The sequence below is a fragment of the Gymnodraco acuticeps genome, unplaced genomic scaffold (assembly GCF_902827175.1).
Source record: "Gymnodraco acuticeps unplaced genomic scaffold, fGymAcu1.1, whole genome shotgun sequence".
NCBI lineage: Eukaryota > Metazoa > Chordata > Actinopteri > Perciformes > Bathydraconidae > Gymnodraco > Gymnodraco acuticeps.
The window spans coordinates 983,429-1,054,829 of NW_022990461.1; the positions used below are offsets into that span (position 1 = coordinate 983,429).

The 71,401-nt window shown below is 40.2% G+C and overlaps 1 protein-coding gene and 4 long non-coding RNA genes across 12 annotated transcripts in view; 1 reads left to right on the forward strand and 4 right to left on the reverse strand.

The window, feature by feature from the left end:
- The window catches only part of LOC117552564 (collagen alpha-4(IV) chain-like), a 22,084-nt gene extending 2,300 nt beyond the window's left edge, over window positions 1-19,784 (reverse strand). Inside the window, exons 1-42 of the mRNA XM_034226139.1 lie at window positions 19,744-19,784; window positions 18,809-18,851; window positions 15,885-15,956; window positions 15,670-15,677; window positions 15,416-15,551; window positions 14,276-14,391; window positions 13,085-13,141; window positions 12,901-12,936; window positions 12,649-12,711; window positions 12,315-12,348; window positions 12,024-12,116; window positions 11,882-11,926; window positions 11,734-11,805; window positions 11,619-11,663; window positions 11,478-11,531; window positions 11,045-11,117; window positions 10,472-10,576; window positions 10,181-10,339; window positions 9,731-9,820; window positions 9,455-9,609; window positions 9,303-9,375; window positions 8,992-9,098; window positions 8,691-8,874; window positions 8,523-8,594; window positions 8,223-8,330; window positions 7,823-8,041; window positions 7,496-7,660; window positions 7,154-7,318; window positions 6,637-6,780; window positions 6,155-6,293; window positions 5,472-5,521; window positions 5,228-5,335; window positions 4,388-4,495; window positions 4,128-4,199; window positions 3,570-3,707; window positions 3,271-3,378; window positions 2,954-3,109; window positions 2,753-2,866; window positions 2,349-2,486; window positions 2,115-2,231; window positions 1,694-1,882; window positions 1,295-1,578 (exon numbers count right to left, since the gene is read on the reverse strand). Coding sequence (XP_034082030.1) covers window positions 1,295-1,578; window positions 1,694-1,882; window positions 2,115-2,231; window positions 2,349-2,486; window positions 2,753-2,866; window positions 2,954-3,109; window positions 3,271-3,378; window positions 3,570-3,707; window positions 4,128-4,199; window positions 4,388-4,495; window positions 5,228-5,335; window positions 5,472-5,521; window positions 6,155-6,293; window positions 6,637-6,780; window positions 7,154-7,318; window positions 7,496-7,660; window positions 7,823-8,041; window positions 8,223-8,330; window positions 8,523-8,594; window positions 8,691-8,874; window positions 8,992-9,098; window positions 9,303-9,375; window positions 9,455-9,609; window positions 9,731-9,820; window positions 10,181-10,339; window positions 10,472-10,576; window positions 11,045-11,117; window positions 11,478-11,531; window positions 11,619-11,663; window positions 11,734-11,805; window positions 11,882-11,926; window positions 12,024-12,116; window positions 12,315-12,348; window positions 12,649-12,711; window positions 12,901-12,936; window positions 13,085-13,141; window positions 14,276-14,391; window positions 15,416-15,551; window positions 15,670-15,677; window positions 15,885-15,956; window positions 18,809-18,851; window positions 19,744-19,784 — 4,455 coding nt within the window. The remainder of the gene's footprint in view (window positions 1-1,294; window positions 1,579-1,693; window positions 1,883-2,114; window positions 2,232-2,348; window positions 2,487-2,752; window positions 2,867-2,953; window positions 3,110-3,270; window positions 3,379-3,569; window positions 3,708-4,127; window positions 4,200-4,387; window positions 4,496-5,227; window positions 5,336-5,471; window positions 5,522-6,154; window positions 6,294-6,636; window positions 6,781-7,153; window positions 7,319-7,495; window positions 7,661-7,822; window positions 8,042-8,222; window positions 8,331-8,522; window positions 8,595-8,690; window positions 8,875-8,991; window positions 9,099-9,302; window positions 9,376-9,454; window positions 9,610-9,730; window positions 9,821-10,180; window positions 10,340-10,471; window positions 10,577-11,044; window positions 11,118-11,477; window positions 11,532-11,618; window positions 11,664-11,733; window positions 11,806-11,881; window positions 11,927-12,023; window positions 12,117-12,314; window positions 12,349-12,648; window positions 12,712-12,900; window positions 12,937-13,084; window positions 13,142-14,275; window positions 14,392-15,415; window positions 15,552-15,669; window positions 15,678-15,884; window positions 15,957-18,808; window positions 18,852-19,743) is intronic.
- LOC117552568 lies at window positions 12,023-12,488 on the reverse strand. Its single transcript, XR_004569986.1, has 3 exons — window positions 12,460-12,488; window positions 12,307-12,348; window positions 12,023-12,116 (listed from the first exon to the last, which is right to left on the reverse strand). It is a non-coding gene; the product is annotated as an uncharacterized LOC117552568 (long non-coding RNA).
- On the reverse strand, window positions 14,283-15,463 carry LOC117552567. Its single transcript, XR_004569985.1, has 3 exons — window positions 15,416-15,463; window positions 15,223-15,267; window positions 14,283-14,391 (listed from the first exon to the last, which is right to left on the reverse strand). It is a non-coding gene; the product is annotated as an uncharacterized LOC117552567 (long non-coding RNA).
- Window positions 19,785-33,258: 13,474 nt separating the features above from the next.
- Window positions 33,259-34,754, reverse strand: LOC117552558. Of its 2 annotated transcripts, XR_004569984.1 has the most exons (3): window positions 34,308-34,754; window positions 34,131-34,225; window positions 33,259-34,046 (listed from the first exon to the last, which is right to left on the reverse strand). It is a non-coding gene; the product is annotated as an uncharacterized LOC117552558 (long non-coding RNA). The 2 variants fall into 2 exon arrangements; XR_004569983.1 differs by having other exon boundaries at window positions 33,259-34,225.
- An 8,092-nt stretch (window positions 34,755-42,846) lies between these two features.
- On the forward strand, window positions 42,847-59,927 carry LOC117552573. Of its 7 annotated transcripts, none has more exons than XR_004569992.1 (8): window positions 42,847-42,895; window positions 52,387-52,486; window positions 53,375-53,627; window positions 53,771-53,945; window positions 55,098-55,205; window positions 56,355-56,462; window positions 58,021-58,131; window positions 58,687-59,927. It is a non-coding gene; the product is annotated as an uncharacterized LOC117552573 (long non-coding RNA). The 7 variants fall into 7 exon arrangements; XR_004569993.1 differs by having other exon boundaries at window positions 53,392-53,627; XR_004569987.1 differs by lacking the exon at window positions 42,847-42,895 and adding an exon at window positions 51,695-51,777.
- Window positions 59,928-71,401: the final 11,474 nt, after the last annotated feature.

Below are 71,401 nucleotides of genomic sequence, written 5' to 3' on the forward strand. Positions count from 1 at the left end.
CCTCGCTCTCAAGGCTGCGGGCGTCTTTGTCCCGCGAGATTTCAACGTCTCATGTAGGCGAGCCTCCAGAGCAAGTCGGACAAAATGACTAACCATCATGCAACGCACGAGTAAGACGTTGATCGAAATTGCGCAGGTCTGCGCAGGTCTCGCTTGTCTAAACAAGCCTACTTCCGCATAGTCTGCTCTCGTGTATCCTCCCTTTCGTCTCCTCCCGCACCCCTCCTCCCTCACCCCTCCTCGACTCCTGCGTGTGCATTTCAGCTATTGGGACGTCCTTCAAAATGACGTTTTGTTAATTTCCGGGTCAAGTCCCGGAGGAGGGGAAGAGAGGAGTCGAGGAGGGGTATTGGGATGAGGCTTCTGTCTTTTACTTTAGATGAAAATAAGGAGCCACTCCCCACGCCCCTCTGAGCTATGTTTGGTTAAAAAGAACACAATAGGCGCTTTCACACCGGAGTACTTTTCCCAGTAGCCTATAGTTCCGAAAATTTCACACCAAATAAATCCGGAACTAGAATTTAGTTCATGAGAACCTTTTCACCCCCTTTTCAGTCCCTGCTAGAGAGCAGGTACTTTCATGGGAGAAAAAGGTTCCCATTTCTGATTGGCTGGGCGGATTGCAAACCACTCCCCCTAAAACTCCCAAAAAGTTTTGTGAAGCCGCCATTTTATTTTCCTTGCATTAGCATTATTAGCATTAGCCCAGCGCACAAACGGAGAGAGACTAACTTATGGCAACACAAAAGAAAACATGGGAGCGGTGGAGATGAGGAGGTGTCGGCGTTTCTGGCGATTTACTGCAGCAGGCATGAAGACTCCCAGCAGCTTCTACTGAAGCCAGTCCCCAACCCCGGGGACTTCCGGCCGGGTACTTCGGGTGGCAGTATACGCCGTGAAGTTGTTTGCGGCCTGCCAGTAAACCCAAAGCAGAAGAAGAAGAAGTGACGTCATCGGCTTCATTTGCCTAATCCTCCCTCAGGGACTTATTCCGGTGTGAACGCGATCTGCTCTTTAGTTCATCAGAACTAAAGAGTTCTGATGAACTGAGTTCTGAAGAACTAAGTACGGCAAAGTACTTGGTGTGAAAGTGCCTATTGGTGCGCTGGGAGAAGATTCAGGTGATAAGGTGGAGGGGGGGGGGTTACCTTGGTTGGTTATTGGCTAATGGTTACACAAGCCAAATTGTTATGACATCATAAAGTGGCCAAAATCTGATCAGCTCATTTCCGAGCTGATCAGAAAAGTGGATTTTGCATAATAGGTGACCTTTAACAAATATTGTCACACTCACATGGAGGAAAGAGTATCCCGTCCACAGGCTCCTCCAGCCACGTGGGCATGAGGGGACGTTGTGATCCTGGCTGTGAAAAGCCACTGCAGGCGCAACAGTCTCACACACCGCACAGCGACTGATATGGGAGCTAATCTCCTGGCCGAAGAGGGGCATCATGGGTATGGGAGCGGTGGTGGAGAGCCAATAGGATTTGTCGTTGCGACTGGAGTAGTCGCAGGCAGCTTTGTTGCAGTAGGAGAAAGGCATGGTGGAGAAAACACGGAGACAGGAGCCAGCCTGGCCTACAGGAAGAATATGTTAAGAAGAGAGACAGAGAATAAAAGAGGCAAATAATAACACATACAGTCAGACTGATGCATTTTTCCAGCAAAACTATCACTTTATGCAGACACTTACCCAGGTCTTGAGTGTGAGCCTTCTCTTGCCCCTCCAAGTAGACCAGACTGTAGCCGACCCAAAGCGGGCTGCTGCCTTCAGGGCATCGTGGCACCTGAACTGACTGACTGTGGACAACCAAAAGGTAGCCTGACCTCAGCGCCCCTCTATGGCCTGGATTACCTTGATCACCGGGTGTACCTGGGATACCTGGAGCAGTTTAACAAGCAGCAAGTTAGTGACATGGAAGGTGGATAGGAGTTAGGCAGCGATTACATTTGCTATTTATTGGAGGAAGTCATTTTGATATGTAATTTTTATAACTTTTTCAGATCTTCAGAAGGAGACGGGCAGTCATCAGCACATTGTATGTCAACACTATAAATGACACTTCAAACCTTTGATTTGGGACAGTTCTAAATGGCTGCATCTTATAATTTACCTTGAGGTCCAGTAAATCCTTGCTGACCAATGTCTCCTGGGTCTCCAACAGGACCATCACGACCAGCAGGACCTGGTTTGCCAGGGAGGCCAACATACCCTACAGGACCCTTCAGTCCTGAAGCGCATACAGACACATACAGACAAATGAGGATAAACACACACAACACAGATTTATTCAGACCATAATATGTAAACATGAATTAGACATTAAGAATATATTAGACATTCTTGCCTTTACGTCCTGGTGTCCCAGGAGGACCTGCATCACCGGGATATCCCACAAATCCTGGGAATCCACGCGGTCCCAGGAGTCCAGGTGGAGTCCCACCTTGGTCGATACTGATGGAACCACCAGGAGCACCTTTGGCACCTTGGAAAAAAAACAAAAAACATTGATTACCAGATGTACTACTGTAACAAACACCACAACACTCACTAGTGTTTAATAAATAATACATATTTCTAAACGAATAAAGGTAAAACACAATATGTAAAGAATCTTACAACTTTTTAATGTAACTTAAATACCGTCAGTCATTGAAACGTAAATGCACACACACACTCACATTTAACAGATGTCTTCACCAGATTGTGTGGGCATAGAAATAATGGCATACCTCTTTGCCATTTAGTTGCCACTTACCTGTTGCCCCAGTTTGGCCAGTTGCTCCTTCCGTCCCCAAGGCCCAGGGACCCCGGTCTGACCCTTGGGGCCTGGAGGACCTTCGAGACTAGCAGGTCCTCTCTCACCTGTCAAAGTGCAGCACCATTTTGAGTGCATTTAAGTGGATGGCAACACAGTAAATACTGATGGCAACAGCAATGCACCTAGTATACCTTTTGGCCTTGTAACCCCTGGGTAGCCCTGTGACCCAGGAGGCCCTGAGGGGCCACCATCGCCCTTGCGGCCTGGTAACCCAGGGAGGCCGGTTGGACCTGGGTCTCCTTTGGAGTGAATGCTGCTGCCTGGAAGGCCCGGCTCCCCAGGAGGGCCTAAAAACGCAACACAACAGCCCAATTAAAGACAAAAAGAAAGGTACACCTACACTTAAACATAAACCTCCTAACAATGTTCATTCCCAAATGGGGCCACACAAAAAATGGAGACAAAGATAAACAAATGGACAGATATAAATAGGTACACAGAAACACACCAGGGGGTCCTGGGGGTCCTTTATATCCTATGTCCCCGTAGGGTCCTGGTGGAGGCCTGAAGCACTCTATGCCAGGGTTCCCAAGTTCACCTGGGGAGCCTGGAATACCTGAGGGAACAAACAGAGAAAAGTGTATTGTATAGAGGAATGGGACAGTAAATACATTCAACAAAAAGCAAATATAGTGCCAGAAAGTGCTAACAAAAATGTTTGTCTCCAACAGTTCATTTTCCACCACTATCATAAGCAGATGCAGACATGCAGTAGATGATGTGTTAGTAGAAATAGATATTTGATACCTGTGAAGCCAGACGGGCCTCTCTGGCCTTTAGGCCCAGGAAAACTGGCTCCTGGAGACCCTTGCTGTCCCCTGACACCTTTGACTCCAAGAAGACCATCTGGTCCAGGAGGGCCAGGGAAATCTATGGCTTGAGGCACTAAACAAGGAAATTATTAAAGGATTGTTATGTTCTCAACAGTGTATAATTGCTTTGTTTTTTGTTAGCTTATCTGTATATTCAAATATGAAGGGCTCTGCTACATGGTACTCTCTGGAGAGGGCCTTCCATGTTTAATTTGAAGTAGCAGCTTTAAGTGGTGTGTCTGCACTCTGCACCTATAAGACTCTTGTAGGTTTTCTAAACACTTGAAACGGGAGGTATTGGTAGTGGTGATAAGGGCTGGGGTTGGGGTATGAATGAAAAAAAAAGGTATACGGTATAGCTGAAATTATGCTTTAACAATTTATTATGTGTACTATATACTACATGCACATAAAAAGTATACCAACAGATAAAATAAATACAAATAAATGATTGCTTTACTATATTTAAAGTTATGATGAAACTCATTCTTACCACTCTCGCCTTTTATCCCTTTTGGACCTCTAAGCCCATCCAGTCCATCAAGACCTGGTGGTCCAGGGGTCCCTTATATAAAATGCCAGTAAAACAAAAGAATACTCTTATTAGGTTTTTGGCATGCACATCTTAGAACCCCATTCATACTGAAATAAAGCAAAGTGATTATATATGAATTGTGCCAATATAAGTCAGCACAAATAACGCTTACATTGCCTGTACCCTGCCCATCCCATGTTAAAAAACAATGTTAGTACCTGGATGCCCATATGGGCCAGGTGGGCCAGGTGGTCCCAGACCTCCATGATCGCCTGGCAGACCTGGAATACCTGGACGACCGGAAGAGCCACGAGGCCCGGGGAAGCCTGAGACACACACATAAAAACGTCCCAACCATCATGGAGCATTCCTGACTTTAAGGTCGAAAATAAGCAGTGTTCCTTCATTTCTACCCTCATGCAGTACATTACACTCACACCCAATGTTTCAGGTACACCTGTCAACTGCTGGTTAATGTGCCAAAAGCATCATTTTCTGCCACCTAATTGGCTGATTGGATTGTGTTAAAGTTGCCAGGTGTGCCTCCAAAAGCATACATACAAACTCATCTCTTTCGACTCCACTTCGAGCGTTAGAACTATTAACGAAGCACTTTTATACTAATAAAGGACTGGCTTACCTAAAGCCAGTTGAGTAGCACTTGAAATGTGTTGGCTCTATGAAACCTGATGTACTTATATGATTCTGTTTTCTTCAAGGTTGTGTCTTCCTGGTCGAATGTACTTATTGTAAGTCACTTTGGATAAAAGCGTCAGCTAAATGCAATGTAATGTAATGTAATGTAATGTACATACAAAATCCAGTTTGTATTTACAAAAACAGCAATTACACAAAATCAATACAATATAAGATAAGACACACACACATACACACACACATACACACACACACACACACACACACACACACACACACACACACACACACAGCTGAAATAAAGATGCACAGTGGCAACATTAGGATTATAATTTCATTGACAAAATGGTAATATGTTTATATACACACACACACACGTAACATTCTCTGACACAAATTACCTGGTCCTCCTATTCTTCCCTGCTCCGCATTAATGCCGGGTGGTCCTGGTTGTCCTGACCTTCCCCGGGGTCCTGGGTCTCCTGGATCTCCTGGAATCCCTCTGGGCACTCAAGGGAATTATTGTGTGGATATACATGTAATTAAAGTTATACCTCCACTTAGAGTATAATATATTCTAGGAAACTCAAAACGTTATGGGGGCATCCTTGCTGCCCACCAGCGTGTGGTATTTTCTGTACTCACCACTCTGTCCATCATCCCCTCGCATCCCTTTGAGTCCAGGTGGACCAGGTTGTCCATAAGAGAGTCCCCGGTCACCTGGAACAGATTTCAGATAAGGTAAGACATCCTGGGATTGTATTGGGCTTTAGAGTTGTAAATACTTAACTGCATCTGCAATTTTTATAGCAATATACTACAACATTTCTGATCAAAGTGGAAAAAATACTAATGATCCATTCCGATGTTGCTTCAGTTGAATCATTATCTTTTGACTCACCTTTGGCACCTGGAAACCCTAGTAACCCTGAGATACCCGATGGTCCATAAGGCCCTTGATATCCCTTTAAAAGACATAAACACATGCATTCAAAATCACATCACTTCAGAGACTGACTTACAATGAATTATGATATGTTGAACCACTTATATTGTATGTGTTCTACAGGTAATTAAACATAAGACTAGCCCTTAACTTAATAAAAAACAAAATAGGAAAAACGTGTTCACAGTGGGTGTGCGTTGCAGGATTGAATTATCAGAAATGATATGTTGCTGACATTTTTCATTTTATTTGAGTATATTCTGGATATATTTAAAGAAAAAACGGAATAAAGACAGCTGTTTCCAAAAATTATTAAGAGAAAAGTTTATTTGTTTTGTGTACCGTATCTCCAAGGTGTCCAGCATATCCCCTTGGACCAGGGAACCCTTTGATTCCAGGGGACCCTGGAGACCCTGTTCTTCCTGCTCTACCTGGAGCACCGGTGCTGCCTCTAAACCCTGGAGAACCAGGCAATCCATCTGACCCCGAATCCCCAGGTGGTCCCCTCGGGCCCTTTGAGCCTGTTAGCACAGACAAACTAATATTGTCGTAGTCCTACTGTATACTGTTTAACACAATCTTAAGTAAGTCTTTTTAATTGATCAACCTGGACTTCAAGGAATCATCTTCTTAATGTTTACAAAAGATGTATAAGTTTGATGTAAGCTTCCTTGCCTTCAGGTCCTTGTTCTCCTTTTTGCCCCTCACTTCCAGAAAGTCCTGGTTGGCCCTTTATTACATTCAGAATCGATATAGGTCCTGGTAATCCTGGTAAACCACGTACACCTGGATGGACAACAGAGTTATAACAAAATGCCAATAAATATATCTATAAGAAGCTATGATTTTCAAATGGAAACGTACCTTTATTACCAGGCTCTCCTGGGTATCCAGGGTCCCCTGTGTGACCGGTAAAGCCTCTCTCTCCTTGTTTACCCCTGGGCCCTGCAGGTCCAGGACGGCCTGGCAAACCTATGGACACAGGCCTGCCTGGGTACCCACTTTCCCCTAGATGAATTGAAAGGAAAGCATCATTTAATTCATAATAAGGACGGACTATTTTCTAGATAAAAAATATTGCTGAAAAAATGTGGATTGGGTTTTAGTGAAGACGTTTTTGTTATTGTATTCGGGGGATGAAATCTATATTTGGTCAGTGACATACTTTAACAGCTCCGACTTGGAGTGTGATGATGGTAATGTGGGGATCAGATGTTGGTTATACTTTTGGTGTCTGGAGGAAGTGTGTACATAGGCACAGGTACAACTTTGTATGTGTGGATGGTGTAGACAATGTACGAAAAGCCTGTCAGATTTTGAAATGATTAAAGACACAGTGATTTCTCCAACATCATCCTATCATTCTAGGTCAGTGGTTCACCTTTCTGTCCTGGCCAGCCGTCAGCCCCAGGCTCTCCTGAGAGGCCATAAGGGCCTCTTGGTCCAACCACTGATAATCCAGGAAGGCCAGGGAAACCTTTTGGACCCCTCAGTCCATGACCAGGTGGACCTATATCTCCCTTCAAACCCTTCTGACCAGGGAAGCCTATGCAACATTTTACAATTCAAAGAGAGAATGTGTTAATGGATGGTTAGATGGTGGCTTCACAACTAGTCATTCATGAATGTAATTAATATAAGTTTGACATTTCTAGGGGACATAAAGATGGACACCCAGAGAGACAGAGAAACAAAATGATGATTGCTGCCTCTGTGTGATCACCTGGTATCCCCCTCTGTCCAGTGTCTCCTGTAGGGCCTGGAGGGCCTGGAGGTCCATTCAGTTCAAATGCAGTGCAAGGTGGGCCTCGGGGACCAGTGGCCCCAGGGTCACCACTGGATCCTGGCCCTCCTTTCCAACCAGGTGATCCAGGCAGGCCTTGTTCCCCTGTAATTACGAGGCATCAACGTTGAACCAAACAACTCCAATGCACAGATTAGAATGGGAAGTACACTGTAACACTCTTTTTGAGTGAAATAGGCCAAATTAACTGAAGCCTACATTGTTCTGTGGTTTGTTTGTGTTTACCTAAATAGAGATACAACTTACCTGGAGGCCCTGGGATTCCAGGAATGCCCCGTAGTCCTTTCTTCCCCAGAAGCCCAGGGAGGCCAGGTGGTCCAGTATCACATGGCCTGGCAGAGAAAACATCGCCTGGCTCACCCTTCCTGCCTGGATGTCCGCGAAACCCAGGAGTGCCTGGAGGGCCAACCAGGCTAATTACGCTGGAACCAGGTTCACCTGGATCCCCATCTAAACCTTGAAGTCCTATACAAAATAGAGACCTACAGTATTAGCGCACAAATCACCCACTCTAACTTTATAGTCAATCATTACCTGATTTTTGTCTGCAGTGTGGATGCAAAACTTTAAACAGGGGCTCTCCAATGAAGAACAATCTTTATAAAATTGTGTATGAATCTAATTTGACATTTTAGAGAGTTGTTACCTATCCGTCCAATCCCACCAGTACTAGTGTCATCTCCTGTCATGCCTTTCGGGCCTGGGTGTCCCAGAGTTCCTGGAGGACCAACTCTTCCTGGCTCACCTGGAATACCTACAAAGAGCCAAAGAAAATGTGTCTCGCAACATGGACCACAAATATTTCAAGGGTCCTAAGCCATTCCTTGTAATGACATGTGACTTGTCAACAAACAATATAGCAACCGCCTTTGACAGAAAGATGTGATTTTTGCATTGACAATGTTTTTTAATCAATGATAGTATGTGGAACGACTGTAAGACTTACCCGGTGATCCTGGTTCACCATCAGGACCCGGTAGTCCAATCTCATAATCATGACAGCATAACCCATTTTCACCTTGGGACACAAATGCAACATACTTGTTGAGTCCCTGACACCTGCTGAAGGGGTTCATTAACACCAACGGAGAATCTCTGAAATCAGGTATCTGACCTGGAGGGCCTGGTCGTCCAGGAATTCCTGAGGGGCCATGACTTCCCTGATAACCCTTAGGTCCATGGAGCCCCTTAGGGCCTGGAAAACCAGGACCGGGGGGGCCAATAGGACCGTGAAACCCTTTGGGTCCAGCAGCACCAGGGTACCCTTTGGGACCAGGTAACACTGCAAATCCAGCACCCTGTAAAAATGTTACCCAAAACCATAACTACACAACCAAAACTGAGCGTAGCAAATTGAAAATAATTTTCTAGTTCAGAAATAATAATGTACAGCACTTAAAAAGGTGCACACTCACCGGTGTTCCAGGGTCTCCTGCAGGGCCAGGGGGGGCATCTCTTCCTGATCCACCTGATGCTCCAGGAGGACCAGAATGGCCAGGGTCTCCTAGGTCACCCTTGGCACCTATCAACAACAACAATAAAATGATATTACAATGGAGGCTATCAATTCTTAACAACACCTGGTATGTATATCAATCAATGTTATCAAAAGACAAATCCAACCAACTTTTATTTCAAGCTACTGTTGACATAGATGTTGCCAAGCATTTAAAGTACGTATTCACTTTGCTTGTCCAATAATATTGTGTATAGGACAGGTTCTCACCTTTAACGTCTGACACAAAAGAGTGACCTTTTTGACCCTTATGTCCTTTAATACCAGGAATACCTGGAAAGCCCTGCAGAAAAACATAGTCAAATACAAAACTACACACTACACTTTAATTATGAGTTAGTTTGTTTTCCTACTGTCCTTACTTCTGGTCCTCTTGGACTGTCATGTCCTTTTAGCCCAGGGTCTCCCTTAAGTCCTTGAGTTCCAGGAATCCCTGGAGAACCTGGAAAACCAGTTGGACCGTTGCGACCTTCTCTTCCTACTCCTCCAGACCTACAGTTACATTCCCCTAGACAACCTGTAGAAGACAGAGGGACACAATGTATGGCTAAGATGCAGTGTTTGCATATTCTGTACTGTTATACCCACTGAATTCTATAACATTCTGCTTGTAGACTCAATAAAGAGTCAGAGATCACCTTTAATTCCTTTGAGTCCTTTGTTTCCACTGGGGCCATTATGGCCTGGATCACCTGGGTCCCCTGGGTAACCAGGCTCACAGTAGTAATCTGTATATCAACAATCAATCAATGAAGTTAAAAACTTAAGGAAGCATTTCAAATGCAAACAATTATGGACTTGTTTTCAATCAGAGGTAATAGAGAACTCACCTGTACAAGAATGCACACACACACACACACACACACACACACACACACACACACACCCACACACACACACACACACACACACACACACACACACACACACACACACACACACACACACACACAGAAAAGGTAAGTAAATCTTCAAAATAAAACATCAAAAACCTAGCTTAACAAATAATGACATACATTTGTCAAATTAACTTACACGTATATTTACTTACACATAGTGTGTTAAACATAAACAAAGTATTGATATACCTGGAGGCCCCGGGGAGCCTGTGACACCTTTATGCCCGAGGAGTCCTTTAACTCCCTTTGGTCCCGGATATGGATTATCATAGTTGTTATACCTTCCTGGCTCTCCCTTGTGCCCCTTGGGACCGAGGATCCCTCGTTGACCAGGCAGCCCAGGCACTTCTAGTAGGGTGTGAAAGATGATGTGAAACTGACAATAAGGTAGCATCAACACTGACTGACTGAGTTTTTAACTGTCGGGATATACTCGGTGATAAGTCAGCAGTAACTGGAAAGTGAGAAACCAACTCTGACCTGGTATTGTTAACCCTGGTGGGCCAGGAGGTCCATGCATGCCCATGAGCCCAGGGTCACCTGGGTGTCCAGCTAATCCAGGACTCCCATTGTCACCCTTAACACCTAAGCCGTGCAAACACAGAACCATGAAAAAGTCAGTAAGGCTTAATTACTGTCCTAAATATTTGTTATTGTCTCATATTTAAAACTGTTTGTATATATACCTTGTTTCTGATTCAGTCTTACTCAGAATCACAATCAGAATACCTTTATTAGTCCCACAGAGGGGAAATGTACATTGTTACAGCAGAAACGACCAGGATGCTTTTTAAAAAAATATATTGTTACTGACATAATTCAATTTAAGGGGGAGTATACTCGATGCATTCCACTTGCATCTACAGCAACAGTGTGAACATTGTTTTGCCAATATGCTGAACTCATATTAGTCAAATCAGAAAGACTAAGGTTGTTAACTATTGGCCTTTAATTCAATAAATAATTTTATTTAGACATCTAATAAGACAGTGCTTCTATTGCCCAAAAATAGTTCAATCAGTATGAAGAGTGTAGCTTCAGCTGTCGTCTCACCTCTGGCATCACTTCCATTGAGCAATTGCAGGAGACCTGGGGGACCTGGGTGACCTGGATCTCCTTGGTTACCCTGTTGGATGCAAAGACAAAGACAGAAACCATAGTTATAACTTATAAACAGAAAATGCCACTGATGTACTGTAGATATGGTGCAAATGTGACACTAAATGACCACCAGAGGGCCACAGTTCTTCTTTACTTTGATCCTATATTTGAAGAACACTTTTAATTGTAAGTGGAACAAAAGTATCACAAAGATACTGCTAAAACAAAAAACAGATTCCTGTCAATGTCAGACTTTACCCTCGGAGTAGATGTTTAATGAATATACATTTTACAAAACATCGGCTACTGTTTGAACCTAACATAAGCTTTTTTAATTTTGTTCAAATTGTAATGCAAATGTATTTAATGTTTATCGAACGCTTACCTTTGTTCCATTCCTTCCAATGAGTCCTGGAAATCCTTTCTCTCCATGGACACCCTGAAAGTATGTATCAATGTATTTAACCTAGAAATTGCAAAAAAATACTAACATAGGGAAGGGTTAGTCCTCCTATTAAAGATTTACCTCAGGTCCGGGAAGTCCATCTCTAGCAGGCATTCCTGAAAGACCCTACAGATGGAAACAATGGAGTGAATAGTGTTGTCTAAAAGCATGTTTCAGTGTGATTTGAGTCACAAACCCTCAATCCAGGAAAACCGGGGATTCCTTGCTCTCCTTTCATTCCTTGAATGCTGTAGTCTCCTATACCGCCCTGATAAGAAACGAAAATGAAAATAAAACAACTTTCTCTTTCTCTGAGACAAGTGTATGCTGACATTTTAACTCACTCTTATGCCCTTTGGTCCACATGGTCCAGAAGGACCTTGCTCTCCCTGAGAAGAAGAAGAACATATTTGTCTTTATACACATCTATGCAGTAGTTAAAATGCATTAGTCTTGTAAAATCACAAATAAGAGCTTTGATGTCACCTTGTAACCTTTGGCTGGAAGAATTTCTAGAGGAAATTGTTTGGATTCTTCTTCTCCGTCCGGGCCAGGTTGGCCAGGTGGGCCTTGTTCCCCCTGGAATATCAAGTGGTGAAGTTGATTACTGGTGTTGTAAGCACACACACACATACACACACACACACACACACACACACACACACACACCACACACACACACACACACACACACACACACACACACACAAACACACTCACATCACAAAACCTTGGTGCATAGCTTTGAAAGGCCAAAATGGTTTCTTACAGAGTCACCTTCAGCTCCTGCCAGAGATCCTCCGTTGTCACCCTACACAACAATCAAAAGTATAGAAAAGTGTAATGGATGTGTGTTCATGCACGTGTACATTTCTTTCTTTAAGAGCAATTATTGGGAAATATTGGGAAAAAGGTGACTCACTGGTGGTCCTCTCACACCGTTTAATCCATCCAAACCCTAAATGGAATCACACATATACATTATTTTACCTGTGTATTTATCTTTGTAAATTCAATCATGAACATTAACGGTCATAACATATTTCTGCTTACCATGCATGTTTAGTAATATAATGTTCTTTAGTACAACCTCCAAAAAACTTATGTTCACCTCATATCCATTATCGCCACGACGGCCAGTGTGTCCACTAGGTCCAATGTCTCCTTTTCTTCCCTGATTTAGAAACAACAATAATGTTAAAGAAAGTAAACATGAAGTAGAGTCAGTTAAACTATAAGCCGATTGGGAAATTGAAAGCATTCCTGCCTAATTTCTTAGCAAAGAAGGGCTTGGAGGATTCTTCGTTTAGAATATTACAAGGGGAATACTGAATTACTGTCAAAATAAGAAAACATAACATACGTCCAGACCACGTTGTCCATCTCTACCATGCTCCCCCTGTAGGATAACACAAAATACATTTGAGAATGATGAACAGACAGTGTACATTGCAACACTTATGAAACTGCTGAAACAGAAATGCGTTTTGAAACTTGTGAAGCCCAGTTTGTTATTATAAGAGCTTCTCAAAACTAATGGAATTTACCGGATGTCCAGCCCCATAGACAGGTTCTCCTTTAATGCCTTTGTGTCCGTGTAAACCCTAATAAGAAAACACAATACATGTTAACAGTAGACACATTACAAGCAACAGCCAGGAGGGTTACAATTACATACACAGTATTCGTTGTTAATACTTAGTTTAAACAAATCACTGGGAAGTTAATACAGGATAATGTGTCCAAACCTTGAATTATGTTCAGTGAGAACGTTTGTCAAAATTCAGGTCTTCAATTAATTATTGCTACAAAAGCTGCATCTGTTAAAGTGAACTGCAGTTCTTTAGGAAAATATCACTGTAAACATTTAAAAAGCTAACTGCTGATGGGAGACAGGGCACAAACTCGGGCCTCTTGTCCTCATGTCCAACCACCACGAGACCTTCACAACCATATTCATCTACGTATGTGCAATTCTAATGTGACACAAATGTATGCTTTGCCAGGGAATCTGAATGTGGGTATTGAAGGTAAATTGTGTGCTTCACAACCATTAACGCAGGATATAACTTCTGGGGATTTTTTATATTCTAGCCATTTGATTTTCAGCATAACTTTAGTGAACCTTAAAGGGGACCTATCGTGCAAAATGCACCTTTGTACGTCTTTTATACATGAATATGTGTCCCCGGTGTGTCAAGGAACTCACCAAGTGTCAGAAAACACAACCCTCTCTCTTTTCCTCCATACCCAAATCTCTAAAAACGGGGCTGCAACGGATCTGATACAGACTGATACAGATTTGAAATTGTTCTGACGTCAGAAACAGGGAGCTCCGCCTATATGGGCAACTCTCCACCTATCAGGGGAATGAGAGGTTGCGTGGCATGGTAACAGCATGGTAACATGACGCTTGTGCCTCGCCCCCCTGCTTTGCAGGGGGGGCGTGGTCAGCTGCAGCTCATTTGCCACAGAATCAGCCCTTGTGAAGACAGGGCTGGAAAACAGTAAATAGAGCGAAATGAGGCATGGCTAAAATGCATGATCTGTTTGGTATTTTGAAAAAAAAACTTCACAGACATGTTTTATATAGGTATGGCTCTACAATATATTATTCAAATATAGCATGATAGGTCCACTTTAAGTTTTGTCGAAAGGCTTAAGATAGACATCTGAAAGACAATATAATGTTCAAATAATCGCAATAACAGAAATATCTGATGAGGAGTTTTACTCGCCGGTTGCCCATGGAGACCACCAAAACCAGGAATACCATCGACTCCTGGTCGACCCCTTGTCCCGTTACAGCCATCAGCTCCCAGCAACCAGGCTCACCGCCTGCTCCAGGGTGGCCCTGAACAATAGATGTAATATGTAAACCATACAAATATTAGAAAGCACTATTACAGTTTTTCTCGATTGCTAACACACTAAAATTATACATAAAGCACAATTATTTTTCTTTCTCTGCAGAAACCTCTATGCACAGAGCACAACCCATAAAAGATGAAAGTGCTTTAGATTACGCTCAGCAGTGTGTAGTTGGGTGGTCAAACAATCTAGTATTATGAATGAAGTTATATTTGGTGCAAAAGTTTGCATTTGGTAAGTGTTTATGTAGTTTTGAGTGCAGTTCTTCATTTAGCAGGAGCAATTAGGTGTTTTGCACTTTGGGTGTGTGGTTTTTTGAATTGTATTTAGTGTTCTGAGAAACTGAGCAATTAAAAAAGCAATCGAAGAAAACTGTATGACCTCTTTGACTTTCGTTGAAACCATGAATAAATTATGCTTAACAGTATCCATAGCGTCAGGCCTATAGTTAATCCATAATATTTTCCAATAACATAATGGTTAAAGATGAACAACTTGAGTTTTTTTCAAACACTTCATTAGTGAAGAGACAGCTGCATCAGGCATACACACACAGGCCAACATCTACAGAATGTCATGATGTCTCCACTAGAGGGCATACCAGACACAACCTTAAAAATCACTGCAGCATTTACTGTTTAGAAGTAATATTGTATTTCTAAAGTATAAGCAGTTGGAAAATCAAATGACAAATTGAAAAGTTTCTAATACCATGATCAATTATGTATTTAATCCTATGGGAGAAAATAAGTTAGGAAGTATTTTTACTACAGGGTTCAGGAAATAAAATAAACAACACCATAGGTTTACTCACATGTGAGCCATCATTACCAGTAAAACCAGGGAGACCAGTCTTGCCCTGAAATGTAAACATATGTGCATGATTCATTAATTCAGGTTTAGATTGCATTATTGCCTCCCAAGCCATTGTTGTGATGGTTGGTTAAACTTTGAAGCATCATCTGCCTTTCTGTTTCTTTATGAACACCGAACAAATGAACACTCACCCGGTCTCCTTTGGGCCCTTCTGGGCCCAACATGCTCCCTCTGTTCCCCTCTGCCTTTCTCTCCAGATGCCCCTTGATGTCCCCATGGTCCCCATTGGCCCCGGGGCCCTTGCTGTCCCGCCTCCCTGGAGCTCCCCTACAAAGAGAAAAGTCATGTATAAAAAACTTTAACTCTTGAAACTTCTAACTGTTGATGTGAGTAATATTTATTTCCTTTAGGATACAGGAATTGGTGGTGTTGCTTTGTTATTTACGTTTTTGACTTAAGAGTGCGATGTAATGTTTGTCAAATCATGAAAACTAATCAATAACTGCTCCTCATTTTGAATTAATTTCGAAAAGAAAACACATTTACCATGAATATTTTCCACACTTGATTATCTCGCTTATTGAAATCTCTTACAATGAACATTAATAACCTTAGGAGGTCATTGCCCAATACACAACCCATAGAAGATAAAGTTCATACCCGGGCACCTTTAGCAGGATTACACTGACATACAGAGCAGTCTCTGCCTTCGCATGGGCCATCAATGCTCCCCTGAAACAAAAGACATTAACAAACCATAGAGTGAGATTATGCTGCAATGGGAGATAGAGAGGGAGACTAGCTGAGGCTGTGTGTAGGCTATCTATGCAGAACAGAAGACCTCCCGTGTCACGGGCACATCAGCCTGGGCAACAGCAGATAAGGTCTTGGTTTGGGCATATTCTGACATTCCTGAGTTTCATCTGAGCTTTAGTAGCCTTGAGAATGACCACATCCCTGTGGAGACTGGACAGTCCTGATTAGATAGTTGTAAACCAAATCAATGTTCCACAGAGATTTTGTGTAATAATGAGCGCTCTGACCTTGATGAGAAAGGAAAGCTCACATTTCTCAAAACTCTCTTGCTGAGAAACTGTTCTGTGATTGTCCAGATGGCTAAATATTCCCACCAATATGTTTGTGTCTACGGGTCGGCTAACAGTCTCTCCGGACACAAACATTAGTTATGTTTTCTCAAACAATACCAAATATTTGGGTGAGTTTATGCTGGGGAAGTTCAGTTCTATCGCACATCTGCTGTCCCACTTTCTCTTTTGGTCCAAACATTTAATGAGTATCTCTAGCATCAGTTGGCTAGTCCTGGATAGCCATTTGGATTCAGTGCATATTGGGATCACATAGTTAGAAAGTAATACACTGGACGGGCTCTATTGCCCAGTACAGCTACAGAACCTAAAACTTAAGGTTACAACTAACTACCCCTTAATACATGTCGAAAAAGTAGTCACATTAAATGGTTTAAAAAGTGTGTTGAACACCCTTGTAATCATTTGCATGTCAAAATACACAACATAGCTCTTTCTGAGGAAGGTTGAAAGCCTGGTCAAATTCGTATTTATTTACCAAAAAATGATCTATTTAAACCACATGCCTAACAGATAAGCATACATAATTCAATTAAAAACTTGCCAGATATAGAAACAGTTGCTAAACCAAGACAATACACTCAGTGTTTGAGGGAGGGATTTGGCTAACACTCGCGATAACTCGGGTACCAAACAGCAACACGAATTTAAGGCACTTCTGTTAAGTAGCTTAAAAACTATTAAAATGTCATGGTAGGCCTACTCATGTTGGTTATAAGAAGAATAAACATGAGTTATATCCTCCCTTCGGTGGCTCAGAGCTAGGTTGTATAAACACATCAGAGATGCGATTTTGGGAGGAGGGCAATAACGATAATTGAACTGGTGTGTTAGTTAATTTAGGAGTTGATCCGATGCAAAGCTAGAAAGCTACACATTTGTACCATCTGTCTCTTATTTCCCACACAGTTCAACACAGGTGATAATCTGACTAAACTGGTTGGGAAGCAAAACAGTGTAACGCTAAGAACTTGCTGTAATGAATCGAGTCAATTCATAATATCAAACAATTTCATGGGTTCAGATCAGGGATACAAGGTAGCATTTAGCCAAATTGGCCCACCACACTTTATCCGAATGTTTAGTTTATCTTTAAAACAATATCCCGCGATGATTTTAAACTCAGGTAATTTATTCAGAAGCCAGACCTTCAATTATCTGATGTAGGAGATAGTCCAAGTCGTTCAGGTGGATTGCAGTTTCTATTTTGCCCAAGACTCTGGGCTTGCGCATAGCTGCTTTCCCACACTTTAGGATACTGACAGGGACAATTGTCTTCTGTTGTGGATACACTTTAAAAGAAAAATAGTATTAAAACTATTTATTGACTGTTAGACTTATATTTTTGTTTGGCATTTTTATATTGTGATTTATTGTTACGTTTCAGCTGACATATAAACCAGTAGGCCTACTGTTGCAGTAGGGCAGGCCTATGCCATTTAGGATAATATCAGAACAGCCACTCATCGCTCTACCTGAAGTAAACTGTCTTTGTGTACAAAAAACCCCCCAAGCATTCCTGTGCTGGAAAGTGGAGGTTACATTATATAAAGACATACAGTACAGAGCCACACACACAGTTTCCAGGTGCATTACTGTAAGTGCATCAAGGATTTGTTTCTTCGAAACACTTGACTATAGAGCATCTGCATGTGGCATAACTCAAATGTTTACAGGTCATAAGTATGGACTAGAAAGCTACTTACACTCAGTGACATACTTTGAGGGCATCAGGTTCATGATCTTGGCCTTGAATTGATGGTTCGTTATTTTTGATGGCCTAAGCTACATTCCAGGCTACTGTAAGCAGCAGCAGTGTTTGTGCAAATATGTTTGCAGCCTACTTAAACTGCAAATGATGAATTTCAATGTAATACAGTCCAATTTAACATCCTCACAAAGTAGTCCCAACCAAAGCCCATCACTTCACAACACAACACATCACATCAAACCAATTGTAATGTTCATGTCAGGGCTCCATTTCATCTTTGCAAGTTCATGTAGTTCACCCAGTGTACTTAAAACGCATGTTTAATCTATTGAGGCACCAGCAAACTAAATAATTTAAACATAGTTTTGAAATCAGTTTTTGCAAAATCTGTGATCTGTGCTCATCCTTATATGTAGTGCTATTCAGTGCATATGTTGCCCCAATTGAAATTGTCTTCCCATTATTTAAAAATGTATATATCACAACGTTTTGCCATGATTCATGGGATTACTGAATACAGTTTTGATAACAATAAATGTCTGCTGTCTCTTACAGTATTGTCGAATGTCTGAGTTTAGGTGGATTGCTGATAATTGTTTTTGCAGCAAAATATTCACACAGTATCTTCTAAACAATTTTCTGCACAGTTTATTTAGTAAATTAACCTTACATATATTATTAAATACAAGGATTTGAGATTTAAAGGTTGTCATAGCTTTAATCTAAATTTGAATATATGTAATGACAACTTAAAAGAAAAGCCTTACTGCATTGAGCTGCTGCACAATAATGAGGAGGACAAGGATCCACCTGTGGATGTAACAGTGGGTAAAGATTAGCTGTAGTCATTCTGCACATTTACAGAAGGGAAGTAAAAAAGATGTTGTCCACCAGAACTCTCATCAGACTAGATGAGACCACAGAATGTAACTGTGTGTGTGTGCCTACTGTAGTGGAGGTCAGGTTTTATACAGAGTTGGAACGGTATGCAGATGTGTTTAATATCTCAGTTAACAAGCAGGAAATGTGTTTGCCTTCAGGTAAATACAGTAGGTTTACAAATTAGGGTAATTCCTTTGAAGTGAATGAGAAATACCTCATTGCATTTACTGTATCAGGACTGTGATTTATACTGTATGCTCTGCAGATGAAGGTTTAATTTGTGTCAAAAATATGATATATATATATTTTTTATAAAATGTTACTGAATCATTGTTGCCAGTGTTAAACATAAAATAAAAATGTAAAATACTTAAAAATACATTAATCAAGAATATCTGATGTGGTGATACGGTTCAGTCAGAAAACATTATTAGTTGTAATCATTAGATAGATTCAAGATTCAAGGCTTTCATTGTCCTTTGTACATAGCTACAGTGTAGTTATGACAATGAAAATCTTAGGTCACAGGCTCTTCCAACAGTGCAACACAATAAAACAGATAATATTGCAAGTAAATAAAATATAATATAATAGAAATAGTGCAGAATAGTCTATATACCAATAATTGGAATATTGATATATAAGTTGCAACCAGATACATGTTATGGATGTTCTTTCAAAAGTGCAGGTGTTTAACAGTCTTATGGCCTGGTATGAAACTGTCCCTTCGTCTGGTGATATAGCTGCTGCTACAGATATTGATGATATGCGTGCAATATAGTTAACAACTTTATATAAATGTTGTTGTAGTGGGACTCACCTGAGGGGAGACAGAGTAACTACAGTAACTGAGGATCCCATCTTTCTTCTCTTCCGTCTGCTTCACAGGTGAGTGTTGGCCTCAGTGCTGCCCCCTGTGATGGATAATAGGAAGGAAGCATGAAACACCTGTGAGCTGTGGGCCAGATGATATTATGTGACAGTAAAAAATTACTTTCTTTTGATGTAGAAGGTAGTACATGTAATTATGATTTCAAAAATATCTATTTGCTACTGACAAAGAAATTGTAGGTATGAGACTTCCACCCACCAGATATATTTTAAGCATACACTTTTTGCAGCCTATGTACACAGTGAATAATGCAGATACAATAAGATTAAAAACTCACCCAACTTCAGAATATCAAATGAATCTTCATGAACGCCTCAGTGAGCAGGATACTCTCCGACAACAAGAACTAATCTCCTGCCTCTGTATCAGTGAAAACCAAACAGAGTAACTGCCACTGTTTGTGCGTATTTGGGATGAGGCGATGAGAAGGATGATGTTTGGGGTTGACCCGCATCGGAAAGCACGGGCCACCTCCCTCTACAGGATCAAGTTAAACAGTTTATCTGGGCTGTCTTGTCTATCAAGTACCTTTAATCCAGACGAAGAACCTTAATACAACTGAAGCCATGACCTAACATCACCCATAGAATATCAGTGGATGGGAGAATTTTTGAGCGTCTTCCTCAGTTACTACTCGTCACATCTGAGGTGTCAGTGGGTACTTTTTTTTGCTGGGGCAAGAAAAGAGCCATGGCTAGGCCACTGTTTCCTCTGATCCTGTTTGCTGTGTTGCTGATGGACACTGGGGCCAACAATGTAAGATGTTTTATTTTCCTTACTGAAATAACATGGATCTGATTTTATAAATCTAACAGAACAGACTCCTATCTGCACTTTTATTGAAATGCATTGCAGTTATCCTTTTGTAATTCTGTCAGGATCATACTGTTGCTTTTTATGTCTTAAATAATATACTGCAGAGAATGTGTTAGTTGCTGAGCTATAATGGTTGATGGGTGAAAAGTATCATAGCTTTTATCATGGCTGTTACAATGTTTTTAGGCAATACATCTGTAACATTTAAGTTAAATAACGTATCTCCTGTTTAAGCTTTACCTCACAACATTGCACTCAGTCACTGTTTATGGGAAACCTGCATTATTCTGTGACAGAACGCTCATCTGTTTCCTGATGTGTAGAAATTGTCATTCACTTGATATACAACGTTGTCGTCTGTTTGTAACTGTAGTACTACGCTCAGCTTTAAACATCTTCAATCTTGAAGAGATGCATGTTTTTTGGCAGTTCTGTTTGCACATTTCCTTCATTGTATACAGTATTCTCTTCACTGGGCTATGTTGGTGGGCGTCTTTATGGACGGTCACTGAAAGGGGACAGGATATGGAAAGAAGGGAAAATAAGCAAAACTACGTGGCCCTGAAGTGCAAGACACCACAGTATTTCACAAAACACAACAGCATTTCAGAAAACGCCACACAGCATTTCAGAAAACACACAGCATTTCAGAAACACCACAGCATTTCACTAAACGCCACAGCATTTCACATTGGACGGAAAGGGTATTCCTTAGGGAGAAACACTTCTTGTTGTGATTGGACAGAGCCAGCCATAGAAGCACTGCTGTGATTGGTTGTTTTTGCTGCCAGTCAGAATTACGCTTCGTGATTGGCCCAACACATCATAAGCCGTTAGCTGTTAGCCACACACTCAGAGCTCCTCATATCTGTTCAGAAACTGGACAAAAGTTAAACATATACAAACAAAACACAGACTGTCTATGTCATGGCGAATACAGTCGCTGCTTTATTTATGTCTGTATGACGTTGTTGTGAGCGTGGACGGAGCAGCTACAGGTTAGTTTAGCCCTGATCGATCCGATTCCGATAGGATTTACATGGAGATACGGCCCGCCCCCTCTCCAGCGTCTTGTTTGAATGACAGGAGTAAACACAGAATTAATGCTTTATTCATTCATGATTTTTAAGGGGCTTATCTCCATGTAAATACTATGGTAGACCACCCAATATTCGCATCGCTCTAATCGCTCGAGTTTCACCGCGGCTGTATATGTAAATGAACATATTTGACCGTAATTTAATTCTAATACACGTTTTCAAAGTGATGCCGAAGCAACTATATAACTGATAACGGTTAGTAAAAACCATGAATTAACGTTTTAACAAGTCTGCAGACAGACGGCATGGCGAAAAAGCTTTTAAAATGCGTGTGTTTCTGAATGGAAATCGGATCCATCAGGCTAAACTAACCTGTTTGCTGCTCCGTCCACACTCACAACAACGTCATACAGACATAAATAAAGCAGCGACTGTATTCATCATGACATAGACAGTCTGTGGTTTGTACATGTTTAACTTTTGTCCAGTTTCTGAACAGATATGAGGAGCTGTGAGCTCTGAGTGTGTGCTAACAGCTGATGTGTTGGGACATATTTCGCTGTCGGGTGTTGACCAATCACGAAGCGTCATTTATTGACTGGCAGACAAAACAACCAATCACAGCAGTGCTTCTCTGGCTGGCTCTATCCAATCACAAACAATAAGTGTTCTCCCTAAAGGAATACCCTTTCCGTCCAATGTGAAATGCTGTGGTGTTTTCAGAAATGCTGTGGTGTTTTCTGAAATGCTGTAGCGTTTTGTGAAATGCTGTAGCGTTTTGTGAAATGCTGTGGCGTTTTGTGAAATGCTGTGGCGTTTTGTGAAATGCTGTAGCGTTTGGTGAAATGCTGTAGCGTTTTGTGAAATGCTTGTGGTGTTTTTCTGAAATGCTGTAGTGTTTTCCTGAAATGCTGTGGTGTCTTGCACTTCAGGGCCACGTACCAACAGACCTCCAGCACTAAACTGAAAGCTTACAAAGAAAAGACACATTACAAATGAGTAAACATAGTTCTTCTTGTTAAAAAAAGATTTGTACATTACTAAATAGAAAACCAAATGAATAGTACAATTCAGAATTCTTACGGCTGTGATCACAAAGAATGAGAAAATCACTTGTTATGCTGTTATTACCCAGCCACTGTTATAGCCTAGGCAAAACACATCTCCCAACGTATGAAGAAAAGATAACAATTTAAAATGTTGATATCCTTAAATATAATAACATTTGCACAAGGGAATTTAGTTTTTAACAATATGAGACTTGTGTGGTACAACAGAAATGTTCCCCATGTTTTGTCAAGGAGCAGTGCACTGTAGTTAATGTCTGAACATCGACATTTTGATATTTATTTATTTTATTGCATCTGAAATGACTTCACCTGATAATAATTCATTATATCAGTACCTATAACTGACCCTATTATTTAGTCTAGGGACAACCCAGTCCTTGCCATCAGTTGTTAGCGTAGCTCCACCCTCTTTTCTGTTAGCTTCCATGAACCCCTTTTCTATGCTGATGAGCAGTAATGATTACAGCCTTGAAGTTAAAGGCCACTGTGGTGAAACAAAGACATTGTTGTAAGACCTAAACAATTGGAAGTTATGAAGCTTGTTTGAGCGAATTGCTTAATTAATCCTCCACAAATGCAGTAAACTATTTTGAATGTAACAAATTCTTGATGAGTTTGCAAGTGATGGATCAGCAGCACACAGCCTTTAGAGGTTGTATGCCCAGTGGTTTCCAAGCTGTGGAATTGACCCTTCTAGTGACATTAATATGGCCGTGGTTAAAGAAATAAAGCTAAAATATCTATTTCAACATTAAAAAAAACAACAATGCTTGTATGCTAGCGAGGCTGTCAAGACTCAGGTGAAAGGACTATTATTGTAGTCCATCTTCAATTTGACTTGCGTTACCACTTTCTGCAATGTGGTTAGTGTGAGATGGAAACGATATTGGTTAAGTGGGGGGAAGCATGGTTTGCTTTATACGTGTGTCAAAAGTATTTGAAAACAACTTGTTTCTATATCAAAATATAATTCAATTATATAATATTGTTTTTCCATGTACGCAGACATGCATATCGAACAATTTACAATTTCTTTCTAGTGGTGTGTGCAATGGGAAATCGAGATGCCACTGTGCAGGAGTGAAAGGCAGCAGGGTGAGTGGATCATTTATTATTGTCTGTTCAAAACACTCATCATCCTCGCACACCACGCTTTACAATCACAAGCAATACACTTTAGGTGCAGTTGTCCAGTTCTACACTAGTCATATCAGCCTTGTTATATCACTGTTGAAAAAGCATAAATATCTTCTTTTAAGTGATCTCAACATCCTTTTTGTTATTTTGGCCTTTTTCAAGAGCAACCAGCTGTTTCCTTATAATCCACCCGCAGTGAGCTCCAAGAAAAGAGAGCAGGACACACTCACCCCTTTCAATCTTATGCCCCGGCCACACGAGGACGAAAACGGCTAAACGCATAGGATTAACGCAAACGCAATCGCAAAAAAGCTTCCGTCCACACGCAATAGTCATCCGGATAGTGTCTGTCCACACGAGACAGCTCCGTTTAGCTCCAACCGCTGGAGAAGCTGCAGTACATAGGCAGGAGCCTGTACGTGGCGCTGTAACTCCCTCCACAAAAGCAGCGAAGAAGCATGGTTGTCATGGTTGCCCTTCTGTTTATTCTCCGCGGTGGGGGCCGATGGAACCGGGCAGAGTTTTTTCGCCAGTCAACGTGTATTAAGGTTTAAATCTTCCGACAAAATTATAAAAGGTCTTCTTTGTTATTTATTGAGCTTTAAAACAAATGAATAACGAATCTATATATTATAATAATAAAATACACGGAGCCTCTCTTTTCCTCCCTCTCTTCGGACAGTGCCAGTGTCTGTTTCATGCAGCAGCTGATCCAGTAATGAGTGACCCGGCCGACAGTAACAATAAACATATTTATATCTAGTTTAGGTAGTTTGAGAGGTAATTAAAATAGCTAAGGGTGATGATCGGACTTGAAGTGTGTGTTTTACTCCGTTCACCGCCGCATCACAGCGGGAGGAGCTGCAGGTGAGCAGAGCTGCGTGTCTCCGTCCTGTCAGATTAGACTTCACTCGCGTTTAGGTCCATATCGAGAGAAAGATAAATAATCTGAATTCAGTGTGCAGTTTACTTTGACGCGGGGGTGAGCAGCAGAGGTGGGGAGAGGCGGGGCTATTGCCTCATCATTATCAGAAAATGATCGAATAGGGCGTACACACGGAGCCGTTGGGACCCCCCAGAGCGTTGCGTATGCCGTTCTATCCACATTGGGAAACGTTATCGTTTACGCAGTCGTTTAGTGCCGTATTCGGTCGTCCTCGTGTGGCCGAACGGTCTATATGACACTAAACAGTAACGCAAACGACCGTTTTCGTCCTCGTGTGGCCGGGGCATTAAACAGTTCAGTCTAGGCAACGGTCGGCAACAAACCATGTGACTGTAATGACTGCTTAGTTGAAATTCATGATGAAACCATGAATAAAGACAAAATTATGTGTTATATTTACTCCAGTTGTTTCGGTAAAACTAACAATTTTAGGAGAAGTCAAATATTTTCATTTTCCCTTTGCTTATCATTAGTCTTAGTGTCAAAGGCATCAGTCCTGAAGTTATTGATAGGTCTTTAATACGTAGCCTAATAGGTTTGTTATCAGTAGTAATATTTGAAAACATAGGCATTTATAAAATATATGTGTGAATTTAAGTTCAATCTTTCACTTTGAATGAGCCTTTGCTGACATGCACTTGTAATATGTATATACTGTTTGTTTTATTATTATTTGTTTACTGCCCTCTTGTCCTTTTTTATCTGTCTATCTCTCTCTTCTCTCTCTCTCACACACACACACACACACACACACACACACACACACACACACACACACACACACACACACACACACACACTCACAGGGAGACAAAGGTTTTCTAGGACTTCTAGGTCCTCTGGCGTCTGCAGGTCGTCCAGGACCAGATGGTCATCCTGGGCCTTCAGGCCCAAAGGTACAGTAGATGCAATACCTTGTTTTGTACTTATACTGCATTTTACTAGATCAATGAGATTGATTATGCTGTCTTTGACAGGGAAACCATGGGATCAATGGACTTGTGGGGCCCAAAGGTGATCCGGTAACATAACTGGGTTCTTTTTGTGGTATTTGTTGTGTGTTTTTCAGTGTGTGAATATTTAGTTTAAAAATAAGTTTTAAATTACATGTATACATATGTGTACATGCAACCATTTTGGTAGACCAGGTATCAACTCAGTAGCACTGGTGTCTTTTAAACCTTTTTACTGTTTTTGTTACCTTCATCACAGGGACCCGAAGGAAAAGAAGGATTTGCTGGGTCTCATGGTTTACCTGTGAGTTATTTTACTCTATTACACATCAGTGTCTCTCTTTTCATCGTCTGATTTATGTATTGTGTACAAGTGCATGTTCCTGTCTAAAAATGACTGATAGATAACTTCAGCTGATATTCTCTTACAGGGTATCCCAGGTTTACAAGGGCCTCCTGGCCCCTCAGGGGCTCCAGGCTGCAATGGAACAGATGTAAGAAAATGCTAACAATGTTAAGCATATTAACAGTGGCATGGCATCAAACTTGAATTAGTCTTACTTTGAACCCATTGCAAACTTTCAGGGGGACGACGGACTTCCTGGTGTACCCGGGGCAAATGGCTTTGATGGAAATCCAGTAAGTTAGTTATGTTGCAAATACAGTGTTTTAATTTGTTACACTTATCAACTTCAGTCTTTTATTTTGTAGTGCTGTCCACCAGGGAGTGTTTACTGTTTATAGTTTGTTTCAGCTTTGTCTTTACTTTACAGGGTACACCTGGTCTGCATGGACCTAAGGTAATAAAATGGATGCTGCGCCACCCACGGTCAGTTGTTTACTTTTGATCCTAGGGAAGGGGGAAACTGCAGAATTGCTCAGCACTTACAGCCTTTAAAGACGTTTATTATCAGGATCCAGCCTCCTCAAGCTGCCAGAGCTCATATGTACCTAGTCCATTTGAGACTAATACATATTTCCAATAGTTTTGTTTCTTCTATTAAGTCCATCCTTTAGCCAAAAAAAATTAGTTCTCAGATCTGAACACTTGTTTGTATTCAAAAGATTGCTAGAATTGAGTGTTATTAGAGTATAGATATTGGACCTGGTACATAAGAAAGTTTTCTCGTGGAAATTGGTATGGGTTATAATCCTGATCATTTTCTGTCACAGTCTTTGCCCCAAGGTGTTGATCTGTAGACTCTAGTAACTTTTGAGTATAAGTGGACTGAGTTGTATCACAACATGCTAGCCATGGATCCGCAGCTGACAACTTGCCATGATGCTGTTCTTCCAGTAGAAGTGCCACTGCTGTGGTATAACATGGGAGAAGGACAATGTGCTTTATATCACTTCTGATCCGTGAAAAATAAAGAATGTACAAGACATCTCCCAAACCAAAACACATATTATACAAGTGCAGAAACCACTCCATACTGTATGTGCATACTAATGAAACTATAATACCCTGGTTTATCATAGGGTCCTAAGGGTAATTCCCTGTGATATTGTTGTAATCCAAGGGGTAAAAGACAACAGCATGGAGACGTAACACAAGTATTCTCTGGTATGCTCTGGTCTGTACAACATGTTGGTCAATGTAGGTTGATTTAAATCTGCTTTTTGTGGCTTGACTTGACCAGACTGAGATTACCATAATACTAGTACTGCTGGTTACGATTTTGCTCTTCCCTCATACATTACATTACATTACATTGCATTTAGCTGACGCTTTTGTCCAAAGCGACTTACAATAAGTACATTCGACCAGGAAGACACAACCTTGAAGAAAACAGAATCATATAAGTATATCAGGTTTCATAGAGCCAAACATTTCAAGTGCTACTCAACTGGCTTTAGGTAATCCAGTCCTTTATTAGTATAAAAGTGCTTCGTTAATCGTTCTAACGCTCGAAGTGGAGTCGAAAGAGATGAGTTTTCAGTTTGCGCCGGAAGATGTGCAAGCTATCTGCCGTCCTGATGTCAATGGGGAGCTCATTCCACCATCTTGGAGCCAGGATAGCAAACCCACGTGTTTTCGCCGATGGGAACTTGGGTCCCCCTCGCAGCGAGGGCATACCAACACTGTCTTACTGTGCAGACACATATTTCAAACTGCTGCAGTGCCTGAACATTTCTGTGTTGTTTCACTTTAATGTCATCAATGTCCAGGCTGGTAAAAAAGTATCACCCATTTGTCCCCTTTTTCTTCAACTAGGTGCCAACCGCAAGTATGGTTGTCATTTGTAACTCTGTTTTATAAGCACAAGTTGCTGAATTGGTAAATGAGAATTGCGTTTTATGCAACGGTTTTTAAAGAGGCAACGGTTTTTAAAGAGGCAACCCCTCATGTCAAGTGCACAGACACATAAAGATGACTGATGTAGCCTGCAGAGCCAAACTGCGATGAAATATGAAACTTTGAAATAATGTTACATATATTTCACGTAGAATTGCTACATGAATTAAATTATTAGGTATTTTAACACAAAATTCAATAGTTTTCACAACTTCATGTTACATAATTGTACTTCCTCTATTTTATAGGGTGAATCTTGGGGATCAGTGAACGCAACACCAGGTCCACCTGGGCCTCCTGGAAGGGATGGAGACTCGGTATCTATTTAGATTATGTTAATATTGATAGTATAATTCTGTCTGTACGATATTTTCCATTTCCATGAAAGTCATTATAATGAAAAAATATATATAAAAGTAATACTGTATTAGATTTGTTTGGCTTGTGTTTATTTTTTAATATAAATGAAACATCCCTTAACTTTCAGGGAAGTCCAGGATACCCTGGAGATAATGGACAAAGAGGGGACCGTGGACCTTTGGGCTCTGTGGTGAGTAAAGTTTTGAGGGTTGCCTTGCAGAGAGTAAATATAGCACAAAAATGATTGTATGATGTTTGATACCTGTCTCTTGTGAACAGGGGTCTCCTGGTCGTGATGGGGCTCCAGGATCTAAGGTAATTTTATTAAACATGGATCAATACTTTAGACATGTCTGTACGTGTGAACGATTGTGAGAATTATCTGTGTGTAAAGCTGGCACAGAGGAAAACCACAGCTGCAGGGTTTTTGTTTTGGTCTGCTTCTTATCATAGTTAACTGTACACACTACCTGGGAAAAGCGGGAACAACGCCTAGCAGCTGATATAATATACACTACTGTTTGGCCACAGTGCTTGTTGTTTTGGTAAGACAGTGTTTTGGAATTTAGTGTGAACATCTGAAAGTATTCCTGTTTACAAGTGTCCTGTGAAACTGCTTTCAGACAGTGAAAATAGTAATGATAGGATGTAGTGTATTAGAGGAGCTGGCAGCAATGAACACAACATGACTGGAGAGAACCTGACCACAACTTAATTGGATAAAATTGCAAAATAAAGATATTTCTGAAAGAATACTGGTAGAACAACTTCTTTATACAAACAAATTATGACTGTGTTACCATCCTACAGGGTCAAGAAGGCATAGGGGGTTCAGGACCTCGAGGAACAAAGGTAATTATTTTTGATGCCTTTGCTCTGGTGACAGCTATGTTTTTAGTTTCTCTTAAAGGTCCCCTATTATACTGTTTTTCATCAATATATTATAGGTCCCAGATATATACAAAACATGTCTCTGAAGTGTTTGGCTCCAAATACCAAACAGATCATTGCAGCATCCCATAATCCCCTCTGTTTCAGCCCTGTTTCAAAAGTGCTGATTCTGTGTCTGTTACTTTAGATGAAAATAAGGAGCCCCTCCCCACGCCCCTCTGAGAGAGATTTGGTTAAAAAGAACACAATGGTGCTCTAGGAGGAGATTCAGGCGATAAGGTGGGCGGGTGTTACCTTGGTTGCTGATTGGCTAATGGTTACACAAGCCAAAAAATCGTTATGACATCATAAAGTGGCCAAAATCTGATCAGCTCATTTTCAGACAGGTTTTTATAAATGGATCAGGACAAAAAGTGGGGAAATATTTTTTCCTGAAACTTTCAGAATCTCTTTACACAGAGGGGACACATGTTTATGTATAAAAGACATGAACAAGTGTATTTTCGATAATAGGTGACCTTTAATGTCTGTTGGCATGTCTATGGAGTATATGCATAAAAAGCGTCAGCCAAATACAAAATGATGTTTGCATTTTGTCTTATTTAACCGTGAAGATAATCTCAATGTGTTTGATGTAGGGGAGACGAGGACCAAAAGGCCCACCGGGGCCGCCGGGTCGGATTAAGGTTTTTCTCACAGAGACTCAGGTGTTGAAGGTACAGTAATAGACTGAGTCAAATCACTGTAGCAATAATATATTCCAAAGAGTATGGTTTCATTTGAACATATTGGAAAGATAAAACATTTTCATTGCGATTAAAGAACCATAACCTGAGACCTATGTCTCATTCAGGGTGAGAAAGGAGACGGGGGAGATGTAGGAGAAAAGGGCTGCAAGGGTGTGCCAGTAAGTATATTCTTCACACATTTCTAATTTAATTCCCCTGCTGAACGTTCTGCCTTGTTAGTGTTTTTCATTTATCCTTCTGATCCATGTCTTTATTTCAATCTGTTCTCAGGGAGACCCTAGTAATGGTTATAACACCAAAGGAGAAAAGGGAGACCAAGGACAGCCGGGTCCAGAAGTAAGATACTACCTACGACCTCTTCCACTCATCCTCACCTCCAAGCCTTCCTTACGGATTGTGCATATATATGAAATAAAGTGTTATATACTTTTACACCATATATTTTTCCCGGCAAACAGAGATGTCACCTCTTCACATTGCATTGATGGGCCAGCAGTTACACTTTGAGAATAGCTTAAGAATAAGGATGAACAGCAGAGGGCAGTAATGCAACATTTCAATTAATGTGATTTGCCACATTGCTGCAAAAAGGCCCTTATTGATTGTCCCTCTGTAGTGACTAATTTTCTTTCTTATCTAAGTGTCTGCACATTTTCACTATTCAATGTGTATTTTCATTTTGTTTCATTTACTTGTCGCATGTATCTGAATGGTGTCACTGCTTTTATAGGGAGCCGCTTAACCCTCCATATGTAATGAAAGAGGGGCCTCCCCTTAAATCCTAGCTGTTGATTGCTTTAATGCTTACTGTGCCAATAAATATTAAATGTTCAATAATTCAATTCATTAACGCATGCATGAGGTTCTTCATAAACAATTTAATGTATAGAAAGTACACCTGCCAATTGCTCACTGTCTTCCTCTGTTGTCCTTACAGGGGAAGACAGGGAAGGACGGTGAACCAGGACAAACATATGTGGTACCGCTCTACTTTACTAAGATTATGGATGTATGTAGAGGTATTGTGTCTTCTTGTGTTTGTGGCTTTTGAATACAATATAGTTTTCTTTAGGGAAGGCCTGGACCCAGAGGGGATCTGGGAAATCCAGGGACAGCAGGAGGGATGGTCAGTGATTTCTTATAAGCAAAATAATAACTCACGACTTTTGTGGGGTTTGGTATGTTTTGTACTTAATCCTTTGATTGACTACTATTTAGGGTGGAAAGGGAGATAGGGGTCCCCTGGCCAACCTGGACATGTGAGTATATCCTTTTCATTTTCTACTGTGTACTCCTGAACTTTGTAGGTTTTTCAATCCAGTTTCCAAGGCAATTTTCAATTCTATACGAAATGATTATTGCATAAATGCGTTGCCGTGATTAGCCTGTGTTGTACCTCCTCAATATAACAAAGTTAAGGCAACTCTCAAGATATTGCCTGAATTTCTTTTTAGATACTGATCAACTTTTTAATGTTGGTGACACATTTTGTTTAATGTATAAACTGCTGAAGCTCTGACTGCAGCAACAATGCAGATGACATGCTACTGTAGCTAGCTGACATGATGAAAGTGATTGAGAGAGGGGGTCGCAGAGGTTTGGTCTAAAAAGGAGCCTACTATAATCACTGACAATGTCAGAGAAGACAAACCACCTGTGATCTTTTTCTTGCTGTTTCATTTTGATTTCTCTACATGTCCCCTATGATTATATTTAAGGTAATTGCGCCTGTGACTGAGCTACTCAAAGGATACCTCGGAGATCCTGGTTTCCAAGGCTCTCCTGGGACACCTGGGCGTCCAGGTAAATGAAAATAATAACCCTAACCCTAAGAAACAAAAAGAGATGAACAACAAATAGATCCGGTGGCCCTAAGTCATTGTCTGCCTTGATTGACAAATGATATTTCTGTAGATGTGGTAGTTATGACTTTGAAGACTAATGTTTGCTTTCAGCAGACATGCCTCTAGAGGAATAACACTTTACTTTTCTTTTCTCAGGTGTTGAAGGGTTTCCTGGACGTGATGGTCCTCCAGGTGTGTAGTGAAGAGGCTTTTCTCATCCTTTGTATCTCTCTATCTCCCAATCAGGGAATACATATGTGTATTACTTTAAGTGTGCCTGAATATATTACTTACAGTTTTCTCTATAAACATTACACAGGCCATTCATCTGGGATATCTGTGCCAGGCCCACATGGTCCTAATGGCTTTCAGGGCCACAAAGGGGACCCTGGGGAGCCTGGGGAGCCTGGGGATATTTATCCAAGACTTTCAGGTATAGATGGGGATGATGGTGATCAGGGGCCTCCCGGGGATCCGGGCCCACCCGGACCGCCTGAAGACAGAAGTATGTGTAAATTCCTTTCTTGTAAAAAGACATATTTTCAAAGCTCATTTGCTTTCTGTGATGTAAAGATAAAATGGCTGCAGTTCTATTGCACAAATGCATGCGACTGTAACTTGATGTAATGGAAAAGAGTGGCAGGTGCGTGTTTAACAATTGAGCCATCAGTTATCAGAAACAACATTGTAAAAGAATGTTCAAGATTGGATTACATTTCAAAGTGCTTCAGTTATGCTATAGGCATACAAGATGATAATCTGTATTACTAACAAAAATACACCAATAATGATAATAAAAATGCATTTTGACATAAATGTGGCACTTTTACCATAATAAGTTGACTGATGGACTTGTGTTGGTGTTGATTGCAGCTTACAGGATTACCAACGCTCCCCCAGGAATGAAAGGGGTGCTGGGTAGACCTGGACATATGGGACATGATGGGACATATGGAATGAAAGGTGGGAAATTAATTGTCCTTCATTGACTATGTTCCTAATTGGTTTGACACCTCTTCAAGTCACTAATACTGGTAAACTATTGCATGAAGTTACTGAATAACATAGCAGTTTATGCATCTCTGTAAGGGACTGGGGGGAGTACGAAGAGAAAATGTAAGGAACACATAATATTGTATAACATAATTGGGACTCATTATATTGCTGCTCAAAACATTCCAATGTTTTTTTCTTTGTTCAGGAATAAAGGGGGAGCCGTGTTATGCCTGTCTTGTATCAGATTTCCCAGGACCACCAGGTCCCCGGGGCCTACCTGGCATCCCTGGTAAATAAATTCACTGCAGGAAAACACAGAATCTACCAAATCTGTCATTCTTCAACATTGGAGTGCATTTTTTAGTAAAAGTTTTGGACATACTACAGTGTAGATAAGATGAACAGAGTATGAATGTTTGAAACTGAAATAGACATTCTTTATACGTCTGTGGCTCAGGATATAACCAAGGACCAGGTGCTAAAGGTGATCCAGGTTTCCCAGGGCCTGATGGCTTAGGAGTACAAGTAAGAATGCATGTCTTAAAACAAATCCTTATTTTTTACAAACATTTTTGAACAATAATTCTCCTCTGAAGGGTCCTATAGGTCGAATGGGATTTCCAGGCCCTCAAGGACAAAAAGGAGACTCATATTCCTACAACACTCCTGGGATAAAGGGAGAGAAAGGAGACCTGGGACACCCTGGCAGACCTGGTGCAGGTGCACTCCCTGGGTTTCCTGGACAACCAGGACGAAAAGGCGAGCAAGGTCCCCCAGGGGATTCGGTGAGAAGGTTTTGTCAGGTTTCAATTTAACATGCCATTTGTTTTGCCATTTTGTCATGTTAATGTTAATGTTTCAACCTTCTGAATTCATAGCAAAGGCCCATGCAATATAATTTATGGTTTAAGTAATTGTTGTAATAAGTTCTCCGTCTTCTCTCCAGTATCCCTTCCATGGTGCAGAGGGAGAACGTGGTTACCAGGGTCCACCAGGTTCTTTAGGTATACCAGGACCGGTTGGCTATGCTGGGTCAGTGGGATACGGGCCTCCTGGACCTCCAGGAGGTCCGGGAGATGCTGGTGTAACTGGCCTGCCAGGACACGCTGGATCTCCAGGTAAAGAGACACCTATAAACAATATATCAGACATTTATACATGAACACAAGTAGATAGACAGAAAGACTGAAAGCCATTGGGTGTCCTTTCTTTACTTATTTCTTCATTGGTAGGCCAGAAAGGCGAATCCACACATATCCACACCATAGGACCTCCTGGACTTAAAGGTTTGCCTGGTTCACCCGGAATCCTAGGTAAGTATTTATTATTGGATGAATGATATGGTGTTTACATTGCCACACAATAGAGGATGGAAGCATTTCTATACTCACTAACAAACATCCAGGTAACCACGGAGCGCCAGGTAGCCCAGGACTAACAGGTTTTCAAGGACAGAAAGGAGAGAACGGTGAGGTGTCGTTTCCTGGAAGGCCAGGGATCCGAGGACAGAAAGGTAATCTATGTGCTGTTGAGCACACGCAGAAAAGCCGCATAGATAACATAATCAATTTCTGGAAGTTAACACATTCTTAAGCAAATGGGGAGCAGCTAAAAGTATAGTTAACTTGGCAATCGTGTGTGTGTGTGTGTGTGTTTTTTGTGCAGGTGACATGGGGCAGCCAGGTATCGCTGGTGTTACAACTGTTGGTGATTTCGGTCGGCCAGGTTCACCAGGCCCTCCTGGTCATGCAGGACTGAAGGTCAGAGAAACAGACTAAATCTGACATTAATATAATTATATAGTTAACAATTACATATAGTATATTAGTACTTTATTGGTCATTAAATAAAGCAAATTAAAGGGTCAAACTAAAGGTCACCAGTTAAAATACAGAAGGGTTACACTTACAGATGCAGATTAAAAATAGGAAATAAAAAATATGTTTCCAAGCTTCCCTGCAGTTGTACCGTCTAAATGTTATATTATTTATGTTAAGATCTTGGATTAGACAGCAAGAGATCAATGTACATATGGTACAGAGGCTTTTTGCTGAGAGTATGATGAGAAGATTGACATCATGTGACCCAATAGCACATATGCGAAAACCAGTTTGCTTTCGGTAGACCAGTAGAAAAGTGACATTTTATTGTTTGGATTTGTTTTAGTAGTGCAGAATAAAGTTATCGCTTACGTTGCAAGTTAATACTTTTCCAAGACATTCAAATGCTCGTTTTATTGGGTTTTTGAATAGATTTTGTTTTCTTTGATCGACTTTTTTTGCCCAAACTTCTGTCGCAATATAATAAAAGGATAATTTATATTTATATTTATTTATAATTGAAAGGAATCGAATTGGATGAAGACTGTTAAGGACTCTCTAGCAGGAACAAATGTTATACACATTTCAGAGCACAAGAACTATACCACACTGAAAGCACATTGAAATGTTTAAGTATAAATAAATAATATTCTGTATGTTTGTGATCATCAGGGTGATGGTGGCCCTGGATGCGCTGGCCTCCTAGGACCACCAGGGCTTCCAGGGGAAGAAGGAGCTCAGGGGCCTGGGGGAGATCCTGGGATCCCTGGCTTATTTGGGAACCCTGGGCCAAATGGCAATCCTGGTTTCATAGGAGAAAAAGGTACGCATAAATCAATTATAAAACTGTATCCCACAGGCAGACAGAAATCCATAATAAGAAAATAATGCATGTTTCAAACACGTTTTCATGCATTGCATACATATTCATACAAACACTTGTTCATCTATAAACTGCTTTAATCTATGTTGCATACAGGAAGTAAAGGTAATGTCGGGCCCCTAGGACCTCCTGGTTATCAAGGTTCATGTAAAGGTGATTTACCTGGACCAAGGGGACTTCAAGGACCAGGCGGTTATCCAGGAAATCCAGGTCAGTGTGTATTGAAGTCATGTGTACTTAACTGTCAACTCCAGACGATGAATACAGTAATTGAACGACAACAAAATGCCAAAAGAGGGTTGAAAAATAATTCAACAATATCCAACAAGTGTAGACAGCTTCTTCCTGTAGGGTTAAGAATACATTAAAATGTAAGAAATAACAATATTAATAACATTTATTAATTTGACTAATAATAAAATAAAGAAATACAAAATAGATTTTCACCATTCCCTTAACCACATTCAGTGTTTCCCTCTGCTCCCCAACTACACTTTCTCCTGTCTCTCTGTCTCCCCTCTCCCAGGACCTAATGGTCTGCCGGGGGAGAAAGGGAACAGAGGAGTGGCGGGGTTTGGTCCTACTGGGGCCCCGGGTGAGCCTGGTTTAATTGGGCCAACCGTGCGAGGTCTAAGTGGGCTTCCTGGACTAAAAGGGATCAAGGGACAACATGGCCCCCCCGGTCAACCAGGTACAGCATTGTTTGTCTGACAGACACGTATTTAAAGGTGTTTTATTCTAGATAGATTGGGAGTGGGTCATTTCAACTTTAAAAAAGTTTTAAAAACATCTAAATGTGCTTAAGTAAAAGTATTTATTATGCAAAAAATGAAGCTGGAATTGTTATGGTTAATATATCACAAAATGTCTCTTAGATGTATACAGAGTAGCATAAAAGCTAAATACTCAGGTAAAGTACTATTATGTCAAAATAATACTCTAGTAAAGGACTTGAGAACATAGAGCTTGTTTTCATGAGTTCCACTCCTCTAGGAATAAGAGGAGACCCTGGACCAGATGGGTTACCAGGATATGGACCAGAGGGGCTCCCTGGAACTATCGGACCACCAGGCCAAATAGGTGCGCACACACACAAACACACACACGCTCAAACACGCACAAATCTGTACACTACACATGTTTTCCAAAAAGATTCATTTAAAAAGTGTTGCATCAGTTTTTAAACAATGGTTGATGATTTATGGTAGTTTTATAATGAATACAATTATGATGGAGTTAATGCCTCTATTGACAGGTGCCCCTGGCCGACATGGGGCAAGAGGTCTCCCAGGTTCACCAGGCATTAACGGAGACCCAGGTCCTGGAGGTCTTCCAGGCCCTTCATTACTACAACTAAAGGAAGCTTTTGGGCCCCCAGGGGACCCTGGCAGTCACGGTAAGCTTCACAGTCAATCTTTCTCATTAATTTGTCATTTCATGATGCTTACAGGTGTTTCACAAAACACAACTGACATTTTCTGAGGGATCTTTCTTTTACATAACTTTTAGGTTTTTATATCAAAGGACACTCTTGCATGTGAAGTGGTAAATGCAGTCTTTGCAAGTTAAGCCTATGTAATGGTTATAAATGTTTAACTCTACCTGTACTTTTTCAGGTCACCCCGGTCTCTCTGGTGTCCATGGAGATCCTGGAAGTATTGGACCAAAAGGGCAGAGAGGGATCGGTGGAGTACCAGGGCGTCCCGGACAAAAAGGTTTGTTATTCTCATCTCTACCAATACAATAGCCATTGTTTTTGGCCCCTAGATCTACCATTTTTGAAACTGCATTTCTGCCATCGTTGTCCAGGTCTGCCAGGTGAACCAGGTGTTGATGGACTCGTGCTCTCAGTAGGTAGTCGAGGGCCTTCTGGATCTCCCGGAGACCCAGGAGTCATAGGGCCTCCAGGTAAGATATAAACTTTGATTTAATGTCATACACGCTGATTGCCTTCCTACGAATTCACATATATAACCTCACTAAAGTACAGTAATACTACTAAATAGCTCTATAACTACAAATTCAGGATAAAATCGCATTTTGATTTTTAATAAGACCTTCCTAAATTCTCCCACACCACGCCGCTCCTCCGCTCCCTCCACTGGCTTCCGGTAACTGCTAGAATCCACTTCAAGACAATGGTACTTGCGTACCATGCTGTGAATGGATCTGGCCCTTCCTACATCCAGGACATGGTTAAACTGTACACCCCAGCACGTGCTCTCCGCTCTGCATCAACCAAACAGCTCGCTGCACCCTCGCTGCGAAGGGGACCCAAGTTCCCATCAGCAAAAACACGTGGGTTTGCTGTCCTGGCTCCAAAATGGTGGAATGACCTCCCCATTGAAATCAGGACAGCAGATAGCTTACACACCTTCCGGCGCAGACTGAAAACTCATCTCTTTCGACTCCACTTCGAGCGATATAACTATTAACAAAGCACTTATATACTAATAAAAGACTGGCTTATCTAAAGCCTGTTGAGTAGCACTTGAAATGTTTTTGCTCTATGAAACCTGATGTACTTATATGATTCTGTTTTCTTCAAGTTTGTATTTTGTTGGTCGAACGCATTTATTGTAAGTCGCTTTGGATAAAAGCGTCAGCTAAATGCAATGTAATGTAATGTAATGTAATAACCATTAAAGGGGTTTCGAAATAAAGTAATTCTCTAAAATAGAGACCTAAAGCGACCTTGAGGTTATGAAAGGCGCTATATAAATTCAAGTTATTATTATTAAAATAATCTGTACTGTCAAGTGTACATTGCATTGTGCTGTACGTGTAGATATCACGGTCTCTTTTAATATATCTTACCTTAAATAATTGTTTGGTTTAACCCTCGCAGGCCCAAAGGGAATCAAAGGAGATCTAGGAATCCCTGCAGGGCCAGGTCCAGATGGTGTACCAGGTTCACCCGGTAACAAAGGAGATAATGGAGAGCCAAACTACTATGGATATGGACTACCTGGACCAGTAGGACAAAAGGTACTGATGACTGATCTAAACTTTTTTTGTAACTGATGCGGCAGAGTAGGGTCCAATCTACTAAAATACTCAAATGCTTGTAGTTTTGAGGAAATAATGACGATACCTCTCTGTTTTCTGTTCATCTTGTCCAGGGTGAAGCAGGATCAACTGACCCTTATCTGATGAAGGGTCAGAAAGGAGAACCTGGTTCTTTTGGACCTTTAGGTTTACCAGGAAACCGTGGAGCCAAAGGAAACCCAGGGCCTGTTGGACAAAATGGTTACTACCACTGTTCACGAAGATAAGGCAGATTATGATTGTTGTATGTTTTGCTCACACTAAGTTAACCTCCCACCTCCCTCTTGTCCCAAACCCTGCTATCCCAGGTTCACCAGGCTTTCAAGGGCCTGAGGGGTCAGATGGACCTCCACAATGCAAAGGAGGGTTAGGACCCAATGGGCCAGCAGGTAATGTCCTTTAACGACAACTTATTTTTGCTAATGAAGGAAAACTTTCAGTATATGTTAGTTAATCAACTATCAACAAACTTCACGGTACTCACTTTTGAAAGGCGACGAAGTTGAATCTGTATTATGATTTTACTGCTCTATTATGTTTGCAGTTTGACCGCATCTGTTTTTCTCAGGTGACCCAGGCCCACCGGGAGTCGGTGGTTCTCTAGGTCCTAAAGGCAATCAGGGCCGCGACGGCATACCTGGACCAGCAGGGCAGAAAGGAGACACTAGTAAGAGGAATTCTCCATATACAGATCAGTAGGGCTTTCTGATCATGTATATGACAAAACTATAAGGATTACAGTTTATATTTTCTTTATGTCCATACCCCTGGCCAGTGGAAAAGTGTCTATTTCATAGCTATTGGTACTTTCAAAGCCATCGCTGCGGCCAAACTTAACCTGTTTTTCCATCTTTTTTTTGTAGATATATTAGGAGGGACACCTGGTAGGCTTGGTGACACAGGTCAACAAGGTGAGTTTCAGGTAAACTACATCATTCTTTTTAAGAGTTCAACAAACTTGTGTCACAATCCTTTACTTAAAAAAAACTTGTATTTTCCCCAGATGAGAATTATTATCAACCTGTCTTTAACATTTGATTATTAGCACTGTTGAGAAATGAGTGCCAAACATTTATATTTCTGCACTGTAGGTCCCCCCGGGAGCCCTGGTCCCCCCGGCTTGTCTCTTCCAGGGGGTCCTGGAACAATAGGAGAAAGAGGATTTCGAGGTTCACCTGGAGCCTCTGGCCTGAAAGGATTACCAGGAAAAGAAGGGGCGTGTGTTTCTGGGTCAAAAGGAGACCGTGGCCATCCAGGCAATCCTGGTAGCCCAGGTGAGGATATACAGCTGGAGGTTAAAGGGTCACACATACCCTTGAGGGAAAGTGGGATATATCCTGATAGCTATGTTTTGCTAAATGTACAAACATAGTACTTTTGAAAGTGTTACGAATATTTATAATTCTTTTATTTGCCTTGTTCTCAGTTGTAACAAATGCATTTTGTTATACTAAAATCACTATCTCCTTCCTCCTGTTAATGTAGGCTATCGTGGCTTACCTGGTGATGCAGGTCAAGCAGTGCCAGGGTTTAAAGGAGACAGAGGGGACCCAGGTTTCACAGGAGGCCCGGGCTATAATGGCCCCAGAGGAGATCCAGGCCCTCACGGTCCGACTGTAAGTGAGCCGTATATCTATGTGTTCTTTGCAGACTAAATACTGAACAAATGCCTGTCAGATAAGTAATTAAATGCTATGTCCAGTGTTCTGTTTTTCTTCATATTTGTTTTTGAATGAGCATCATTGGTAGTTACATCACAACTGAAGCTGAATCTTTGACCTTTCATTGTTTAATCTTCCTTCTCAGGGTCCAAAAGGCAGACCTGGAGGCCCGGGTCCAAGAGGGGATTCTGGTCATCCTGGAAACTATGGAAACCCAGGTAATCTATCATATCCATTTTAGCCTAGAGATTTTGTATTTTCTTTCAATTCTCTGCCAGACAATAGCATATCTGTCTCCATAGAAGAGTTATAATCCACTATTGATTTATGTGCCCACAACTGGGATGAAATATAAATTGTCCAGAGAAAAAAGTGGACAGAGTAAAATAAGATTTATTAGGATTCATTTAACTTTTTTTCTGTGATATCCAAGATTGGAATTTCCACGAAAGGGTAAGATGACAAGATAAATCTTCAATCTATTTATGACCTCTGTGTTTCAGGTGGAAAGGGAGACCCTGGATACATCCCAGGCCCTCCTGGTCAATCCGGGGTGAAAGGCTTTCCTGGACGACCTGGTACGACAAAAGTTTGACTACTGTTAAAAATAACCAGGAATAATACTGATCCCTATTAATATCTTCTAGACTTTTCTACAACATATATGACTCACAGCAGAGTTGAAATATTCCAGTGAGCCTTCTTAGATACTAGTCTAACACTTGAATATCGTCAATGTTAGCATTCTGCTGCCCTTAACTATTTCCAGCAAATATGTCAGCCATGTCCCACAGGTATAATGTATTTTTTGAAATAGATTTCCAAATGCTTCTTCTCTGTCACTACAGGCAACAAAGGTGAACCTGCAGTGGTAGGGGTGAAGTATGAATCAGGACTTTCTGGCCTACCTGGTCCCCATGGCAATCGAGGATCCCCAGGGAGCACAGGGCCTTCAGGACCAACAGGCCGACCAGGTACACAATAGAGGTTTCTCAATACTCAAATTTCCCCTCCTCGACTCCTATCATCGACTCCTATCCTCGAGACTTGGTGCCGCCCACAGGAGATGCGAGCGGAGGACTGAGGAGGGGAACCGAGGAGAGAGGAGGAGAAGCAGCAGGCGGTTAGAGAAATGAGAACTCCTCTCCTCTGAGCGGTCATTTTAAAGAGACGTCCATCAATGATGACAGGAGGCACAGCAGCTCTGTTTGATGGACAGATGTGTTCATGACGACTTATATATTTACTTTGATTCATTCACAGTGCGGTATCATGAGACAATAACAGGCTACAGATGCGGACACACACACACACATATATTTATATAAATATATACAATTTCAGAATCAAACAAGTATGAGAGCACTCTCATAATAACGTAACACAATCAGAGACTGGATATATCCCCCCCTCTTTCTGGACGCTGAAATGGGGAATTGAAATTACGGGCCAAAAGTTGTATTTACAAGTATTAAAAGTAAGCATATGACACCAAACCAACTGAGACCCGTCTGTCTGCCACATCTACACACTGTACAACACACACACCTAGCTCCTAAAGCATAAGAGGCTACAGCCGTTGTGTATTTTATTATGTGAAGCACTAAATGGTCTTAGAAAAATATCGACTCTTTGTTTGCAGATATAGAACTACAGCATGCAAATACAGAGAGTAATGTAGGCCTGTTATACTGAGTGATATATATTATACACACTGCTCTGCTTTCTGCACGGACCTCACAGCTGTTCTCACTGTAAACATCGCGTCGAGATGAAAGCAGTTTCTAAAATAATATCCAGGGGATGCATGCAGAGCTGTCATTGGCTGAGATAAGTCCGGCCGTGCGTAACGCCTCCACCGTTCCCGGAAATGCATCCGCGGAGGAGCCGTGGAGGACCCGGGCCCTTTCTCATTTAATCAAATCCCCCTCCTCGACTCCTCGGTCCTCCGGTAGAGTCGAGGAGTATCACTCAGTATAACAGGCCTACTCTTTTTATTCGCTTTAGTTCAGTAGCCTATATCTACAAAGAGTCAATATTTTTCTAAAACCATTTAGTGCTTCACATAATAAAATACACAACGGCTGTAGCCTGTTTTAGGAACTGTGTGTGTGTGTGTGTGTGTGTGTGTGTGTGTGTGTGTGTGTGTGTGTGTGTGTGCACTTGTTCTTATTACTTTGTGAGGCCTGTAAACAGGGAGAACACTCACGTTGTGGGGCCCAGGTGCATTGTGGGGCCCAAAATGGTGGGCCCCACAAATATTAAAGCTATAAATGAGCTCTAGAGCTTCCCCTTATATGCCTCTTGCTTTTTTTTCACTTGGCCCACAATGTCACAAAAATTAGAAAAGTGTGTAAACTATTTTTTTCCCCGGAGGCCATTTGGTGTAACTACAGTTATACACACTTCCTGAAAGTGTGTAACATTTAAGCCAATCAGATGCCGGCAACCAAATCACGTGTGATGTGCGTAATCCCGCGAGATATTGCGAGATCTCATGCAGCCATTTCCCATGCATTGAATTACTTACATGAATGACAACACATGGACTTTGCTTTGAGCAACAGGTAAGTTATTTAATATGTTTTGGTTTAATATTGTAATTATTTGGTTTATAACAAAGTTTCCCTCCACATTTATTGCAGTTGTTTCTTGATATGTTTCTAATTGTGATTAAGTAAGTAATATTTGTAACTGCTCAGTAGGCTTTAGCTACCTTTGTAGCTGCTAATATTATCAGCAACTTAGCAGTGCTAAGTGTAGCAGCTAAGTGCTAAGAATTTACAATCGGGGTACTACAGTGTGGTGAATTAAGAGACATTGTGTACCATATTCAGGCTTTTGGTCCGAGGTGGGTGAAGTCAGAGGTGCTAATATTAGCAGCTACTTAGCAGCAATTGCTAAGCAAAGCAGCTAAGTGTTAAGCATAGCAGCTAAGGGCTATGGTAAATGTCGAAGTACTCAGATCTTGTGCTTGAGTAAATGTAGAAGTACTCATATCTTGTACTGAGTATAAGTACTCAGATATTGTACTTGAGTAAAAGTAGAAGTACTGAGATCTTGTAGTAAATGTAGAAGTACTCAGATATTGTACATGAGTACAAGTAGAAGTACACAGATCTTGTACTTTAGTAAAAGTATAAGTAGCCTACTCAGATATTGTACTTGAGTATAAGTACTCAGATATTGTACTTGAGTAAAAGTAGAAGTACTGAGATCTTGTATTAAATATAGAAGTACTCAGATCTTGTACTTGAGTAAAAGTACTCAGATCTTGTACTTGAGTAAAAGTAGAAGTATTCAGATCTTGTAGTAAATATAGAAGTACTCAGAACTTGTTCTTGAGTAAAAGTAGAAGTACTGAGATCTTGTAGTAAATGTAGAAGTACTCAGATCTTGTAATTGAGTAAATGTAGAAGTACACATATCTTGTACTTGAGTAAAAGTACTCAGATCTTGTACTTGAGTAAAAATAGAAGTATTCAGATCTTGTAGTAAATATAGAAGTACTCAGAACTTGTACTTGAGTAAAAGTAGAATTACTCAGATATTGTACTTGAGTAAAAGTAGAAGTACTGAGATCTTGTACATGAGTAGAAGTAGAAGTACTCAGATCTTGTACTTGAGTAAATGTAGAAGTACACATATCTTGTACTTGAGTAAAAGTACTCAGATCTTGTACTTGAGTAAAAGTAGAAGTACTGAGATCCTGTAGTAAAAGTAGAAGTACTCAGATATTGTACTTGAGTAAATGTAGAAGTACTCAGATATTGTACTTGAGTAAATGTAGAAGTACTCAGATCTTGTAGTAAAAGTAGAAGTACTCTATCTGGTACTTGAGTAAAAGTACTCAGATATTGTACTGGAGTAAAAGTAGAAGTACTCAGATATTGTACTTGAGTAAATGTAGAAGTACTCAGATCTTGTAGTAAAAGTAGAAGTACTCAGATCTTGTACTTGAGTAAATGTAGAAGTACTCAGATCTTGAAGTAAAAGTAGAAGTACTCTATCTGGTACTTGAGTAAAAGTATAAGTACCCAGGTCTGGTACTTTAGTAAAAGTAGAAGTACTCAGATCTTGTACTTGAGCAAAAGTAGAATTATTCAGATCTTGTACTTGAGTAAAAGTATAAGTACCCAGGTCTGGTACTTTAGTAAAAGTAGAAGTACTCATGTCTTGTAATTGTGTAAAAGTAGAAGTACTCAGATATTGTACTTGAGTAAAAGTAGAATTATTCAGATATTGTACTTGAGTACAAGTAAAGATAGCATCAGGATGCAGGGAGTTAACAACGGCAATATTCCTGTGGTTCGTTTCCCTGTGCATTTGCAGAGCATGGTGTGCACGTGCACCTGATTGCCCTCCCCTCCCCCACTCTTACTAAGCCGTGCTGTGAGAAACAGGACAGAGCAGTGATACAGTGACGCGTCCTAAAACCCGGAAATAAGATGCTGGTTCCCTCGCAACGTGATTTCTCCTCCATATGATTTAAATATAACTCTACAGTATGCAGTGTATTCATCTTGTACTTTAGTAAAAGTATAAGTACTCAGATCTTGTACTTGAGTATAAGTACTCAGATCTTGTAGTAAATATAGAAGTACTCAGATCTTGTACTTGAGTAAAAGTACTCAGATATTGGACTTGAGTATAAGTACTTAGATCTTGTACTTGAGTAAAAGTATAATTACTCAGATCTTGTAGTAAAGTAAAAGTAGAAGTACTCAGGTCTGGTACTTTAGTAAAAGTAGAAGTACTCAGATCTTGTACTTGATTAAAAGTAGAAGTACTCAGATCTTGTACTTGAGTAAAATAGAAGTACTCAGATCTGGTACTTGAGTAAAAGTACTCAGATATGTACTTGAGTAAATGTAGAAGTACTCAGATCTTGTAGTAAAAGTAGAAGTACTCTATCTGGTACTTGAGTAAAAGTAAAAGTACTCAGATATTGTACTGGAGTAAAAGTAGAAGTACTCAGATATTGTACTTGAGTAAATGTAGAAGTACTCAGATCTTGTAGTAAAAGTAGAAGTACTCAGATCTTGTACTTGAGTAAATGTAGAAGTACTCAGATCTTGAAGTAAAAGTAGAAGTACTCTATCTGGTACTTGAGTAAAAGTACTCAGATATTGTACTGGAGTAAAAGTAGAAGTACTCAGATCTTGTACTTGAGTAAAAGTATAAGTACCCAGGTCTGATACTTTAGTAAAAGTAGAAGTACTCAGGTCTTGTAATTGAGTAAAAGTAGAAGTACTCAGATCTTGTACTTGAGTAAAAGTAGAATTATTCAGATCTTGTACTTGAGTAAAAGTACAAGTACCCAGTTCTGGTACTTTAGTAAAAGTAGAAGTACTCAGGTCTTGTAATTGAGTAAAAGTAGAATTATTCAGATCTTGTACTTGAGTACAAGTAAAGATAGCATCAGGATGCAGGGAGTTAACAACGGCAATATTCCTGTGGTTCGTTTCCCTGTGCATTTGCAGAGCATGGTGTGCACGTGCACCTGATTGCCTTCCCCTCCCCCACTCTTACTAAGCCGTGCTGTGAGAAACAGGACAGAGCAGTGATGCAGTGACGCGTCCTAAAACCCGGAAATAAGATGCTGGTTCCCTCGCAACGTGATTTCTCCTCCATATGATTTTGGATATGTATAAAGTGTATTCATCTTGTACTTTAGTAAAAGTATAAGTACTCAGATCTTGTACTTGAGTATAAGTACTCAGATCTTGTAGTAAATATAGAAGTACTCAGATCTTGTACTTGAGTAAAAGTAGAATTATTCAGATCTTGTACTTGAGTACAAGTAAAGATAGCATCAGGATGCAGGGAGTTAACAACGGCAATATTCCTGTGGTTCGTTTCCCTGTGCATTTGCAGAGCATGGTGTGCACGTGCACCTGATTGCCCTCCCCTCCCCCACTCTTACTAAGCCGTGCTGTGAGAAACAGGACAGAGCAGTGATACAGTGACGCGTCCTAAAACCCGGAAATAAGATGCTGGTTCCCTCGCAACGTGATTTCTCCTCCATATGATTTAAATATAACTCTACAGTATGCAGTGTATTCATCTTGTACTTTAGTAAAAGTATAAGTACTCAGATCTTGTACTTGAGTATAAGTACTCAGATCTTGTAGTAAATATAGAAGTACTCAGATCTTGTACTTGAGTAAAAGTACTCAGATATTGGACTTGAGTATAAGTACTTAGATCTTGTACTTGAGTAAAAGTATAATTACTCAGATCTTGTAGTAAAGTAAAAGTAGAAGTACTCAGGTCTGGTACTTTAGTAAAAGTAGAAGTACTCAGATCTTGTACTTGATTAAAAGTAGAAGTACTCAGATCTTGTACTTGAGTAAAATAGAAGTACTCAGATCTGGTACTTGAGTAAAAGTACTCAGATATGTACTTGAGTAAATGTAGAAGTACTCAGATCTTGTAGTAAAAGTAGAAGTACTCTATCTGGTACTTGAGTAAAAGTAAAAGTACTCAGATATTGTACTGGAGTAAAAGTAGAAGTACTCAGATATTGTACTTGAGTAAATGTAGAAGTACTCAGATCTTGTAGTAAAAGTAGAAGTACTCAGATCTTGTACTTGAGTAAATGTAGAAGTACTCAGATCTTGAAGTAAAAGTAGAAGTACTCTATCTGGTACTTGAGTAAAAGTACTCAGATATTGTACTGGAGTAAAAGTAGAAGTACTCAGATCTTGTACTTGAGTAAAAGTATAAGTACCCAGGTCTGATACTTTAGTAAAAGTAGAAGTACTCAGGTCTTGTAATTGAGTAAAAGTAGAAGTACTCAGATCTTGTACTTGAGTAAAAGTAGAATTATTCAGATCTTGTACTTGAGTAAAAGTACAAGTACCCAGTTCTGGTACTTTAGTAAAAGTAGAAGTACTCAGGTCTTGTAATTGAGTAAAAGTAGAATTATTCAGATCTTGTACTTGAGTACAAGTAAAGATAGCATCAGGATGCAGGGAGTTAACAACGGCAATATTCCTGTGGTTCGTTTCCCTGTGCATTTGCAGAGCATGGTGTGCACGTGCACCTGATTGCCTTCCCCTCCCCCACTCTTACTAAGCCGTGCTGTGAGAAACAGGACAGAGCAGTGATGCAGTGACGCGTCCTAAAACCCGGAAATAAGATGCTGGTTCCCTCGCAACGTGATTTCTCCTCCATATGATTTTGGATATGTATAAAGTGTATTCATCTTGTACTTTAGTAAAAGTATAAGTACTCAGATCTTGTACTTGAGTATAAGTACTCAGATCTTGTAGTAAATATAGAAGTACTCAGATCTTGTACTTGAGTAAAAGTACTCAGATATTGGACTTGAGTATAAGTACTCAGATCTTGTACTTGAGTAAAAGTATAAGTACTCAGATCTTGTAGTAAAGTAAAAGTAGAAGTACTCAGGTCTGGTACTTTAGTAAAAGTAGAAGTACTCAGATCTTGTACTTGATTAAAAGTAGAAGTACTCAGATCTTGTACTTGAGTAAAATAGAAGTACTCAGATCTGGTACTTGAGTAGAAGTACTCAGATCTTGTACTTGAGTAAATGTAGAAGTACTCAGATCTTGAAGTAAAAGTAGAAGTACTCTATCTGGTACTTGAGTAAAAGTACTCAGATATTGTACTGGAGTAAAAGTAGAAGTACTCAGATCTTGTACTTGAGTAAAAGTATAAGTACCCAGGTCTGGTACTTTAGTAAAAGTAGAAGTACTCAGGTCTTGTAATTGAGTAAAAGTAGAAGTACTCAGATCTTGTACTTGAGTAAAAGTAGAATTATTCAGATCTTGTACTTGAGTAAAAGTATAAGTACCCAGGTCTGGTACTTTAGTAAAAGTAGAAGTACTCAGGTCTTGTAATTGAGTAAAAGTAGAATTATTCAGATCTTGTACTTGAGTACAAGTAAAGATAGCATCAGGATGCAGGGAGTTAACAACGGCAATATTCCTGTGGTTCGTTTCCCTGTGCATTTGCAGAGCATGCTGTGCACGTGCACCTGATTGCCCTCCCCTCCCCCACTCTTACTAAGCCGTGCTGTGAGAAACAGGACAGAGCAGTGATGCAGTGACGCATCCTAAAACCCGGAAATAAGATGCTGGTTCCCTCGCAACGTGATTTCTCCTCCATATGATTTTGGATATGTATAAAGTGTATTCATCTTGTACTTTAGTAAAAGTATAAGTACTCAGATCTTGTACTTGAGTATAAGTACTCAGATCTTGTAGTAAATATAGAAGTACTCAGATCTTGTACTTGAGTAAAAGTACTCAGATATTGGACTTGAGTATAAGTACTCAGATCTTGTACTTGAGTAAAAGTATAATTACTCAGATCTTGTAGTAAAGTAAAAGTAGAAGTACTCAGGTCTGGTACTTTAGTAAAAGTAGAAGTACTCAGATCTTGTACTTGATTAAAAGTAGAAGTAGTCAGATCTTGTACTTGAGTAAAATAGAAGTACTCAGATCTGGTACTTGAGTAGAAGTACTCAGATCTTCACTTGAGTAAATGTAGAAGTACTCAGATCTTGAAGTAAAAGTAGAAGTACTCTATCTGGTACTTGAGTAAAAGTACTCAGATATTGTACTGGAGTAAAAGTAGAAGTACTCAGATCTTGTACTTGAGTAAAAGTATAAGTACCCAGGTCTGGTACTTTAGTAAAAGTAGAAGTACTCAGGTCTTGTAATTGAGTAAAAGTAGAAGTACTCAGATCTTGTACTTGAGTAAAAGTAGAATTATTCAGATCTTGTACTTGAGTAAAAGTATAAGTACCCAGGTCTGGTACTTTAGTAAAAGTAGAAGTACTCAGGTCTTGTAATTGAGTAAAAGCAGAATTATTCAGATCTTGTACTTGAGTACAAGTAAAGATAGCATCAGGATGCAGGGAGTTAACAACGGCAATATTCCTGTGGTTCGTTTCCCTGTGCATTTGCAGAGCATGGTGTGCACGTGCACCTGATTGCCCTCCCCTCCCCCACTCTTACTAAGCCGTGCTGTGAGAAACAGGACAGAGCAGTGATGCAGTGACGCGTCCTAAAACCCGGAAATAAGATGCTGGTTCCCTCGCAACGTGATTTCTCCTCCATATGATTTTGGATATGTATAAAGTGTATTCATCTTGTACTTTAGTATAAGTACTCAGATCTTGTACTTGAGTATAAGTACTCAGATCTTGTAGTAAATATAGAAGTACTCAGATCTTGTACTTGAGTAAAAGTACTCAGATATTGGACTTGAGTATAAGTACTCAGATCTTGTACTTGAGTAAAAGTATAAGTACTCAGATCTTGTAGTAAAGTAAAAGTAGAAGTACTCAGGTCTGGTACTTTAGTAAAAGTAGAAGTACTCAGATCTTGTACTTGATTAAAAGTAGAAGTACTCAGATCTTGTACTTGAGTAAAATAGAAGTACTCAGATCTGGTACTTGAGTAGAAGTACTCAGATATTGTACTTGAGTAAATGTAGAAGTACTCAGATCTTGAAGTAAAAGTAGAAGTACTCTATCTGGTACTTGAGTAAAAGTACTCAGATATTGTACTGGAGTAAAAGTAGAAGTACTCAGATCTTGTACTTGAGTAAAAGTATAAGTACCCAGGTCTGGTACTTTAGTAAAAGTAGAAGTACTCAGGTCTTGTAATTGAGTAAAAGTAGAAGTACTCAGATCTTGTACTTGAGTACAAGTAAAGATAGCATCAGGATGCAGGGAGTTAACAACGGCAATATTCCTGTGGTTCGTTTCCCTGTGCATTTGCAGAGCATGGTGTGCACGTGCACCTGATTGCCCTCCCCTCCCCCACTCTTACTAAGCCGTGCTGTGAGAAACAGGACAGAGCAGTGATGCAGTGACGCGTCCTAAAACCCGGAAATAAGATGCTGGTTCCCTCGCAACGTGATTTCTCCTCCATATGATTTTGGATATGTATGCAGTGTATTCATCTTGTACTTTAGTAAAAGTATAAGTACTCAGATCTTGTACTTGAGTATAAGTACTCAGATCTTGTAGTAAATATAGAAGTACTCAGATCTTGTACTTGAGTAAAAGTACTCAGATATTGGACTTGAGTATAAGTACTCAGATCTTGTACTTGAGTAAAAGTATAAGTACTCAGATCTTGTAGTAAAGTAAAAGTAGAAGTACTCAGGTCTGGTACTTTAGTAAAAGTAGAAGTACTCAAATCTTGTACTTGATTAAATGTAGAAGTACTCAGATCTTGTACTTGAGTAAAATAGAAGTACTCAGATCTGGTACTTGAGTAGAAGTACTCAGATCTTGTACTTGAGTAAATGTAGAAGTACTCAGATCTTGTAGTAAAAGTAGAATTACTCTATCTGGTACTTGAGTAAAAGTACTCAGATATTGTACTGGAGTAAAAGTAGAAGTACTCAGATATTGTACTTGAGTAAATGTAGAAGTACTCAGATATTGTACTTGAGTAAAAGTAGAAGTACTCAGATCTTGTAGTAAACGTAGAAGTACTCAGATCTTGTACTTGAGTAAAAGTACTCAGATATTGTACTGGAGTAAAAGTAGAAGTACTCAGATCTTGTACTTGAGTAAAAGTATAAGTACCCAGGTCTGGTACTTTAGTAAAAGTAGAAGTACTCAGATAGTGTACTTGAGTCAATGTAGAAGTACTCAGATATTGTACTTGAGTAAAAGTAGATCTGTAGTAAAAGTAGAAGTACTCAGATATTGTACTTGAGTAAATGTAGAAGTACTCAGATATTGTAGTAAAAGTAGAAGTACTCTATCTAGTACTTGAGTAAAAGTACTCAGATATTGTACTGGAGTAAAAGTAGAAGTACTCAGATCTTGTACTTGAGTAAAAGTAGAATTATTCAGATCTTGTGCTTGAGTACAAGTAAAGATAGCATCAGGATGCAGGGAGTTAACAACGGCAATATTCCTGTGGTTCGTTTCCCCGTGCATTTGCAGAGCATGGTGCACGTGCACCTGATTGCCCTCCCCTCCCCCACTCTTACTAAGCTGTGCTGTGAGTTCAGAAACAGGACAGAGCAGTGATGCAGTGACGCATCCTAAAACCCGGAAGTAAGCAACGTGATTTCTCCTCCATAGGATTTTGGATATTTATGCACTGTATTCATGTGCAATGCCTAAATTAGTGAAGTTTACACAGGCACGTGGGGGGGGGGGGCAGCTCGGGGGATGAGAGGAGTGCATGCAGACACGTGATGTAAAGTCTTGCTTTTACGTAAATTGAACAACTGAAGTAAAGATCGTCTTGTTTTTTAAACATATGCACGCCTGGAAATCCCTCTTGTGTCCACGTGTGCAACAAATATTGGAGGCACTGCTGAGGTATTAATGTTTCGCCGTGTCTGTGTGTGACACCAACTCGGACTGAGTTTTCCCCTGACGGGAGCGAGCAGGGCTGGAGCACCGGACGCGCACAGCAGGTTGCAACTGGATCAGCTCAAAGAGGTGTGTGATGAAGCTAAAGTCTCAAGTGGAAATGTCATTACAAGGCGAGCTTTAACAAGACTAATAACAGAATCCGTGGATAATGTAATAAATGATGAAGAAGAGGATATTTCAATGTATCATCTAAGGAAATTGCTAAAACTCATTTAGCAAATAATGAAAAATACTGGCAACAGTGATGATATGGATACAACAGAGAGCAAAGCACAGAACAGCCAGCAAACAGCTGAAGAGTTGAGTTTGGCTGAAAAATATTCACAGCTTCAGCTAAACAGTCAAGCGCTACATGATGAGGTTAGAAGACTGAGAGAGTGAACAGCACACCATTAAGTCAGGCTTTTAGTGCACATGGCTTTCATGTGGCACTTCTCTTTGTAAAAGTGGTGTAAATAATACATAATATTATACCTTCTTAGCCAGATAACGTAAGCTAGCTATTAACTTTCTTATTCAATTAAGTTGGGATAACATTAGCTTCAATAAGTTATGTGACAATGGTCATCATTAAACATCAGAATGACTGAACTGACTGAGAACCTGCTAACATTGAAATATCCTGAACAGGATCAGGGTGTAATTAATAATTAAGGCTATTCTTCTGTCTAACAGGTGAGATGGCTGACAATTAAGAAAACAGAGTTCAGTGAGGAAGAGACGGCTTGGTCTTCAACAGGATGCCAGGATCACATTTTTAACACACCGTTTAAAGGTAAGTGCTTACAATGTTGTATGTTTTAAATAAACACAAGCAAATAGTGCAAATTAAATCACAATATCTTAATTTATAATCCCAACATTGTTTCCCATGGGAATCTTAACTCCAAAAAGTTACTTTTTACTGGCAGTATTAACATTTAAAGCTAGGGAAAAGCAAAAAGCTATGCAATTATTTAAGATAAGATAATTTTGTAATATTTGGTAACATTTTCTAAATATTCATTCATCAATAAATAAGCCACTTACAAAAGTCAAATGTGAGTGTTTAAAACAAAAGAAACACCATATGCCTGTTACAGACTCTGGGCATCATATAAATGGGCCACATGGAAGTTGAGCATGTTCCCATATAATAATACAAAGTTATCCCAATAACTGTTTTAGTCAAACAGTTATTATTCAGAATAAATCATATATAATTAAATAAGCATCTCTGGGGCCAATTGGGTTATTATTTCTTATTTGATGATTTAAACATAACCCTTTGGATGTTTTAATCAAACTTTGTTGATAAACATTTGAATGTAATGTGTCTCAGACACAGGTGAGTGAATATGTAAACATAACATTCTAACCGGCAACATGACCGTAGTTTATTTATAATAATGTGTAGTCAAATAGATTTCACACTGTTGTCTCCAGCATTGTCTATTGCTGCCCTTAGTCTTTTGGATACTTTTGCAAGGAAAACTATGTGGGAGCAGAGCACATCTTTGTTTTAGTGACTGGAAATGCACTTTAGTGTACACTTGGTTTTAGTTAAAGTTAAAGCCTTTTATTGTCATTATACAAAAAATACAACGAGATTCAGAGTGCAACTCTGTCCCAGTGTGCAAAAGCCGCCGACGGTTTTCTCTGCCATCCTAATCACTCTCTGCAGGGCTTTCTTGTCCGCAGCTGAACATCCAGCATACCACACAGAGATGGAGAATGACAGCACGCTCTCGATGGTCGCCCGGTAGAAGGACACCAGCAGCTTCTTGTTCAGTCTGTTCCTCCGAAGCACCCTCATGAAGTGCAGTCGCTGCTGGGCCTTTTTAACTGCTGCAGTGGTGTGTGCAGCTGAGGCTCTCTGAAATTTGAACCCCGAGGAACTTAAAGGTGGGGACCCTCTCCACTCTCTCTCCATTGAGGTGAAGGGGGGCGGGTTCTGGACGGTGTTTTCTGAAGTCTATAATAATAATAATAATTTTTCTTTTTAAATGTTACTTTCAACACTGTATCCAATCCAAGTATGCAAATTATACTACTAACATTCAATCTCTATTTATTTAAGTCTTGACCCCTTGATGCATCTCTTCAAGACAAGTTACTGGGCAAACACCAAACTGCAAGATGAAAACTATTGTCATTGATTGGATGCCACATCTCTGCCTATTTGCAGAGACAACTCCCCAGAAGAAGAAATAACCTGCAGTTACGGGGATGCTGACTGGCCTTTGCACAAACAGGTACATTTACACATATAACTCAACAATAACACGTGATTCAACATATTTTATTGTTTCCGTCCAAATAATTATAGTACGTGATTAATTTGTTTATTATTGGATAGCTATACCTTTTGAGATCTTCTCTTAGTGCATTCTTGTGTTATAGGTTCATTCTACGTATATTTCTACACTTTCTAAGCCTGTGCATGTTTGAAAGGGTAATTTGAAAGCAGTCCATTGCAACCCCTTTTTGATATTGAGGTAATTCAGTAATATGGAGCTGTCTCCACAATATGTTAATGTTGTCCTTTTCAAGAGAGGACCTTTTTAAAAAAAAACTATTTTCTGATACAGCTTTAATCCTGTTACTAATTGAGTGATTTGTGTAGATCTGACTGAAGAAACTAAATTGAACATATTTTTAGACTAGCTATAATGGGATTTGTTACTTAAACCTGTCACACACACTGGTTTCTAGTATTGTCCTTATGGGGCCCTCCCGTTTGGTTATAACTTAAAGTAATTTTAAAACATTTATGCAACACCTTTTAGAATCTAAACTCTAGTTGTTGTAGGCGTAAGTTAACACTTTGTGAGCATAAGCATGGTTAAAACGGTTATCATTTACCTTAGCCTCGATGGGAGTAGTTACATAAACCTGTCACACACACTGGTTTCTAGTCTTGTCCTTATGGGGCCCTCCCGTTTGGTTATAACTTAAAGTCATTTAAAAACATTTGTGCAACAACTTTTGGAATCTAAACTCAAGTTGTTGTAGGCTTAAGTTAACACTTTGTGAGCATAAGCATGGTTACAACGGTTATCATTTACCTTAGCCTCGCTGGGAGTAGTTACAGAAACCTGTCACACACACTTGTTTCTAGTCTTGTCCTTATGAGGCCCTCCCGTTTGGTTATAACTTAAAATGAATTAAAAGATTTCTAAAGTACCTTTTTAACATCTAATAGTAGGTCATTGTATGTATAAGTCTACACTTCCTGAGCCTATGCATGTTTGAAAGGGTAATTTGAAAGCAGTCCATTGCAACCCCTTTTTGATATTGAAAAATGTATTGAGACCACAGGACTAAATAATGCCATGCCTTTGTTTTGATCCAAATCCAGTTTCAGATAGTTTGTATCTTCTTAGTGCATTCTTGTTGTATCTCAGTTCCAGGTGACAAACGGGCATACTAATCCAGAGGGAGTTGAGGAGGAGAGGCTCCCCTTAGACTTGACTTTCCCCGAAACATCAACAAGTGACTGTGCTACGACCGAGGTATTTCAGTAATATGGAGCTGTCTCCACAATATGTTAATTTCAAGAGAGGACCCTTTTTTAAAAAACTCTTTTCTGATACAGCTTTAATCCTGTTACTAATTGAGTGATTTGTGTAGATCTGACTGAGGAAACTAAATTGAACATATTTTTAGACTAGCTATAATGGGATTTGTTACTTAAACCTGTCACACACACTGGTTTCTAGTCTTGTCCTTATGGGGCCCTCCCGTTTGGTTATAACTTAAAGTAATTTTAAAACATTTATGCAACACCTTTTAGAATCTAAACTCTAGTTGTTGTAGGCGTAAGTTAACACGTTGTGAGCATAAGCATGGTTAAAACAGTTATCATTTACCTTAGCCTCGATGGGAGTAGTTACATAAACCTGTCACACACACTGGTTTCTAGTCTTGTCCTTATGGGGCCCTCCCATTTGGTTATAACTTAAAGTCATTTAAAAACATTTGTGCAACAACTTTTGGAATCTAAACTCAAGTTGTTGTAGGCTTAAGTTAACACTTTGTGAGCATAAGCATGGTTAAAACGGTTATCATTTACCTTAGCCTCGATGGGAGTAGTTACAAAAACCTGTCACACACACTGGTTTCTAGTCTTGTCCTTATGGGGCCCTCCCGTTTGGTTATAACTTAAAGTCATTTAAAAACATTTGTGCAACACCTTTTAGAATCTAAACTCTAGTTGTTGTAGGCGTAAGTTAACACTTTGTGATCATAAGCATGGTTAAACCGGCTATCATTTACCTTAGCCTCGATGGGAGTAGTTACAGAAACCTGTCACACACACACTTGTTTCTAGTCTTGTCCTTATGGGGCCCTCCCGTTTGGTTATAACATAAAATTAATTAAAAGATTTCTAAAGTACCTTTTTTAATATCTAATAGTAGGTCATTGTATGTATAATTCTACTCTTCCTGAGCCTATGCATCTTTGAAAGGGTAATTTGAAAGCAGTCCATTGCAACCCCTTTTTGATATTGTAAAATGTATTGAGACCACAGGACTAAATAATGCCATGCCTTTGTTTTGATCCAAATCCAGTTTTAGATAGTTTATCATGTAGCTAACTTCAGCAACTAATAATTATATACATGGTTACTATCTTCTTAGTGCATTATTGTTGTATCTCAGTTCCAGGTGACAAACGGGCAGACTAATCCAGAGGGAGTTGAGGAGGAGAGGCTCCCCTTAGACTTGACTTTCCCCGAAACATCAACAAGTGACTGTGCTACTACCGAGGTAATTCAGTAATATGGAGCTGTCTCCACAATATGTTAATGTTGTCCTTTTCAAGAGAGGACCTTTTTAAAAAAAAACGCTTTTCTGATACAGCTTTAATCCTGTTACTAATTGAGTGATTTGTGTAGATCTGACTGAGGAAACTAAATTGAACATATTTTTAGACTATAATGGGATCTGTTACTTAAACCTGTCACACACACTTGTTTCTAGTCTTGTCCTTATGGGGCCCTCCCGTTTGGTTATAACTTAAAGTAATTTTAAAACATTTGTGCAACACCTTTTAGAATCTAAACTCTAGTTGTTGTAGGTGTAAGTTAACACTTTGTGAGCATAAGCATGGTTAAAACGGTTATCATTTACCTTAGCCTCGATGGGAGTAGTTACTTAAACCTGTCACACATACTGGTTTCTAGTCTTGTCCTTATGGGGCCCTCCCGTTTGGTTATAACTTAAAGTCATTTAAAAACATTTGTGCAACACCTTTTAGAATCTAAACTCTAGTTGTTGTAGGTGTAAGTTAACACTTTGTGAGCATAAGCATGGCTAAAACGGTTATCATTTACCTTAGCCTCGATGGGAGTAGTTACATAAACCTGTCACACACACTGGTTTCTAGTCTTGTCCTTATGGGGCCCTCCCGTTTGGTTATAACTTAAAATAATTTTAAAACATTTGTGCAACACCTTTTAGAATCTAAACTCTAGTTGTTGTAGGTGTAAGTTAACACTTTGTGAGCATAAGCATGGTTAAAACGGTTATCATTTACCTTAGCCTCAATGGGAGTAGTTACTTAAACCTGTCACACATACTGGTTTCTAGTCTTGTCCTTATGGGGCCCTCCCGTTTGGTTATAACTTAAAGTCATTTAAAAACATTTGTGCAACACCTTTTAGAATCTAAACTCTAGTTGTTGTAGGTGTAAGTTAACACTTTGTGAGCATAAGCATGGTTAAAACGGTTATCATTTACCTTAGCCTCGATGGGAGTAGTTACTTAAACCTGTCACACATACTGGTTTCTAGTCTTGTCCTTATGGGGCCCTCCCATTTGGTTATAACTTAAAGTCATTTAAAAACATTTGTGCAACACCTTTTAGAATCTAAACTCAAGTTGTTGTAGCGTAAGTTAAACACTTTGTGAGCATAAGCATGGTTAAAACGGTTATCATTTACATTAGCCTCGATGGGAGTAGTTACAGAAACCTGTCACACACACTTGTTTCTAGTCTTGTCCTTATGGGGCCCTCCCGTTTGGTTAGGACCTAAAATGAATAAAATTATTTCTAAAGTACCTTTATCACATCTAATAGTAGGTCATTGTATGTATAATTCTACACTTCCTGAGCCTGTGCATGTTTGAAAGGGTAATTTGAAAGCAGTCCATTGCAACCCCTTTTTGATATTGTAAAATGTATTGAGACCACAGGACTAAATAATGCCATGCCTTTGTTTTGATCCAAATCCAGTTTCAGATAGTTTGTCATTTAGCTAACTTCAGCAACTAATGATTATATGCATGGTTACTATCTTCTTAGTGCATTATTTTTGTATCTCAGTTCCAGGTGACAAACGGGCAGACTAATCCAGGGAGGGAGTTGAGGACGAGACGCTCTCCTTGGAACTTTATGTCTACATAAGCATCAAACAGTGACTGTGCTACTACCGAGGTAATTCAGTAATATGGAGCCGTCTCCACAATATGTTTATTCTTTCCTTTTCACTATGTACCAAGATAAGACCTTTTACATTTTACAATGTTTACATGTATTATTATGTACATTTAAGTAGTATTCTGTCTGTAATAAATTAAGTGTATTCATTTACTCTGCAACATAGACATTTTCAAGTATTTGCCTTGGATGTCACAAACTACACTGGAGCAGGACTGTAAATGAGCCACACGGACATCTTCTGGAATACCATTTTGCAACTTTGATAAATTCTATAAATTATGCCAGACGCTAGTTTGTATCTGCACAATGAATGGGAGCTTACAGATAAATTGACCAATCACTTTGTTGATAATCAAACTCTTAGTATCAAACAAAATGGTGTGTCTGATTGTGATGGAATAAAGTGATCAGAAGGTGTCGCACCATTAACATTCTTTCAGATCTGCAATATGGGTACTTTTTAAATGTTTTATAAGATTCTTAACTGTATGATAATAACTGGCTCTTAAACTTCTTAAACCTATGACATGTTATTATTTGTCCACCTAGGGAAACAAACGTTTGTGAAACGCAGCTGGACGTCAGCAGAAAGTGCTGCTGTGGAACAACACTTGGGTTATGAAATGGACAATCAAGAACCAGGTTCCAGGGAAAGATGCATGTGAGGATTGTATCCCTGCCGAACCTCAAGCCCTAACAAATAGGGACTGGGGAGCCGTTAAGTATTACATGAACATTTCAATTTCTTCTCTCCGAATGTAAATGAAATAAAATTGAACCAAGGAAAAATACGTTCAATGTTGAAAGAAGGATTTCAAGTACCACTACCAAAACTAGGGGCTTTACCTAAACCAAACCAAATTTTCATTTTTGAATCGTCAACTAATATAAATTAAAGGGAAATCCATTGCATTCCGATTATGCTGCTAGAAAGAATCATCCATGTTTTCAAAGATTTCCTTTTTTGCTTTTAGGGTTTTCTCTCTCCTGTAGTGTAGAAAATATCTTTTTGTGCATGTAAATGTTTTTCAAAGTCTAAAATCCCTCATTGAAGCATGGAAACATTTCACAGGAGAGAAACTTTATACAAATTTGAACCTCAAAATGACCAGAATATGTCATTGTTAAATGTAACTCAAAAGGAGGTCAAAGTCTACTGATTTGTTAGGCCTGTTTGTTTTGTTTTTTGGGTCATGGGATTGGTCAAGTTGTACATTTTGTTTTAACGATATAGAAACACCCCAATAATATACAAATAAATATTTATAGCATTAAAATAATGTTGTAGAGAGTTTATATGAATTATACTTTTTTCTCAAGAATTACTAATTGTTGCCTCTAAGAAAAAACAATGTTGAACGAAAAGGATCTTTAGGGGATTATTGATTTGGTCTCCATGGTGTTTCAATGTTACTGCCATGTCTACTGTCTAGTTATATTCTATGTTAAGATGAGGCTAATCACCTAAGTAATGACTTATTTTACCAGCAATGTGAATTTGTTGGTGTAAAAAATATCAGAGTAGAATGTAAATGTTCATGATGCTGTTCTGCAGTTTCTTTGGTAACAAGGAAAGTCCATTCAACTCAATAATGTCTCTAGTAACTCTGATCCCTTCCAAGATATGAAAACTAGAAATATGTGTGTGTCTGATCCCTTCCAAGATATGAAAACTAGAAATATGTGTGTGTGTGTGTATAATGGACCTCATAAGTGCTGACTGCTAGAAACTGGGCCCCACTAAGTGGGTAAAAAACTAGCATAATGACAAAAGCTTGGAATTATGTTTATTTGAAGTGATTTTTGTGATTCTAATTTTTTTTCTATATTGCCTGATTTTTACGGAGGTCTAGTATAGTTGGAAAGGGGTGGACCCCACAATTGGGGTAAAATCAGTTCGGGAGCCCCACAATTGAGTTGCACAAGGATAGTGTGTGTGTGTGTGTGTGTGTGTGTGTGTGTGTGTGTGTGTGTGTGTGTGTGTGTTGTGTGTGTGTGGTGTGGTGTGTGTGTGTGTGTGTGTGTGGGTGTGTGTGTGTGTGTGTGTGGTGTGTGTGTGTGAATATGATTCCATGTGCTCTGTTACTCAAATAATGATGGTGAGAGAGACACAGGAGGGAGGCGATTGGTTTTGTTAATGGCTGGCCATTAAGCTAAATGAAAGCTGATGTGAAATTGATGAGTTTGTTTTGCGGCTGGTTTGCATATGGAAAGCAAATGTGTTAGAATCAGAATTCTCCGTGCATCCTGCGAGGCTCTTAATCACAGCAAAGGAAACCTTTCAGACCAAATCTATTTATGTCACTTTTCATCACACACAGATGAGAGCTGATTGGCCTCACACTGGGCAGCCAGACACCAATCACTGTTTACCGAACAGAGCAAGGAAATGGAACAGGAGCAAAGAAGAGTCTCAGGCATTAGCCCGAGCCATCTGCTGCTGTTCTCCATGACCCTGACTCTGATCAGTCCAGATAAAGTGTTTCTGATGTATCCAGGATTCACAGAGGATATGGAGTGATGCATTAGGACAGGGGTAAAAATAAAAATTGAATTTCTTAAATTTTATTAATAATAACGGGTGCATAGACATTTTTCAGGGGCGGACTAGCCATCTGTATAATTTCCCCGCAGTGAGGCTCCCCCAGTTGACAATGCACTAGCGCAGTGTTCTCAAACTTTTTCATACCAAGGACCACTTAACCAATAAAAAAACACTCACGGACCACCTAACTCCACAAATATCCAGAAACAATAGGCCTGCTTACATTACATTACATTACATTGCATTTAGCTGACGCTTTTATCCAAAGCGACTTACAATAAGTGCGTTCGTCCAACAAAATACAACTTACCAGCTTACCACTCCAACAGTACATAACAGCCTAAAACTCTCTGAGGTCTAAGCCATTTGTTCACATGTTAGGCTCGCCTGGGCTTTTTTTATTGTAAAAATGCTATTAAAACATGAACCTTGGTGACCATCGGGCTGGCCTGCATGGTCTGCCTACAAAAACAAATAAAAAAACGTTTATGCAGCCCCAACAACAGCCTCTGATCATCAACAGACTTCATGCAATGCTTCATTGGATGCATATATTAGATAATAATCTCTATCTCACTCCTAAAACCTCTCAATCTACTTTCAGCATGGATAAATGCTCATAAAATACATCCATTGTTTGTTTTATACGCTTCTTGAAATCCTAAAAAACACATCGTTTTTCTAGAACAGATTACAAATCGCCTGAAAATGGTACAAACAAGTGGAAACATGTGTGACTATTATGTTACCATTGACTGTTAGCAGGCTCAATGTCGAGTCAAGGGAACATAATAAAGGAGACGGTAGCTGAAGTAATCAAAAAAAGAATTTAATTAATAATTACCACCATGGTTGAACAAAGGAAATATAAAGTAATGACAGACAAGAACACATACTGCACAGACAGGATCAGCACCAGACAAAGGGGAAGGCAGAATACTTATACATGAGGTAATGACGAGACAAGACACACCTGGGTTAATTACAAATGGGTACACCTGGAGGGGAAACGATAAGGACTACAAAACCATAACAGGAAACTACAGCTAGACATGACACATCACACTAGGAGCCCCTGATCAGGGCACAAACACATAACACCCCCACACCCAACTTTATGTCCATAACCCCAAGGCGAAATGGGGAATGAACATAAACAGAAGGAAACAAGAAACAATAATACTGTCAGCACAATAACAAATACGAATTGTACTAACAGCATGGTATGGACAGCCCTAACCCCCACACCACCCCATGGATAAATAGCACCCCCCCCCCCCCCCCTACGGCCTAGTCACGTTATTTACCTGGCGAAAAGCCGTACAAAACCTATCTGTCTTGTCTGACTTATCAACCAATAAGCACGGCGAGCTCCATGGTCTGAAACTGGGCTCAGCGACATTGTTAGTGAGCATGTATTCCACCTCTTTCTGTAACCGCGCCCGCTTATATGGATTCACGCAATACGCGTGCTGTTTAATGGGTAATGCCTCCGCCACATCGATGTCATGTTGTAATACGTTAGTGCGCGAAGGAATATCGGAGAACAGCTCACAATGAGACCCAACCAAACCCCTGATATCATCTCACTGCGTTGTTGATAAATGGCCAAGATGACAGTCAAGAGTGATCAATGACTCAGTGTTTGTCAACCGTCCCTCCACGACCGCCTTGGACGGAATATGACGTCATCTTCCAGTTCTCCAACCCCCTCTGAAAAACAAAGACTGTCATTACTCTCATCAATGCTAGATGGGGCCAACATACAAACTGACACCGGCACAGTGGACACACTCGCAGAGGGAACAACAATACTGTCAATAGGATTCACCAGAGGCTCCCTCACATAATATGGCTTAATCATATTAACATGACACAAGCGAGTCTTCCACCCACGATCCGGTGTCTCGATCAGGTAGTCCAAATCCCCTACTTTCTCTCTAACCAGGTACGGCCCACTAAACCGTGCTTGTAAGCTGGAGCCTGGGACAGGCAACAACACTAAAACCCTCTCCCCTGGCACAAACGTTCTATCCCGAGCCTTCCTGTCATACCAGCCCTTCATCCTCCCCTGTGTGTCACTCAGATTTGTCCTCGCTAGTTCACATGCCCTCTTCAGCTTCTCCCTAAAGCCACAGACACAGTCTAACAGGTTCTTCGGCTCGCTCTCCCCCAACCACTTCTCCCTCAGCAGCTTAAGCGGCCCCCTAACCGAATGCGCAAATACCAGCTCTGCAGGACTGAATCCCAAAGATTCCTGCACCACCTCCCTTGCGGCAAACAACAATAAATGAACCCCTTCATCCCCGTTGTCCTTCGTGTCACGACAGAACGCCCGAAGCATTGTTTTTAGCGTGGAGTGGAACCTTTCCAAAGCCCCCTGGGATTGTGGGTGATATGGGCTAGAGAAACTATGCGTATATCCAGCTGCTTTAAAACCTGCGAGAAGATGCGGGATAAAAAATGTACCTTGGTCGGACTGTACCACGCGAGGCAAACCAAAAACGGAGAAAAACCTCACCAAGGCTGTGACACTGTTTTGGCCGTTATCCGTTTCAGTGGAATCGCTTCCGGAAACCGTGTGTTGGCACACATAATGGTCAAAAGAAAGCTATTACCTGCCTTGGTTCTAGGGAGTGGACCCACACAATCAATGATAACCCTCTCAAAAGTTTCCCCCACTGCCGGGATAGGGTAGAGTGGCGCCGGTGGAATGACCCCGTTAGGTTTACACCCCCCCTGCAGTGCTGCACCACATCCCGTTTCAACCCTGGCCAAAAAAATTGTCATATGTCTTATTGACCCCCAGATGTCCTGCGAGCCTGTGATCGTGAGCCAAACACAGAATATCATGACGGTATCTAAACAACCTGCGTCACCACATTCCAATCATTCTCCGCTGACGCGTCGAGCCTAGGAGACCATTTACGCAGCAATACCCCGTCCCTCAGGATATAGCAACTTTTAGAAACCTCACTCTCTCCCACTCCCACAGTGTTCGCAAAAAGGCCTGACAGGCTTGGATCTCTACCCTGTTCCGCGATAAGCTCCTCGCGAGCAAAAGAAAACCCAGCTGCGCTACTGGCAGACTCACACGAGGAAGTAGAGGGCAGTAAAGGGCTGAGACCGGCTGGAATAGATGGAAGAACAGCATCACATTCAAGAGGGGCAATTTCAGGAACAAGCTGAGACGATGACCACAAGTCGGGTTGCCCCGGGAGCGCCCCCTCCACCTCAGGCTCCCGTGGTACTGCACCCTGGGTGTAAGAGAATATTTTCATCTGATCTGTTTATAGAGTTTCTTATTGTTTTATAGAATCTGTGATACTGCAAACATCTGCTTGTAGTCAGTCAGAGACTCCTCTGTGATGTTGAGGTCACAGGTCAAACGCTTCTCCTATGTCCGTGGGGGGTTGACCTGGCACATCTCTTTGAGACAAGCAGACCATTGTCTCGCATCGGCTATTGATTATACGCGGGCTTTCTGGGAGCCCGCCTCTCCTCGTGTTGGTTAGATGTTTTGTGTCTTTTGGTTCAGAGATTACCTTGGTGGAGCACAAGGACAGTGTGAAACTAGGATGATCTCCCGGCCGTGTGTAATTGTCTGTCTCTCAATAAATATCAGTGTATTGACAGGCGAGTCCAGTTTCCCTCATTTGATGATGCGCTCAACATTGCTGCAAAGAAGTTTTAACTTCACAATTGGCGTCGCGAACGGTTACCAACAAATCGTCGAGCTGGTGAGTGTAATTTCAAATCTATATTTTGACATTGCCTCGCCAGACTCTGTGATTGACGGTATAAAATTACCTGTGGAACAGATAGATGCAATATTTTTGGTTTCCTCTGTGTGTGTGCACGGCAAATATTCGGAGAGACCTTAAGAGGGCATCAGTAATGTGGAACTTCGGTTTAAAGCAATGTAAATTTTGTACTGAAACGAATCGCCGAATTCTGGAGATTTCAACGGTTTAACTAGTTAAATCAACTCGCCTCGAAATCACCCTGTTGCTGCTGCAGGAAGAGGGTGTGGGTAACTCCCCCCCCTGTGGGGACAGCACACGAAACAGAGCACAGTGTCGTATTATTTTTAAATCGCACCATTATGAGTTTTGGAACTAAACAGAACTCTTATTAACGGGAAACGTGATACGAAATATTACGTCGTCACGCTGTGTTTCATAAACTGAGGGGTTGTGAATTTGGCTGTTGTTAAAATAAAGGGTACTGAATTCATTAAAAGTCTCTGCCTCTCCGGATCGGGGAGGGCAGAGCACCACTAAATTAGCATAGTGGTTGCTGATTGAGAATAATGTGGTTATTACTCTTCAGCAGATTCCGTTCTTAGAATTAATTAAATTAATTAATATCTCTGCTCTCGGTCGGTTGAGCAGTTTTACCACTACATTTGCATAGTGGTTTTGATTGAGAATAAGGTCGTTTATTGCTCATCAACTGAATTAATGTTTAACAACACAGACTTGTATTTTCTGTTAATCACACCATAAGCTCAAGAACTAAATTGAGCTATTAAATGGGAAGGGTGGTGGCAGAATATTACATTCACACTGTGTTTAATAAACTTACGGATTATTGAATTGGATTTTGTTTTAAAAAAAAAGAATTAAAATAAAAAATAAAAATAAAAAAAACAATAAGTAAAAATAAGTACTGATATTTCCCTACCCCCGCTGAAGTTTCCCTAATTCGGATTAAAATTAAACTGGATGAGTTTAGCTGTCACCTGATATTTTTGCGGGTTCATGTTTGTTTTGTATAATTGTTTCGTGTTTGTTTGTATATGCCGTCTTGTGCATGTTTTTTAACAACTAATAATTAATCAGTCCACAGCCAAGGTAAAAATTAATCTAAATTTCCGCAAAAGGAAAATACATTTTAAAAAAAGCCTCTGTTTTCACCCGGGAACCTCAGAGGCATAACTGCGGGTCATCTGTCTGCTCAAATAGGTCAATGTTGTATTATTTGTTTCATTTATTCTTAATCTATGTATTGTATGGTAATAATGAAATAAAATAACCTAATGTATTGAACACATTCCGAAACAAAGCAGATAAGACAAGACTTAGACACAATGGGATTGAACCTTTTTGCACGATTGATGCAAAATGAAAACTTTGTCATTATCTGTTTCCAACTGGCCACTGGAATCAGATAATGGATATGAGTTGAAGTTCAATTACAGTTTTAAATATAGTTCAACATCCTTTTCTATACTCTGCTTGGTGCTGCAGAAGAAGAAATAAAATAAAACGCAAGACACGGGGTCAGAGACAGGCGTGACCTCTGGAAGGAGAAGATAATCTGAAGCAGACCACGGCGCGACCCATTGGGGGTTTTATGACCACAGCACAAAGAGGAACATCTAATTGTAGCAGTCAGTTTATAATTTTGCCAGTACTGTTGAGCATTTTCAAAATGTATTTTCATGCCTCTGTGCAAGGCTTAGTCTTTCTATCAGTATAGCCACTGGTGTAAAGTAACTAAGTTCATAAACTTAACAAGTACTATACTTGGGCACAATTTTGAGATACTGGTACTTTATTTGAGTATCTAAAATGTTTTGCTGCTTTATTTTCTACTCCACTACAGTTCAGTGGTAAATGGTGTACTTTTACTCCACTACATGTATTTAATACCTTTAGTTACTTTCAGATGTGGATGAATGATGTGAAATCTAATCAAGTGTTTAATCAGACTTTAGTTCCACCTGGAGTGAATCCACCAGCTACCGTATGCAGTATACAAAGTCATTCAAACTAGCTTCTCCTTTACCAGCTTTGAGAACACTTTCATGATCAATCATTATAAAACATATCATATATAGTATTCTGGAATAACCAATCTGCACAACGACTACTTTTACTGTCGCTATTTTCACTATATTTTGATGACAATACTTTTCTACTTTTACTTGAGTAACATTTTGAATGCAGTACTTTTACTGTAACTTAGTATTCCTACACTCTGGTACTTCTACTTGTACTCAGAACAAGATCTGAGTACCTAAGCTAACGTTAGCCAGAAACCTTCCATTTTGACACAAAGAACAATGGGGTAATTTCAAAGTAATTCAAAGTAATTCACACAGCCTCTTCCCTATGGGAGGAGCAGCAGGTTCAGCTTCATTTAAATATGTCGTGCAGTAATAGATGGATTTATTTTTTTCATCTCAAGAGAAATGTGTATTTTATGTTAGTTTTCAAAAATCTCCTGGGGGAAAATCCCCCCAGACCCCCTGCGGGGGTTGGGTTTTTCAGCATGTGAACTCTTTCACTTGTGAGGAAATGGCAGGATTGGCTCCAGGTCGCCTTTTTATTTACTACAAGACAAATGTTTTTATTTTATTTTAATTTCATACAGTTCAATTTGGATTGAGACAGGGAAATATTCTAACCTCACGCGTGGCGTTTCACTGACAAGGGGGCGATATAGCGTGTATGTAATTACATTTCAAATACTGATTTGAGCCCCACCACTGTATGGGTTAGCCCTACCATAGATTATCTAACACAAATACCGGGAGCGATAAGTCAATAAGTTGCTTTTCGCGACAGGCACACAATAAAACAGTGGAAACAAACATGTGTTTGACTTTCATTATTTAATGAAACTGTGTGCCCTTTATAGTCTGTGTCCAATATTGTGTATTTGTATATATATATTATATATATATATCCTAAATATATGCTAAGGTCCCGCTACGGACACGATAGCAGTCACTTCGTGCGCATGTGTGTAATTAACCCATGATATCAAAATCTCACTCCAGCCAGGTACCCAAAGTTAGCAACCTGTCCATACCCCAATAATATTTTATTGATGACAAGTTTGCATCCCTGCCTGTTATCGTTTTCATCACGGAGCCTAAAAAAATGGTGTATTGATTACTGATCTGTGCAAGTCAAATTTGTTAACTGACTTTGGTTCTAATGTTAATGTTAATTTGATTTCAACCCATAAGTAATTATTTAAATTAACTCAACATTCCACATGATGGATTAGTGTTCCACATTTTTTCCCACTAATTTGTTTATGATTAGGCCAATGGTAAAGAGAGACATTTATGACCCTGTGTCCTTTTTGTTAGCACGTGGTTCCATTTTGTCTAGTCTAATGGCGTTGGACAGCTTCACTAAGAGTCACCCAGTTCTACCCTGCTACAGTCCGGCTGAGTGCAGTCACGAGATGCTATGGCTGCTCTACATGACATTAATGGTTTGGTCCGAGAATGGACACCATTTCCTGCTCCCGAGAGAATGACGCTCCTCACACTGAACAATACAGCCATTGACACTGTCTCACGTGAGTCTGCTCCCCCCCACCGAGCCATGAACTGGAAGCTGGAATTCTGAACACTTGGAACTGTCACACCAGCACCAAACCCTGGTCAGTTAGATGAGACTAACGGCTCACTTGGGGCATATGGGTCAGAAATATGACTCTCGTTACCACGGAGTGGGTTGTTTGTTTTTTAAGGCATTCATACTGCTATGCAGAGTGAAGAGCCCCTACTATTTTAACAAATACGCCTGATGTCAGGGGCCTCTTACTGTCTACTTCTGCATGTATTCACTTATATGGACCATGTTTACACCTGTTGAAACTAGGGCTGCACGGAACTCAGGCTACAATACAACCATTTGTTCTGCTCTAACGATTCAATTTATAAATTCTACATCAAAATAGTTCGTTTTTATTGTTTCCAATGATAACGTCACCTTAAGTGGAGGAATGCAAACCTGTTTTAAAATGTAAGGTTTTGAATTTCTTTGACATTTCTCAGTAATGACACCCTCAGACGCCCACTATCATGTATGCCAGTGGTTCCCAAACTTGTTGTGCCCAAGGCACACCAAAGGACAAGTAAAAAAAAAATAAAATCTCAAGGCACACCTATTGTGAAAAGATAGCCCTTATAACACGTGTATCACTCATATTATGTAAGTATCTGTAAATGTGCATAATTATTACTAATGCCAAATAAAATGTGACAAAGACAACTATATACGAAATATTTCCGAAATTAATTTGAAACTATCAAATTAGGCTTCATCAAACCAGCAACACACTCATTACACCGACAGGTCACAAAATAGAAATGAGGGCAAAGGAACTCAGCAGAAATTCAGCACAGACAACTGTCAATGCAAGGAAGCTGTATTGTCCATGGTCCGGAACTACAAATTAATATTAAATTTACTTTAAAAAAAATGTAATATATTACACTACTTTGTTACTATCTAATAAAGTAAACTCGGTACTTTACTCGTTACTTTCCTCGCCGAGCACGTACAAACTGCGCATGCGTGAATGGCAATAACTTTCTTACCAGCAGGCGGCGGTAGTCAAGCCCCCAGGTAGTGCGCCGGACTCAGATGAACATATTCGTGCTGGCCAAACGGCGGTACTACACTTCCGGTTTGGTTGCCAGGCCCGAAAACACTTTTCCCATTGACTTACATGGGGAAAGAGTGGTCTGTAACTCGTTGGATAATTTTTTTAACTAAATAAACTACCCAGTATGAACATGTATAGCCCTTATTAAAAAACATTCGTCCTCAAGTTGTAAAACATTTGCTAATAACGTTATTCTGAGAGTTATTTCCCTCTGCATTATGAACGGCATCTAATCCACGGGACCGCGCAGCCCGGCACAGGGAGGGTGCTGGGCCAGGCTCTGGCTGGAGCTTTTGGAGCTACAAACGAGCGTTAAGGCAGAGAGTGAAATTCAGTGAAACACGTAGTTTACAGAGATGCTGTATGAGGAACCAATGTGAGTTGCGTTTATCTTTACCCATGGAGCACAATGGGAACGGATCCATATCGTCTATACTGCCATCCCACGGAGCTGTTAATAATGGATATATTGCACATGTTGCTGTAATTCATTGTCATACTACATGGGCTGTATGATTGAATCTTGTACCGTAAATGTTGTATTAAATGGAGTTAATATTACCGATATCACTACATCATTACTAGCTAGCCGCTAGCTGCTAACTGCACGCCGCCTGTTCATATCAAATCCATGGCGGTAGTGTGTATTGTCATTTAATACAGGCAACAACCGGAAGACAGAGAAAAGAATAGACTGCGTGATATAAAATAATGGGCAACCTCCACCCCTCGATAGTTATCGCTGACTCAGCCATGTTTAGGCAGCACTGCACGTGGAGATGTGGACGCGCAAGTCGCGCAGATTACGTACATAAACCTACAAAGTACTGATATATAAATTGAAAAATAAATGATTATTTTTGTTGTAGTTTGTATATTGAAAAAATAATGTATGGTTGTCACAAAATCCCACGGCACACCCGGATTTGCCTCACGGCACACCAGTGTGCCGCGGCACACCGTTTGGTAACGGTGGTAACTCAGATGCTTACATGGACTTGTATGTTGTTCCTTCATATCTAACAGAAATAAGAGATAAAAGATGGGAAAGTGAGTAAAGAGGGATAGGGAAGGAGGAGATATTTGCGAGTTGCATACTCACTCTGAGTTTTCTCGATTAATAGCTTATATAGACAATACCATGCTTAAATGACTCCTGAGTTTATTATTTCATATGTGACATAGTAAGAAAAGAGGGGAGATCAAATTATATTGAGAAATTGAGAAATTGATTTCATATTGGAACATTCATTTCTCAAACCTATGTTTTATGGAAGAGGAAATGTACTTCTGATAAACTAATCCTTGATCAAACGGTGAATGGTGAATTAATATAACAATTTATAATCATTGAGAAGGGTTATTCCACAGGGACTAGCTCACATTTAACTTCAAATAAACATTTCTCTGCTTTGGACTGATGAGTATATGATTCTGCATGTTAAATGACTAACACAAACCTTACATTTATAATGTGCATGTCTCAGGAAGGCTCCCAAATCATTCTGAGGGGGCCTATCCTATTTTTGTAATTGAATGATATGTGCTAATCCATTACCTTGAGTTGTCTGCACTCAGGAAAACATCCATCAAGTGTTAACCCAATAACTAGACAGCTCTGAAGGCCAAGGGTCAGAGAGAGAGATCACACTCTGCGGCTGCAGAGAGCAACTTATCCACGGGCAAGGAGGTCGTTCGAGATGAGAGGATTCTAATCTTCAACTTTCTGATGAGATGGGATGCTTCTTCATTTCGCGTCGCAGGACGCGATGGCTTCATACAAGGTTTCTATGTTTCTTGGAGGAGCAGATTTTTCATAACCTCTCCCATCACGGGGGGGGCATCTGGATGTGCCACTTGGAATAGGCAGGTGCACTGCTCTCAAGCAGATAGCAGAAGGAATGCAGGCAGATGAGCCTCTGTTTCACTGGGAGCTCATAAAGTGCTCACTGAATTGAGCCACAAAAGCAGAGCAATTGGGGGGGATTGAGATATGGCGCTCTGATGAAGAAGAGTTTGAGCAATCAGCACCTCAGTGCTAATCTACAGTATCAGGATGCCTTACACACCAGACATTCTGTGTCATAAAGAGAGGAGGAAAACATGCTTCTAGCTCTCGTACAAAGATAACATTTGAATTGAATGACCAGATGATTACAGATGTACAATTAATGATTGTTTTTGTATTCCCAATGAACAGATATGTGTAATAGTGGTGATAAATATATTTTATCAGATTCACTTTCACACTAAACTAATTAATTGATATTTTCAGATTTATAAGGTATTGGACAATAAGAT